The 68,514-nt window shown below is 40.9% G+C and overlaps 2 protein-coding genes across 4 annotated transcripts; one reads left to right on the top strand and one right to left on the bottom strand.

Annotated features, from left to right (window-relative positions):
• Nucleotides 1-21,916: 21,916 nt before the first annotated feature.
• On the bottom strand, nt 21,917-31,715 carry LOC146672657 (uncharacterized). Its single transcript, XM_085388103.1, has 4 exons — nt 31,560-31,715; nt 27,340-27,445; nt 23,376-24,476; nt 21,917-23,050 (listed from the first exon to the last, which is right to left on the bottom strand). Exons 2-4 carry the CDS (start codon nt 27,355-27,357, stop codon nt 22,382-22,384), a joined length of 1,788 nt encoding a protein of 595 aa, XP_085244229.1. The 5' UTR covers nt 27,358-27,445; nt 31,560-31,715; the 3' UTR covers nt 21,917-22,381.
• A 7,926-nt stretch (nt 31,716-39,641) lies between these two features.
• Nucleotides 39,642-66,911, top strand: LOC146672656 (uncharacterized). Of its 3 annotated transcripts, none has more exons than XM_085388183.1 (4): nt 39,658-39,713; nt 43,847-43,944; nt 57,356-57,461; nt 61,148-66,911. In XM_085388183.1, the coding sequence occupies exons 3-4, from the start codon at nt 57,444-57,446 to the stop codon at nt 62,687-62,689; spliced, it is 1,560 nt and encodes a 519-aa protein (XP_085244309.1). In that variant the 5' UTR covers nt 39,658-39,713; nt 43,847-43,944; nt 57,356-57,443; the 3' UTR covers nt 62,690-66,911. The 3 variants fall into 3 exon arrangements, with proteins under 3 accessions (XP_085244299.1, XP_085244309.1, XP_085244317.1); XM_085388191.1 differs by having other exon boundaries at nt 39,660-39,713; nt 43,858-43,944; XM_085388173.1 differs by lacking the exon at nt 43,847-43,944 and having other exon boundaries at nt 39,642-39,713.
• Nucleotides 66,912-68,514: the final 1,603 nt, after the last annotated feature.

The following is a 68,514-nucleotide window of genomic DNA, read 5'->3' as shown; positions in this document are numbered from 1 at the left end:
TATGTTGCTCTTTGTTGTTTGCTGTCTCCTCTGTTTGTTTTTTTTGTTTGTTTGTTTTTTTTTTTCTCCATACAGGTGACCCAGGAGTTCTTTTTTTTTTTCTCTCTTTTCCCCCCCCTTCTCACCGTCTCTTCTCCCCTTTGGTTTTCTTTCTTTCTCTCCCCCTCTTTCTCTCATTCATTCCCCCTGTCCTATTTATTAAAAAAAAAAAAAATAAAAAAAAAAAAAAAAATGACAAAGGATGAACTGAAGCTCTGCCATCACGTAATGTCGCATACTGCTGTTTCTGATGTCATTTAAAAAAAAAAAAAAAAAAAAGGATACAAATGTTGAAGGACTGACTTACACTGTCTTTGTGTCTTTGTTTAAAAGCAGAGCGACACAGATGGATCCAGTTCTCAACCCTGTCATCACTGTGGTGGTGGGAAAGACTTTCATTGTGACCTCTGTGGAAAAACTTTCAGTCGGCAAAAGACCCTAAAAGTACATCAACGTAGACACACTGGAGACAAACTGAAATACTGCAAAGAATGTGGGAGAAGCTTCACCACACCAAGTGGTTTAAAACAACATGAACTGATTCACAGTGGGGTTAAAAAGCACCTCTGTGATCAGTGTGGGTCATCCTTCACCACTGCAAGTCAGCTTAAAACACACAAAGGAGTCCACACAGGAGAGAAACCACACAAGTGCAGATACTGTGAGAGAAGCTTCTCACATTCAGGTACTTGTAACAGGCATGAACGTGCACACATGGAAGGAAACTACAGCTGTGACCAGTGTGACAAGAGCTTCAGGAATCTCAGTTCATACTCTGCACACAAACGATCCCACGTTACTAATAAACTGTTTCACTGTTACCAATGTGCCCAAACATTCACCTCATTGTCTGCTCTGTGCAAACATCAGCGCAATCACTCAGGGCTGAAATCACTCCCATCACTGGATCACAGTGAATCTGAAGACACAGAAAGATCCTCTGGTTTCTGTGTCAGACTCAAAAAGCTTGAGATCAGGCTCCACAGAGTTCAGATAGAATCATTTAAACTTGTGTTGAACTGAACTGGTTGCTGGGCTGAACTTCTACATAATACAGATCTACATGGGATCTTCTTTTCTGTTGTTTTACTGAGTCAGTTTTGTCCTTTTTTCTCTGTCCTGGTTTTGCTCGTCTGTAAATGATTGAAACTCAGTCAAATAGTTTATTGTTCTCCAGCAAAACGTTTTGGAAACTCATGTTTAACCTTTAAAACTCTGACATGTTTTAGCACACAAGGCTTCATCGGGGAGTTCACTCATGATTGGACCATGAGAACAAAGGTTTTTAGTTCTTTCAAAGAGAGTCTTGGAGATGTTTGATGTTTCTGTTTTTTCTACATAAAGGAATAAACTATTTTTCTTGCTTCATGTAGTGTGGAAGTTTTTAATGTTTCTTCATCTGTTATGTACTTGAATGTGTTCACGTGAAGATGGTATAAATAAACTCTTGTCAGAGATTTACAGTTATCAAACAGTTAGGTGAATAAACAACACTGAGACACTTGGAGACGGTTAACGTGCTGCACGGGTGAGGGCTCAGAGAGGACTCACACCGAGCTGCAGTAGTCGTTTATTATTTATAGCAGGGTGAAACAAGCATAGCAGTTTCCTCTAATTTTGCATATGTGTGTGTGTGTGTGTGTGTGTGTGTGTGTGTGTGTGTGTGTGTGTGTGTCTAAGTTCGTATAAATGTCATAGGGTGAACTTCCTCTTTCTATAAACAGAGCGAGTAGTGCATTTTGTTCTTTTCCTATTAAGAGTAAAATATGAACATATACTTTAATGCAACATAAAACTCACAAAAGCGTTGCTTCTTTAACATCCCCTCCTGATGTTAATATTTTTCACTTAATCATACTTTATTATCAGCCAACAATCACTTACTTATAACATTTTCAATTGTAGCATCATTCAGTATGTGTGTGTGTGTTTCTATACTAAATCTTCTTCATCCGGTTCATCTTCTAGTGGCAGTCCAACATAGGTAATTACTGTGGCCTGTACCATTTTGTCAATCATGGATCTTATGCATGGTAGGACACATGTAGAAAACAAGCACAATAATAGAAGCAGAACTCCTATCAGTACGAGTCCTTTTATCACGAGGGTCTTCCAGCTGCCACTCAGCAGCCAGGTCAGCCAGTCCTCATTGTTCGTGACATAGTCTTGTTGCTGCGCATTACTCAGTTGTCGCAACTTGTCTAGGGCGGTGGTCGTGGTCAAGGAGTGCACGTTGTCCGGGATATAGGTGCAACAAGTGGTGTTGAATAAGACACAGAGGCCCCCTCTCTCAGCGAGAATCATGTCCAGGGCAACCCTGTGTTGCATGACCACTATTCTGATCGCGTCGATTTCCTCATTCTGAGCCTTATTTATCTTTGTTGAGCTGTTCAGGAAAAGTCCAAATCGGTAGTCAAGAGTCTCAATTCTTAACGTGTTTTTTCCAGTTCCGACCCATGGGAACAGTGAGTGCAGGACCTTCTGTCCGGTGGTCCACAACTTGAACTCCGCTGGTACATCACTGCCCCAGATTGGGTCATGGGGTTGCACGTCATCAGTGTTCCTCTTGCGTCGTGGTTGGTTCTGATGGAATACTCTGAAGGTGTGGTCTGACACTAAAATTGGGGCGCAGAGTCCGGTACAAGAAAAGCTCACAACTAAGACAAAACTGCTCCTGCAAGGAAAGCTCACTGTTATGCATGCAAGGTGATCAGCTCTAGGTGAGAAGACATTTAAATCTCACACTTGTTCTGCTGCATTTTTGAAGCTCAATTCCAGGAACAGATCGCAGGGTTCATTTTTATATACACTGCAACTGCCATGAGGTCAGGGCCATTTTTTGGTTGTTGTTTGTTTTTCCTTTTGCTCTGTGCAGCATTTTGGCAGCATTTTTAAATTTCTCTTTGTATTTTTTCTTTCTTTTACTAGTGAAGAGATGTAGCGTGAACAGTTATACAGTCTAAATATCCCATATGGGTCGTGTGAAATGGTGTTTTCAGTTTCATTCAGTTGAAGTAAAGAACGTTGAATATTTCTAAGTGTGCTGTTTTGAACCAACATGTCACAGTATGATCAGTGCTGTAATTTTTGACAGTCACTGTATCAATGTTATTTTTGCATCCCTTGAATAAAGGTTTTGACCTGCAAGTGCTAATTTCTTTAGTTATTGGGGTAAAATGGGTAATGTTGATAGGAAGGTGTTTGCCAATTCAGTAACCTAATTTAATGTTAATGGAAACTAACATTATCTCAAATTGTTTAGTTATAATTGTTGTTTAACTGAATCTTGATTTTTGATCTTGATTTGTTCTTTCCCAACATTTTTCAAAAGAAACAGTCTAATTTCTTTGCTGTGATTGATACCAGAGAACACGGAAGAACTGACATTATTTAACTGTTGATTTATGTAGATTCAGTGGAGGAGTAATGTCAGTTTAATTCTTTACCTACTGTCAATGCAGTGAAATTAGACATTTTGTTTTGAAAGGTTACTGGTGGATGCCAGCAACCATCTTGGAAGAGAACAATATAATGTGTTATAAGGCCTCCATTTGAAAATTGTGTATTTGATACTAGAATATAATAGCAAAATGTAATTTGAAGATAACATGTAGTATTTAAGTGACCAAGTAGTATTGGGTAAAAGTTATCGAATGGTGTTGGGATAAAGTGAGAAAATTGTGAAGGATTAAAATATTCCAAGAGCTCAAATTACTTCATCAAAACATGTTTAAGTCACATTTTATCAACACAAATTGCACAGGCTTATTGAACATGAATAAATTGTGTTAATTTAACTCAATTGTTTAAGTTGCTGCCAAAGCAAAACATCTGTGTGCAACAAATGTCCACCATTGAATTAAGTAAATCCAACAACATATTTTTTTCAGTGTAGTTTGGACTTTATGATTTCTGTAACTGGAAAATATTATTTTGTTTAAAGACAGAAGTGACCGCATAGTTGCAACATCAAAGGGAAATATTAATTAATTAGCATCAAGTATATTTGTTGCTTAAGCGTTTGCACTATAACTTAAGTAGGATTATAACTTTTAAGGAAGGAAAGATTTCAGATATTTAGTTCACTGCTTCAGTTATTTTATATGAAATTAAAACATTTACGTTGGTCAAATACGATGCTCTAAATCAAATAAAAGTTTGAAAATAAATGATGTATTTTTAAATGCTGCAACAAATGTTCACAAAAAGTAACTATAATTAAAACCAGTTAAACAAAATCAAATGTTTGAATCATGCTTAACCAAATGCCAGGCTGGAGAGCTGAACCTAAAGTATACGTAGAAAGATTTCAACATCTGAGCAGTTTTTAATGTTTTTATCACATATAAATGTCACAGCAGTGGGTCCTGGCCCAAAGCTTTGTGTTTTTGGTTTTCTTTGACTCTTGTTTTTCTTGGTTTTTGTTCTTCTTATTTATCAGGCTCTCAGTAATCTTAGTTCTCCCTCCCTCAGTGTTCATTTCAGCCTGTGTTTAGTTTCTGTTCCCGTGTCCCACGTTTCATCGTTTCATGTCGAGTCAGCCCTGTCTCTCTGTTTCCTGTGTCTCCCCAGTCAGCCCCGCCTCCCTCGGGCACTCATGTGTGATACAGAGTAATAAACCTGACTACATTTGCTACACTCTCTTTATTACCTGTTACTTTAAAATTCATACACTAATTATGTCTGCCCATCTCTCTAATGTGAAGGTCAAAGGTCAACATCCCAGTGACATAAGAATAATCCCAAAGGGGCAAAGGCAGCGGTTAATTTAGCACATTTAGCATTAAGGGTACAGCAAGGATATACTTTTACTTATTGTGGCAGGGGTGTGGTCTCTGGCCTGCTGCAGTGGAGGCTGGTGGCGGGACGTTGGACGGCACAGGTGAGGGTGATGGAGCTCATGACTCTCCCCTTTATAGTGACGGAGGAGACTGGCGTGGGGGAAGCGTGTAGTGGAGGAAGCCGAGGAGAGAGCTGGTTTCTGGCTACAAAGACGGCGTCAAACCAGAAAAGATTGCTCGTGGTCAAATAATGTGTAATAATAATGAAATAAATAGGCCATTGGGAAAAACGGGATTTTGAAATAAAGACTGACTTTGAAAAAAAGGACATTTTGGATTTAAAATGGCTGGGAATAAATAAAATGCCTCAGGAATAATCTCTGTTATTGTGAAAAATAATGATCATGAAATAATATTTCACAATAATAAGTAAATTTATATAGCAGAATGCAATATATTTCACAATAATGAGCTTTTTTTCAAAATGTGTTCAATTATTTCACAATATCATTCTCACATTACATATCTGTGTCTTATTTATTCACATAGTTATTTATTTCATCATGACTTATCTATTTATTTAATTTTGAACACTTTGGAGTTCCATATGGTTGTAGTGGGCTTGTAATGTAAATGTGGTCTGATTAAATGTGACATTAATGCTGACGCTGCATAAACCTGATAAAACAGTTCTATTAGTGGGTCTGTGTGATCAGCATCAGTGGGTGAAGGTGTTTCCTTGACTAGTAGAACGTCATGTTGGTGTTTAACAACACATGAGCCAACATCAGACTCCGAGCGCTACAATGCTAAAGATCAGAAGATCCAGTGTGACATCATTGTTACCTGGCAACAGTAGCCCTCATCTGACTTTATTGGAGGATATTTACACCAGCAACACGGTTTAGTTTGATTTGACGGATTAACAACATGCGCTGTGATATCCAGTTCATCTGTAATAGATACTGGATCTAATCAGTCAGCAGATATTTGATCAGCTTATTTATAATTATACTAGAAACAAACACAACTGTGTTGGTGATTCATGCAAACTTGCATATCAGCCTTTGAAGGTTTTGTAGTATTGAGAACAAAGAGGTTGTGTTAGGGCTGAAAAGCCCGACTTGTTCTCCTCTGCAGGTCATCAAATGCACCACAGAAGTTTGTATTTGCACAGCCTGTATATGTTTGCTGGCTTTATTATTCTCTGTTCAAAGACAGTAAATATGGAAAACGTCTCATGTAGAATCAGCTTCAATTAAAATGACTGCAAACATTTAGAGAACATGTGCTGCTGTTTGTCCTACATTTCAACACTGAATGAACCCTGAAAACATGATGGCAGCTGGCAGGTTGGAGTTCACATGAAATATCGGCTGTATGAAGACTGGAAATATAGATGATAAAAACATGCAGCCAAACATTTGTGGACATGAATAAACTATCTGATCCAAAAAGCAGGAAGTGACACAGCTAGAAAGTGTGTAACAGCTGAAGTCAAATGTAATGCAGAGTTGAATCTGCACTTGGATCCATCTGTGAAAGGTCCACATGTAGGGATCACATGAGTCCTGATGTTTGTCAGTCAGCTTGATAACTCCATCTACTGTGGGCTACATATACTGGGCTGGTAGCTCCACAGTGTTGAAAAGAAACTATTAAATGTGCAAAGTTTAAAATCAGAGGCTATTCTAACACAGGAGCCATGTTGAGTTTAGATCACAGCCGACCACCGGCAGTCTGAAATGGAATGAAGCCCATTGACAGCCAGCAGGTCTAAACAGGAACGCACCCATTTGTATGTGTGGCAATGATGTGGCTGCAGCTGACACAGGATTGGTTCAAACTAAACATCAGACACATTTCACAGAGTTCACAAATAAACTCACGTTTTTATTTTTGAAGATGATCATAAAGTAGAATTTATGGTCCAGTAGAAACAGCAGGAGGTTTGAGCCCTTCTGATGGCAAGGCAAGTTTATTTGTATAGCACAATTCAACAACAAGGTGATTCAAAGTGCTTTACAGAGACATTAGAAACAAAAACAAATAAAAAGCATGATTTAAAATTGATTAAAACAAGCAAACAAACTAACTAATTAACAAACAAACAAACAAAACAGTATATAAAATCAAAACAGATCAGAACAGTAGATAAAATCAGTAGTTAAAATGTTAGTTTTGAAATTTAAGTTTAAAAGTGTGGATTTGGTGCTTTATTCAAATGCAGCTGAGAATAGGTGAGTCTTCAACCTGGATTTAAATAAACTGAGTGTTTCAGCTTATCTGAGGCTTTCTGGGAGTTTGTTCCAGATATAAGGAGCATAAAAGCTGAATGCAGCTTCTCCGTGTCTGGTTCTGACTCTGGGAACTGATAAAAGACCGGATTCAGATGACCTGAGGGATCTGGAAGGTTCATACTGGGTCAGGAGGTCATTGATGTATTTTGGTCCTAAACCATTCAGAGCTTTATAGACCAGCATCAGAACTTTAAAGTCTATCCTCTGACGGACAGGCAGCCAGTGTAAAGACCTCAGAGCTGGACTGATGTGGTCCACTTCTTTGGTCTTAGTGAGGACTCGAGCAGCAGAGTTCTGAATGAGCTGTAGTTGTCTGACTGATGTTTTAGGTAGACCTGTAAAGATGCTGTTACAGTAGTCAAGCCTACTAAAGATGAATGCATGGACTAGTTTTTCCAGGTCCTGTTGAGACATCAGATCTTTTATCCTTGAAATATTCTTGAGGTGATAGTAAGCTGACTTTGTTATTGTCTTAATGTGTTTTTCTAAGTTTAGGTCTGCATCCATCACTACACCCAAATTTCTCGCCTGGTTTGTGGTTTTTAGATGTATAGATTGAAGTTCTCTGGTGACCTGTAATCGTTTTTCTTTGGCGCCAAAGACTATTACCTCAGTTTTGTTTTTGTTTAGCTGGAGAAAATTGTACGGGGCCTTGGTCTCCTGGTGACATTGTGATATATATTTGTGTGTCATCTGCATAGCTATGACAGTTTATTTTGTTGTTCTTTATAATCTGTGCCAGTGGGAGCATGTAAATGTTAAACAGAAAGGGTCCCAAGATGGAACCTTGGGGAACTCCACATGTGATACTTGTCTGCTCAGATGTGAAGTTACCTATTGATACAAAGTATTTCCTGTTTTCTAAGTATGTTTTGAACCAGTTTAGTACAGTTCCTGAAAGACCTGTCCAGTTCTCCAGTCGTTTGAGTAATATGCTGTGGTCAACTGTATCAAATGCTGCACTGAGATCCAGTAAAACTAAAACTGACATTTTTCCACTGTGTGTATTCAGACATATGTCATTAAACAGCAGAAACAGGATTTGGAGGAAGATGTTAATAGATTAGAAAGAATTGTACACTGTGAATCAATGCAAGTCTTTCTATATAGACAGATCTGTAATAATCCCTCAGGTAGGTTCCTCTGGGACAGTCACAGATAGAGACACCAATTCTGACATCCTTTGAAAGCCTGACTTTGAATTTTCATCACTCGTCATGCACACAGATGTTAATTCTACATATTCCTGGTACTGATCTCTAAATCAATATGAAGAAAATGCTCCTGCTAATCTGCATCTATGTTGATATCAAATCCTTTTCCAGCACATGGATAAATCTCTATAAATCTTTCAGTCTGATCAGAATGGGCACAGTGTTGTTATTGCAGCTCCCTGATGTTTGAAAAGCTAAATGTCCATTTTAAAGTGCTCGTGTGTAGGATTGTGTTTTCTTCCTTTGTGCAGTTCTTACAGTAAACATGTTTGAATGTTTCCTGTTCATGTCATGACAAGTCATGTCAAGTCATGATGAAGAGATTGATTAGTCAGTCACAGTGTAAAGACTCCTCCTGCCTGCATCGCTCGCCAGTATAAACAGACCTTTGCTCCTGGAAAACAAATATATCAAAGTCATGTTGTCCAAGAAATGCATTTTATCTCACTAGTGAATCAAAGAAAGTCTGTATAGTTTCTGAGAGTGAGAGGTGAACGTCAGACAGTTCTTAGAAAATGTAGTTTCTCTTTAAGCTTTTAACGTCTCTTTTACCCCCATTTGTCTAAAAACTACTTGACAGCCCTTCATGTCAGAGGTTTATTACCTGTGCAGGATGGAGCACATGGTCTCAGTCAGGCCGGGAATGATCACTCCTACAGGAAGTAAATGTACTGTGATTTTATTTCACCTGTGAAATGATGAAAAACAGCAGAATACCTCACGCTAACAAACGGGTGTTGAAATGTTTCATTTTCTGCTGTTTCACAGGTCAAAAAGGGCGTCGAACCAAACTGAAGCTGAGCTGCTGCTGCTGTTGTAGTGCAGCATCTGCTGTGTGCTTCATCAGAGAACCTTCTGTACACAGCAGACAGAGGCTGCTGGCTGAAGTCCATCTGCTAGAGAGCTTTAAACACTGGTTATTGAAGTGGCTTTGATGATACTGATACACAGTCTTTGCTGCTGTCACAGGACAGGGATCCACCAGGGAGTAGTTGTCAGGATAAAGAGCCTTCGCTTCTCTAAATATAAACTGGATACTTGTTGGAAACTTTGGGAAGCAGCATTTTTCCTCATATCGTCTAAACTGAAGTTAGCTCAGGTGCTTCTTCCATACTTGCTCTGCAGAAAGCCAAAGAGTTTGGAGCTCTGCAAACATTTGCAGCACAGCTGGATGTTTGTAACTTTGGTCACCTCTGTATCATCCCTCAGATTCTTTCTGCACAGCTTTGAAACCATGACAGCACGAGTGATGCTGAGGAGACGTCCAGTTTAAACAGACCTTTATTCCTGGAACACAAACACATGAAGTGATGCTGCTAAAGAAGAACATTTAATCGCACTAATGAATCAAGCATCTGTGTGTTTGTGTGTCAGTCTGTCCACAGTTCCTCTGATCGACTTCAGACTTGGTGGGTATTTTGTTTTTGCAGCGGTCAAAGTCGATCAGCGTGTTGCTTTGTCTGCTGTAAATCTGCCTGTACAAAGGGAAACATGCATGTTTTAGATGCAAACTCACAACATGGCTGCATTTTTGTGATTATGTGTATTTTATATTGATTTATTCTATTATGTTTTGTATATGAATCTTTACAAGTGTGTCGATACAAAGGCTTGATTAAAACAAAGGTCTCAGCTGTGCTGTTAGGGATGCTCTCATATTTGTTTCAAATGTAATAAATCAAAGGATTTCAGGCTTTTCATCCTTTTTATTTGTTTGGTTCTAACAGCAGCTGGATAAAAACATGCAGGTGATGAATATAATTGTGTGATATTATGAGCATTGTGAATAAAGAAAGAGCAGAGATAGTAAAAAGGAAACAGGTGATGGACGTGAGATTTTCAGAACAAAAGCTCCTCAGTGAGACGATCACCTGGACACAAGGTCAGGCAGCTGGGACTCATCTAGAGAGCACAATGGAAAAGTGATCTGTGCAGAACATCACTGTTGATTGCAGTTATTTACATCAGACTTCTTCTCTGAGATAAGAGCACCATTTGTGGGAAAGATGACAGTATTTCCAGGCTGGATGCTGTTTGCAGGGAGAACTGAATGAAACTCTCCTGCACCTCAGCGCTGAGGTCCACACCTGTGAACACAGATGAGGTCAATCTGCTGCAGCACGTAGAGCTTTACTGATCAGCAGGTTCAAAGGATTCAGCAGAGCGTAGAGTCAGAGCTAAATGCCACATCACCATAGAGTTTGTTAACAACAGCTTTCTTTGCCCTTTGTCTCGATGGACTGAATCAGGGATACTCGTCATACTTCACCTCAACCACATCACTGAGAGACCCCAGCCTGACACAGCAGCAGAGATGATGAAAGCAGAAACAGCAAACAGATGCTTCAGTTGTGTTTCTCTCTGTGTGTGCGCTCACGCCCACTTGTGTGTGTGAACTTTCCACGTACCTCAGCTTGTTTCTCCAACATGAGCCATCAGGGCTGAAAAACATCACTAACACATGAATTCTTTCTCTTTTTGTTATCACCTGTGATCATGTGTCTTATGTTTCTGTCATTCACCAGTTCTTGTATAGTTACGTGTAACTAGACTTCTGTGGGACGTAAATGATTGTTTTGTATGCAGATCTGTACAAAGGATGTAAACACTTGATTACAAAGGAGATCTCAGCTGTGTTGTTATGGATGGACTTCAACGTATTTGTTAAAAAAGAGAATAAAGCAAAGTGTTTTAGCTGTTTGGGAGTTTTTGTTTGATTCCATTCAGTTTTATTTCTATGGAGTCAAATAATAACAAAGGCTCTAGAACAGCCCTGAGTTTGTCCAGGTGACACTCCTCTGAAGAACAAAGACAAAGAGGAAGAAGGGGATTCGTTTTCAAGTCTTGTTTCTTTCAAAATAAAAGCTGAAATGTTTTGGAAGTATGATAATATTTTCAGCCAGGATGCCGTCTCCAAGGAGACCTGCACCTCAGCGCTGAGCTCCACATCACGCCCTGTGAAAGCACAGATATAAATCTGCTGCAGTGAGAAGAACTTTACCCAACACAAGTGTAGAAGTAGACATTTGACTTTACCTACAACCTGTTAACAACAAAGCTTTCATTGCCTCTGTTGTTGATGTCATGTAGGACTAATCATACTTCACATCAGCCATGCACACGTCAGAGGATCTCCAGGCTTTCAGTAATAAAGCCAAGCAGATGATGTGAACATAGCAATAGTAAAACATGCATCATAATCAGCTGTATGTGTCGACTATGTGGCACCTCAGTCTTGTTGGCATGAAGGAAAGTTGTGTAACATGTAGCATAAGGGCTGCAAAGACATCATGTAGACAGCAGTCGTCTGTTAGTCGTAACGTATCTCCTGTTAAAGAGTTAAATGTGCGTTCTCCATCTCTGTCCTCTCACAGCTCGCCGTATACCAACTCCAGCTGTGGTAACCATGGCTGTGCCCATCAACACGCTGAAGCTGAGACGCCACCCGTCACTATGGCGACTCCAATAGGGTTACCTGTCAGCTGTGGACGCATGAAAGGAAAACAGCAGAAACACAGACATGTTTACTGGAACATTTCCTATTGACAGCTTTATGGAAAAGTGGGTTTAAACACTTTTCTATGTTTTATTTTGTTTATTTATGGATTTATTGTGAAAGGAATTTCAAAGGTTTAATTTGACCTTTCCCCTGTTTTTCATACAGACTGGAGATGAATGGATGGTGCTTTCTTTCTTTGTCTAAAGATAATGAATAAAACTCTACAGACATCTTAAACCACCCTCCTTTCTATATATTTTGTTATATAAATGGAAAGTATATAAGACACAAACTGAGCTTATATGATACTAAGGACCCTGGAGGTCAGTCCACCTTTATAATTCAGCACAGCCTGGAGTCTCTTAGTCAAGCTTGTTTGTGTTTTCTGTGAGGAAGTTTTCAGCAGCAGCTCTTTTCTTGGATGTTGGTTCCCTTTGTTTCCATCCTCTGTTAAGATGTTTCAGTAATGTTGAGGTCTGGGGAGGCCAATCCATGGCTGACGTCCTGTGATGCTGCATTAGCAGTTTGTTCATAGTGAAAAATGAAGCCACTGCCAATCAGACATTTGCACAGTGGATCAACTTCTGATGGTACTGTCCTGAATTCCACACCTATAATATGTTTGCACATCCTGATGAATATGTGAAGCTGATTTTCAGTCCAGTTCCTGTGTGACAGACGCCAGTCTTTCTGCCTGTGTCCTTCCTTAACAATAGAGCCATCCTTCCACTGAGACTGTTTCTGATGAGGCTTCACTGAGCAGTAGATGGATCCCTCAGCTCATCTAATCGTCCTATTTCTAACACATGACTGTCAGAAACTGTTAATCTGCTGCAGCTCTTTAACTCCTCCACTTCTTTTTTTGTAATCTCTTAGTTTCCTCATCTTTTAAGGTGGCACTGCACACCAGATCCAAAGTCAACATGCTGTTATATAATGGAGTTGAACCTGTAATGGAGTTTGATTTAAACCAATCAGCAATTAAGTGAATGATGATGAGCAAAGATGGTGGAGGTGGTGGATGAAGACCCGGACAGCTGTGGTTGGCTCCTTGTATAGAGCAGAGTGAGGTTGTGTTTGCACATTATTATAAAACCATGTTCACCATATATTTTAGCTGCAGACAATAACATTATTTCTTTGCTGTGGTGATTTTATTCCACTTTGGTAAAATGGAAAACCATCATTTCTTGCTGTAATTCACACATTATTCCAAGAGCCTCAACACAAGCCTTGTAGTCCGACCATATATAGACAAATCAATAGTTGTGTTTGTAACAGCTCATGAACATGAATCGTTCCACATTACTTTAAAATCATTGTAAACTAAACTGGAATAAATGAGTGTTTATATATAGTTTTGTCTCAGCTGTTCATACACAGTGTTTCAGTTCTTATCAGAGTCCCACCGTCTCACTGTGGTGAACCTTTAGCTCTGTTGTAAGCGTGTTGTTACACCAGGTTTCCCTCATTTAAAAATAATCTCTCATTAGAAATGGACATGATGTCTAAGACATAGAAATGCTTATTATGGGTTCACTTGATGTCACTGAAAAGATGCACATGGGTAACGTGCAGGCCATCCAGCGCCGAGGTTTATCTCCTCACCTCGAGTCTGCGACACTCTCTCCGTGTCCTCTCAGATAAGGGCGCGCACATTTCTGCACCATCTTCTAAATTACAAAGAGCGATTCACAAAACAGAAGCTCACAAAACACTCATCACAAACCAAAAATGGCTCCACTGAGCGTCAAACTATCACCAGAATTTACTGATAATCTAAAGACTCACAGAACTCATTTTGTCTCATTGTGTCTTAGTTTGAGACATAAGTGCATGATCATAATACTGTGTAGTTAGATGAGACAGAGCTGATGCTTGCTCTTAATTATCCTCTTCATGTTTCCCGAGCCTCAGCAGTGGAAGCTACCATGGATAGAAAGACTATGACTCATCTTAAATCTCAAATCTTTGTCTCCAAAGAGCTGCTGATGTGTCCGATATGATCCACAAGCTTAAACTAGGATTATAAGTGTGTGCAGTGATGTGTGTGAAACCTCTGAGGACTCACACGTGTGTGCTTCAGCCCACACACACATATGAAGCACTGCGACCTCACACAGAAGTGTTTTACACATCCAACCTGAATCCTGATCATTTCTACAGTTTATTAAGTTCAGCTTCACCTGAACATCAGTGATGAAGCTGCTCTGACTCCATCACAGCTCACAGCTGTTGGAATGAGTCAAACAATGAAGAAGGTTCAGAAACAGCTGATTTTACAGAAACATGATGCAAACATGAAAATGGACACATGATTTTTTATTAACAGACACCGTTTATGTTTCACTGTGCATGACGTCATCAACTCTGACACCAGGGGGCGCTCATCACCAGCCTGAGGAAGTGTGATAATGGGGGGAGACGCAGTGTTGTGTGTACTACAGTCGGACAGAAGGAAAAACTTCCTCCTGAAAACATTTTCATCCTTCCCAAAAGTGTTTGAGTCAAATGTTACAAATATATAAATACAATAAAACACAGGGTCTTACATAAAATTAGTGATGCAGTTGTGCACTGAGCACCTTCCTCAGATGAGTCCAGCTGCTGAACACATTAACATCTGTATGTAAATGTAGCCGAGAACCAACCTGAGCACTGCTGGGAAAATACAAAGGCAACCATCAAAGTGCTGTATTATCTTATTTATGTTGAATGTTGACTTAGATCCACACCACGATTTATGAAATTATAGAACTAAAATAACAACAATCGTCTGCTTCTTTAAAATTTCTTTCATTACATCAAACCAGTGAAAACTGAAAAAAACAAAGAGCTGTTAGCATGTTTAGACCAACTTTGAGACAGAGACTGTAAAGTTCTGCACTTTAAATCCTGCCTGTGTTCCTGCAAATGATTCACACTGAAAGTATCTTAGTTTAGTATTGAGTGAGCCACAAAGCAGCCTGATAGCTTTAACCTCTGGGGGGTCCTAGAAAAATGCATACACTATCGGGCTTAGAGCCACAAATCGACCACGCCCTAAAAAGCGCTGTAAAAAATTTATATATTAATATTTTTTTCCACTTTAAATTAGCCAATCTTTTAGACCTACTTCTCCTTGAAATATTCATGTCAAGTTTTAATTACATTTCGCGGATTTTAACCCTTTTAATCGCAGTTTAATTACATGAGCGCACCGTTTTTTTTAGCCCCCCAAAACAAAACGAAATATTTAAAAAAACAAACATTTGAAGTAATATTTGATTGTTATTATAATTAGGCCTTTAGATGGACTAAAGATTGGTACCAACCTTCATTTCGATCGCCTTTTTTTTTTTTTTCAGGACCAGAAAATGGTCTCCAGGCGGCAAATGCTCCTCCTCTAGGCCGAAATCAGTGCATCCTCCCGGGTTAACTCCCGACGATGACCGGGGCATGTTGCGTCGGACCCCTTTTTCCAACACACACGTCCGGTACCACGTCACAACAAATACGTCATTTCCTGTTGATTAAAAAAAAAATGCACCCTCAAACGGTCCTAGGGGCCGAAAATGGTCCCGCCCGATCAGCGGGCGAAGCCGCTGCTGCACGCCGGAAATGAGGCTTCGTTTCCCGCAGGTCTGTTTAAGCAGCCCGCTGTTTTCCAGCCCGGGGTCAAATGTGGAGCAAGGGCGCCACCCGGTGGACAAATAAAAAAATTACAACTCTAAGGCCAGTACTGCAAACGGAAACGGAAACATAACCGATCACGATCGATTTGACCGTAATTTTTTTGCCGTGAAAAATAGCGTTTATAATGGGTTTCAATGGGGCACAAATCGACCACTAGGACCGATAGTGTAAGTTTGTCTGTAGCTTAGCCACTGAAGCTAATTTCCGGAAGTCATACTGAAATTTTAACAGTAAATGTGACCGAACTTTTTTTTGCAGACTTTCGCTATATTCCATTCAACACAGTGCAAATGGCGTGTAAATGAACAATGAAAAATGGCACAAATCGACCCAAGACCACCCAGAGGTTAAAACAGTAAAAGTAAATGAAATTGACAGTTTCAGTGTAGCTGGATCTATTATTGGGGGGTCATGAACCCCGTAACCCCGCCTGGTCCTGAGGTCAAATCCACCATCTTTGTTTCAGTGCTTCATGTTCTCTCGTGTTTGTGTGCGTCCTCTCCGGTACTCCGGCTTCCTCCCACAGTCCAAACACATGCAGTTAGTGGGGTCAGGTTAGCTGTGAGTGGTTGTGTCTCTGTGTTATTCCACCTTAATAAATGACTTCCTGTTAGCATGAAGTGCTTCTGTAGGACTGATGTCATTTTCATGGTTGGATCATTTAAATGAAGCTGGACTCAGATGCAGTAAATAAGCTGATTGATCATTAATGAATAAAGCTGGTCAAACACATCACGTGGACACATGTGATTGTGTGTTGTAGTATTGATCCCAATGCTGGTATCAGTCCTGGATCAATAACACTGGATGGATGCGTTCAGCATGGAGCCCCTGAGCTGTGTTACAGACAAACATGGAAACTGACAGGTCTGTGTCATTCACAGTCTGTAACACTTCTAAACAACAGAGGCTGACCCAAGTGCCTCAGAGCCAGGCACGCTCACATCACAGCTCTCTAAATAAGCCAGTTTCAAAATAAGAGCTGAAAGCTGTGTTTGCTTGTGTTAGCTCATTATTGTGGAGACTAACATTCAGTGATCATGTGTTCAGACTCATAATGATTACTCCCAGAAATCCTGATCTTTGTATTTACTGTGTGTTGGATCAATAACTGAGATTCATGGTATCACACAGCTGTGCTGCTGCTGATGTCAGCACATCTGGAACAATACGAGGTATCTGCTACCAGACTGAGCAGGACGTGAGACCTGTGGACTGTTTAAAGCTGTCCCTCCACAGCTCACTCAGACCTGATCCACACCTCAGTGATATTCTCTGACTTCCTCAGTAGAGACAGAAACCATTCAGATCTGGGACCATCAGCTGACTGATGATGTCACACAGACTGTGTTTTTCAGGAACAGTGATTCTGATGTGAGCCTACTAGCTGACAGCAGACCTGATGAAAGCACATGTTCACATCTGTGAGGACAGACTGGACTCTTTGACTGCACCTTGGTTCTCCTCAGAGGTCTGTACAGGAGCATGTCCACCCCCACTGAAGATCTCAGTCACTGCGAAACATAGAAAGCTGCTTGTGTGGCCTCTGCCTCACATGTAGATACAGCTACAGGTTTCTCTGTCAGTCAGACTGAAACAGTGTCCTGATGCTGCATCATTCAGCTCTGTGCCCCAGTCAGCATCACTGGGAGCTACCAGTGTTTCTGCCCTTTTCCTGTAACACTACACTCAGCACAGGCTCAGCTGGTATCCAGTGTTGGACTTTGGCTTCAGCTGCTGTGATAGATCCTCTAACATAGATCAGCTCTGCTACATGTTGTTAGATAAGTGCAGCTGCTGTCATGTCCTGATGTTTCTCTGGCTCAGCAGCTTCTCCATCAGAGGTTCACATGGAGCTGATCCAGTATCTCCAGTAACTGTGTTCTGTGCCTCACTGGTTCATCCTTCTGTCTGTGTGACGTCAGTCAGATGTTGAAGTTAAACTCTGTAATCTTCACTGTGTCACAGAGTTCAGTGAGTCCCGTTATTCACAGTATCAATCAGATCATCAGAGAACAGCTGATCAGCAATCAGTGGTGCCAACAGCGCCTCCTGTGGTGAGAGGATGCAATAATGCAATGTAGCATTTTTCCACTCAACACTTGCAGTCATGGAAACTGTCTGTTGGATCTGTGTGACGTTGCTTTCTTGGTTAGAGTTCCTCACAAATGTCCAGATGATTCTTCTAATGAGGTGTCGACCATGTTTGCAGCTCTTTGGAAGAAAACGTCGCCCTTTGCCATCCTTACTTTTCTTTGACTTCTTCAAATGCAGCTGAACTCCAGCTGGTATTTTCTTGGACTTTGCAGCTGTTTCTGGTCATCAGTTCATTCCTTCAAACCTCTGAAGCTGAACAACAATGATGCTGCATTGCTGGCTGATCCCAAAAGGTTGATTCTGTTCATCTGGACGTTTTCAGAAACGTTTGCTCACTGATCAGGTGACTTCTTCAGTCTCAGCTGACTGCAGCTTTACAACCTTACAAACAGCACATTTGCACAATGACTGAAAGCAGCAGCACCTGATATATATGATACTAATATAATACATATACATATATAATCCATACTAATGATGAAGGAACTGAGCTCACAGTCCATTGTTCATTCAGTGAACTACTCAGTTTATTTTGGGCCTCAGAAATGCTCACTCTGTTTGTACATCACTGTCAGCAATAGACTCATTCTGCTGTGTGGACAGGAACACATGTGACATCACTTCCTGTTTGTTTGTGACTGAAGAGGAAGAAGTTTACAAGGAATCATTTAGAAGAGTTTCAAACATCAACTGATTGAATCCATGAATCTGAAAACGTGTTTGTGAGTGAAAGAGACAGACATGTACAGACTGAACTATCTGTTCAACAGTCAGAGTGTTTCTGTAACAGGAGACACTCTTTACACTCCACTCAGCACAGGGACACTGAGGAACCAGGAGACAAGAACATAAACCCAGGATAAAGAGTTTGAGTGAATGTGGTGTTGAAGGTGTGGAGGTGGATCAGAGTGTCAGAGGAGACTCTGTAGAAGGACAGAGTGCCAGCAGGACAGTCCACATACACTGCTGCTCTGTTAGAGACAGAGGAGGAGGAGGAGGAGGAGGAGGAGGAGGAGGAGGAGATGGATGTTCGACTGTTATTGTGCCTGACAGAATCAGGACCATCATCAGAGCAGAACAGACTCCAAGACTGATCATTGAGTCCAAACACACAGTCAGCACTGACTCCTTTCCTTCTGATGCTTCTGTAACTCACTGATATATAAACGCTTCCTCTCCACTCGACCTCCCAGTAACAGCAACCAGTCAGACCATTTCTACACAGCAGGTGAGGATAAAAACCATCAAATCTGTCTGGATGATCAGGATATGACTGAACCTCCTCCACACAATGTGCCTCAATGTTATTGATATTATTATTATCATTATTGTATAATAATAAAACCTTTATTAAAAAAACCACTAAAAACCTTTATTCTAGTGCAACTTGTAAGCGAACTTGACTTTCAAAATAAAAGCACAAAGCACCAAAACGTTGACTACAAAAAACAAACAGTAATGTACAGCTTAAACAATTTACAATCATGACATAGATCTTGAGATAAAGAAATAATCCAAATTATATACAATGTCATCATGCCAACAGTTACAACATCGATGGAGAATCTGTGTAAGCGCTGAGGATCGTCCTGATGGACAGAACAGAAGGAGAGTGAGACAAGTGAAGATATACTAAACAACACTGTGACATGAACTGAGCCACACACAGTTTGATTCACAGGTGATTGACACATTATTTGACCACGAGCAATCTTTTCTGGTTTGACGCCATCTTTGTAGCCAGAAACCAGCTCTCTACTCGGCTTCCTCCACTACACGCTTCCCCCACGCCAGTCTCCTCCGTCACTATAAAGGGGAGAGTCATGAGCTCCATCACCCTCACCTGTGCCGTCCAACGTCCCGCCACCAGCCTCCACTGCAGCAGGCCAGAGACCACACCCCTGCCACAATAAGTAAAAGTATATCCTTGCTGTACCCTTAATGCTAAATGTGCTAAATTAACCGCTGCCTTTGCCCCTTTGGGATTATTCTTATGTCACTGGGATGTTGACCTTTGACCTTCACATTAGAGAGATGGGCAGACATAATTAGTGTATGAATTTTAAAGTAACAGGTAATAAAGAGAGTGTAGCAAATGTAGTCAGGTTTCTTACTCTGTATCACACATGAGTGCCCGAGGGAGGCGGGGCTGACTGGGGAGACACAGGAAACAGAGAGACAGGGCTGACTCGACATGAAACGATGAAACGTGGGACACGGGAACAGAAACTAAACACAGGCTGAAATGAACACTGAGGGAGGGAGAACTAAGATTACTGAGAGCCTGATAAATAAGAAGAACAAAAACCAAGAAAAACAAGAGTCAAAGAAAACCAAAAACACAAAGCATTGGGCCAGGACCCACTGCTGTGACATTTATATGTGATAAAAACATTAAAAACTGCTCAGATGTTGAAATCTTTCTACGTATACTTTAGGTTCAGCTCTCCAGCCTGGCATTTGGTTAAGCATGATTCAAACATTTGATTTTGTTTAACTGGTTTTAATTATAGTTACTTTTTGTGAACATTTGTTGCAGCATTTAAAAATACATCATTTATTTTCAAACTTTTATTTGATTTAGAGCATCATATTTGACCAACGTAAATGTTTTAATTTCATATAAAATAACTGAAACAGTGAACTAAATATCTGAAATCTTTCCTTCCTTAAAAGTTATAATCCTACTTAAGTTATAGTGCAAACGCTTAAGCAACAAATATACTTGATGCTAATTAATTAATATTTCCCTTTGATGTTGCAACTATGCGGTCACTTCTGTCTTTAAACAAAATAATATTTTCCAGTTACAGAAATCATAAAGTCCAAACTAAAGTGCTACTGTTGCTATATGCATTTTATATAAATCATGGATGATGGTCCTGACATGAAGGAAGAGAAAGTTACAGGTTGCATCCTTTGACTTTGTCTCCGTGCCTTTGGGCGATTTTCAGAAGGACAGATGTTTCTGTTCAATTCTTAAATCAATTTTTTCAAACACAAGCACTATTTTAAAGCTTCTAGAGAGTAAAATATTAATGATAATTATAATAACAATAATAAAAACAAAAGCTCTCAGATCCATCAAACCAAGCAGCAGAAAGAACAATAACTGAAGAGAAAACTTTAACCTTGTAGACTTCATTATGTTCCAGCTGCTCTACAGACGCTGTGACCTCGAACTTAAGCAGGTCGTAAAGTATGTGCAGCTCAATAACTTCATAATCAGACCCTGTGGTATTTAGGCAGCAGAACAACTAAGAATAACAACTACAAATAATGTTTTTAGGTTTCTGTTGTACTGCAAGGTTCTGTACAGGAGAACCAAACCAAGAGCAAATATTACGTCTCATTTACACCTGAGCACGAAGAGCCATCAACATTTAGTAAATTGAATCATCTTTGTTTAGATGCAAGAAGAATCATATAGAAATGAAAAAGTAGAAATAGAAATCCAGAGCAAAGATATCCTCTAATTCAGCGTAGCACATGTGCAGCTGCTGCGATTCACGTAAGCATTCGGCTCGTTGCTGTTGCAGATTTTTCTCTCGCTGTTCTGGCTCACAGCGCTGCAAACACAAAAATAAATATCCCCAAAGGTGTGAAAGGGAGCTAATTAGTAAGAGTATTGTTACTCTCCGCAGGAGTAGTCCAGCAGTAGAAATCAGTCCAATAACAAGGTGTGTAACATCTAGCAGGGTGACAGAAAAACCCAGGGTAACTTCTAAGGACCTCAACGTCTCTCTCACATTGTGTTTTTTAAACATGCTTCCATTTGTCACTTCAGTCTTTACTCTGAAATACAGGAAGAGAAATCATGGCTGAAACAATTTCTCATGAAACCAGGGGTGTGGTCCAACAGTCAGTTTGGTGAGGAAGGTTCCTAACTGAGAGAAGTGACCCAGAAGTATCTGTGTAGCAGCCACAATGAATCCAGATCATGAGCTTTATTAACTGATCAAAGTCTCTTCTTTCATCTTCTGTATCATTCAGTTTGCATTGGTAATGCCCATTATTGTAATGCTTTTTTAAGACCAGCAAAACTTTATTTCACTTTGGGTTAGCTGGGATAAGTGATGGATGGAGGGAATTTTACTTCAGCCACAGAAATCCTAAACAGGAAGGAGGAGCAGAGTTACAGTGGATCACTATCCAGCAGGGAAACAAGGTTTATTTCAATTTCTTGGCCATGAGTGAGATTTACTGAGTGGGCAAATTAGGGAGACGACACCATCAGATCCCGAGCCCTCCATGTGTTAATCAAGAGACGGCTGCTGTGCTACATCCATAAATAATGAATAAATTAGGAGCTAAAGCTGAAAGGACAGTTTATTTGTACCATCTTCACGTGAACACATTCAAGAACATCACAGATGAAGAAACATTAAAAACTTCCACACTACATAAAGCAAGAAAAATAGTTTTTCTTTCAGGTGGTTTCAGAAAAACAGAAACATCAAACATCTCCAAGACTCTCTTTGAAAGAACTAAAAACCTTTGTTCTCATGGTCCAATCATGAGTGAACTCCCCGATGAAGCCTTGTGTGCTAAAACATGTCAGAGTTTTAAAGGTTAAACATGAGTTTCCAAAACGTTTTGCTGGAGAACAATGAACTATTTGACTGAGTTTCAATCATTTACAGACGAGCAAAACCAGGACAGAGAAAAAAGGACAAAACTGACTCAGTAAAACAGAAAAGAAGATCCCATGTAGATCTGTATTATGTAGAAGTTCATCCCAGCAACCAGTTCAGTTCAACACAAGTTTAAATGATTCTATCTGAACTCTGTGGAGCCTGATCTCAAGCTTTTTGAGTCTGACCAGAGGAAACCAGAGGATCTTTCTGTGTCTTCAGATTCACTGTGATCCAGTGATGGGAGTGATTTCAGCCCTGAGTGATCGCGCTGATGTTTGCACAGAGCAGACAATGAGGTGAATGTTTGGGCACATTGGTAACAGTGAAACAGTTTATTAGTAACGTGGGATCGTTTGTGTGCAGAGTATGAACTGAGATTCCTGAAGCTCTTGTCACACTGGTCACAGCTGTAGTTTCCTTCCATGTGTGCACGTTCATGCCTGTTACGATGACCTGACTGTGAGAAGCTTCTCTCACAGTGTCTGCACTTGTGTGGTTTCTCTCCTGTGTGGACTCCTTTGTGTGATTTAAGCTGACCTTCAGTGGTGAAGGATGACCCACACTGATCACAGAGGTGCTTTTTAACCCCACTGTGAATCAGTTCATGTTGTTTTAACTCACTTGTTGTGGTGAAGCTTCTCCCACATTCTTTGCAGTATTTCAGTTTGTCTCCAGTGTGTCTACTTTGATGTACTTTTAGGGTCTTTTGCTGACTGAAAGTTTTTCCACAGAGGTCACAATGAAAGTCTTTCCCACCACCACAGTGATGACAGGGTTGAGAACTGGATCCATCTGTGTCGCTCTGCTTCTAAACAAAGACACAAAGACAGTGTAAGTCAGTCCTTCAACATTTGTATCCTGAACGTCGCCTGAAATAAAGAGCATCTCTGCAGACGTCCAACTACATTTGACTGTTTCAGTTAACACACTCAGTTTACTGGGCTGCAATAACTACAATACTACCACCATAATACTACAGTAATACTAAAATCATAACTGAAAGGAAAATCTGAATAATCACTCAGAGCTGCTTTTCCATGCAGTAGAATTGCTAACATGCTAACACAGTTCAATGAGCAGAGTTGTTCCAAACAGTCAGGCTAAAATGACAGGATAACAATATAAATACATACCTCACAGTAGCTGCACTTGTAGAGTCTCTTTCTGGTGTGGATCTGTTGGTGTCGTCTCAGGTCATGTGGAGATTTAAAAGTCTTCTCACACAGGTCACATTGATAAGGTCTCTCCTCAGTGTGGGTAAACATGTGTTGTTGTAAGTGTGCGTCTGTTGTAAAGTATTTGCCACACTGTTCACAGCAGTACACATCATGTCTGGTATGAATGCGTAGGTGTGTATTTCGGTACCCTCTCTGGCTGAAAGTTTTTCCACAGATGTCACAGCTGTATGGCTTAATTCCAGAGTGGGTAACTAGATGCTTCTGTAAGTTGCTACTGTGAGTAAAAGCTCTGCCACACTGATCACAGCTGTACGCTTTAACTCCACTGTGGATGAGTTGGTGTTGTTTTAGGTAACGCTTCAAGGAAAAAGACTTTCCACACAAGTCACAGCTGAACGGTCTCTCTCCAGTGTGGATGACCTGATGCTGTTTTAGTTCAGCCTTCTCAGTAAAACCCTTCCCACACTCGTCACAGCTGTATGGCTTAATTCCAGAGTGGGTAACTAGATGCCTCTGTAAGCTGTTACTGCGAGTAAAAGCTCTGCCACACTGATCACAGCTGTACGCTTTAACTCCACTGTGGACGAGTTGGTGTTGTTTTAGGGAACCCTTTAAGGAAAAAGACTTTCCACACAAGTCACAGCTGAACGGTCTCTCTCCAGTGTGGATGACCTGATGCTGTTTTAGTTCAGCCTTCTCAGTAAAACCCTTCCCACACTCGTCACAGCTGTATGGCTTAATTCCAGAGTGGGTAACTAGATGCCTCTGTAAGCTGTTACTGTGAGTAAAAGCTCTGCCACACTGATCACAGCTGTACGCTTTAACTCCACTGTGGATGAGTTGGTGTGTTTTTAGGGAACCCTTCAAGGAAAAAGACTTTCCACACAAGTCACAGCTGAACGGTCTCTCTCCAGTGTGGATGACCTGATGCTGTTTTAGATTAGCCCTCAGAGTAAAACCCTTCCCACACTCGTCACAGGTGTGTTTTTTCTCTCCCTTTCTTCTGTGAGGTTTGTCGGCCTCCTGAGAGCGCTGACTTCTGGCTCCATGTTGGTCCTGCAGTGACAGAGATACAAACAGAGGCAGTGAGTGAAATGCAGTTGTGGAACAAACTCAACCTTCAAACTCCATTAACACTAGTTTTAAACCTGAAGGTGGAGCGTGGCACCAAACACCTTAAAGGTCTCTTATCCCCACCTGCTGGTAGTTCTAACACATTACATCCAACCTGCTGTTAAAGATAATTCATGACTGTTCAAACACTAAAATCATGCCCATCCCTCCTGATTGTACACACACACACACACACACACACACACACACACACACACACACACACACACACACACACACATTATTTTATAATTTAGATTATTTTGTTGTTTCCTATTACATATTTCTATAATTTGTATAGATTTATACAGAATTATTCAGTGATAATAAATCCTATGTTTGTTTATTCTAAAGGAACCCCGTTAGCTTCCACAACAGATGTTGCTCGTCTTCCGTCAAATACTCACATAAAATATTACACAATAAAGTGGATTCAAGATATCCACATAATTTCACTCTTACATCCACAGTGAGGTTTCACAATTGTTCAAATATAAGCAATCAATAATAATAATAATAATAATAATAATAATAATAATAATATCAATAACATTGAGGCACATTACACAAATTTCAAAAACAAATCATGTCTTACAATATTTACAACAACTAAAAGCTCTGTAAATCGGCTTTTAAGTGTTCATTGAAGTTTTGAATAATTCTCTAATTTTTTAAGGCAACTTATTCCACTTAAAAGTTGCTCTAAATGTAACAGTTTTACAAAACGTTACTTTTAACTCGAGCATTTACTAAATTGCAGCTTGTTGAAAACTGTGTAATATGATGATGTATTTCATCTGGATACTGCAGCTGAGCAGAATAAATGTGGTGTGTTTAACAGAATTGCTTTCTTTAGAACTACAAGTAAGCCATAGAATATTTTAGCCTGTACAGGAAGCCAAGAAAGGTTATTATGCATTTTATCAATATTAGTATAGTATGAACATCTTCACACTAATCTGGACGCCTTATTCTGGACTAACTGAAGTCTGTTAAGATCTGTCTTATTAGCTGCTGACCAAATGATTGAACAATACTCCAGATGAGACATTACTAGTGCATTAATGACATCTTTCATAATGAAGAAGTGATACACAAAGAGCATTTCATAGCCATAGCTATGCCTTGTCGGCAGAGTTATGTGACATTAGTGATGTTTGTACTTTCAGCGTTAACTTGGTTTTAAAGCCTTTAAAATATACGCCGTTCAATAGTCGACCTTCATCTGACAGAGAATGTGATGATTTTGTGGATAATTAAAGTCAGTCATATATCCACAAACACAACAAGCTGAAAGTCAGTGATGCTGCTCGGTTTGCAGTCCTGAACATCACGGCACAAGCAGGATCCACTGCACTGTTAATGTTAGCTGTGTTATATTGCTGCCTCTGTTCGCTGGTGTCGAGCCAAACGCACTTTAACGTGTGTTTGAACGAGCTGACGGTTCACTCGTTAAGCTGAAAGAAAGATGCTTTAATCACAGCAGTCACACATGTGTCCACTGCACCATCTGGAACTCTTCTTGTTTACACTCGTAATAACACAAACACTAAATCCTGCTTCTCTGGTGCTGTTGTGTAGCAGTGTGTACACCTGAGACTGTCACCTGTCTGTCTGTCCTGCACTCTCTCTCTGTTTCTTTCTCTCTGATTGTGGAATAAAAGTATGAACATGTGTTTATAAGTTACACTTGTGTTTGAATCCTGCAGCTTATCACACATTTGATTTCCATGCGTGACGACTGCAAGTGTCCAGAGTGAGGACAGACTGAGGGAGCCACTGCTGCACATCATCTGTGAGGCTTTGCAGCCCTGATGATCCACCAGGACAAACTCAGCAGTGTGTGAGGAAGAGGAGGAGGAAGAGCCAGCAGCAGCTGACAGATGGAGAGAATAGACAGACTGTTCCCTGTTTGTGAAGGACTGCTAGGAAAGTTTAACATAACTGTCTGTGCTGAATCAGTCTTATTAGGTAATGTTCAAATAATGTGATCATCCCAGTGTTTCCAGTGTGGGAGAAAGTACTCAGAGTACTCAGGGCCTTCAAGCTACACACTATGAAAGGCAGCAACAAGTTTAATGTTCAGAAACCTAAAGTCTGTATCAGCAGCAGAATGGAGCTAAAAATAAATGTTGGTTTCAGTTCTATGACGCTTTGAGTATTTTGGATCAGTAGCTGCTGTGTTTGTTGCATCATATTGCTGTAACTGTTTATATGCTTTATATATTCTGAGCTAAGTTGATCTATAGTGTTACATGATACACTCTCGGAAATAGAGGTACGAGAGAAGAACATTTTTGTACCTATAGGAACATTTTTTTAAATGTTCCCTTAAAAGTACATTACTGGTGTTTAAAAGTCCAGAAATGCCCCTTTAAAGGTTCAATTTGAAATAAAGTACAAATCTGTATTATAAAAACTTAAGCAGCAACTTCTCCAGGTTCCAATATTTATGCAATTCTCAAACCTTTTGGCCACGACTGTATAACCTCTTCTGAAGTTTAGTGGATATTATACATGGTTATGCTCAGGATGTGTCGGCCAGTTTCCACTGGAAACGCCTTTTGGTTAAACTGTCAGCGAGGAATTTGCATTTGCACTGTTACATTTTTATATAACTTTAATGCACATAAACAACAGCTGCTTGTTTCAGTGAAAATACATTGATGGGTTTTTAATAAAGTTGTGCAGCTGTAAAGTATTTTGTCTGGTGTCAATTCTATCGTCAGCTACATCGTTATGGCAAATGTTCAAATGTATATGGTGATAAATATCTTTGGTCATATGGTCCTGCTCTGTCTGTCACCTTCTGTGTTGAGCTCATTGTTTCCTCTGTAGTGGCTGAGCTGAGTCCAAGTAGCTGAAAATGTTCCTCTGCTGCTCCGTCAGACTCTCCTCCTCCTGCTGATCAGCTGGGACACAAAACAGATCTTTGTTAGGCTCCACACTGCACTGAAGAGTCAAAGTGTCTCATATGTTCATCTGACAAGTAAAAGAACACATTGTTGTTTCCCGAGGTGGGCAACTTGTTGGAAACAAACACAAAAGGTTTGAGCACTGATACCTGCCATTGCTGCCATTGAAAGATGCAACGCCAGCAATGTGGATTGGTTTGAGTCTTGACAATCCACATTGCTGGCATCTTTCAATATGTTGAATACACCAGTGTAAGTGCAGCCACTCAGACTCAATGTGTTCATAGAAACAGGTGCACATGTGTCACGAGTTCATCCAGCAGTAGCTATGGTACTTGGCCACAGGTGGCAGCAGTGGACTGACCTGCATTTGAGACTGCTCCAGCTGCTCTGTGACAGTCAGTAGATCTGCTACAAATTGCAGATCATATGCAAGTTTTGGAAATGACATTATAAATATTCCTAACTTAGCCACGGCAGCATTGTTGATGTATTACCTATATTGGCTGAAAATGTTCATTTGCAGAGAAAAGACACAGGCAGACTGTGCTTACACGACAACAACAACAACAATCTTTATTTATAGAGCACATTTAAAAACCAACGGCATGCCAAAGTGCTTAACATAGAACAAATTAACACAAGTATAATCAGAGTCATAAAAATAAAAGTGTAGAATTATGTTCACAGGAAAAAGCCACCAATAGAAAAAATATAACTATAGCACATAGCTATAGCACAATATAACTGTGCCATCAACACACAATGGGGATAAGACATACACAGTGCAAATAAAAAGCAAGATAGGAAAATTAGTAAAATAAATCACTGCAGACAAGGCCAGCATTTAACCGGTAGAAAACGCAAGATTAAACAAATACGTTTTAAGCCGTGATTTAAAAGATTGAATAGAGTCAGACGCCCGAATGCCAATGGGAAGGTTGTTCCACAACTCTGGTGCGGCCAGGGCAAACGCTCGATCACCTCTAGACTTCAGCCGAGATCTAGGCCGCACCAACAGTAACTGTGAGGATGATCTTAAAGCCCTAGCAGGACATATAAGCTTAAGAGTTCCTTAAGATAGCTCGGTGCTGTGTTATTAGTGATTTTAAAAGTAAACAGCAGAATTTTAAATTGGATACGGTATTTCACAGGCAACCAGTGCAAATCAGCTAGGACGGGAGTAATGTGGGCAAACTTCTTAGTTTTGGTTAGAATGCGTGCAGCAGCATTTTGGACTGTCTGTAATCTATGGAGAAGGGCAGAGTGGAGTCCAAAATAGAGTGAATTGCAGTAATCCAGCCTCGAAGTTACAAAGGCATGGATGAGTTTTTCCAGGTCTTTATGCGGGATATACTGCCTGGCCTTAGAAATAAGGCGGAGTTGGTATAAACTGGATCTAACAACAGCAGACACTTGTCTATCAAGTTTAAATGAGCTGTCAAGTAACACGCCCAGATTCCTAACAGTGTCGGAAAAGGAGCTAGTGAGAAAACCAAAAGCATCACGAAGTTTGGCACGAAGGACGTCACTGCCAAAGACCACAATTTCAGTTTTCTTATCATAAAGGATAAGAGTATTTGCCAGGAGCCATTGCCTGACCTCACACATGCACTCTCGAAAACTATTCAAGGACAAAGCTAGGTCATCATTTAACTCAAAGTAGATCTGAATGCCATCGGCATAATAATGAAAAGCGATGTGATATTTCTCAAAGATAGCGCTTAATGGAAGCATGTACAATGAGAACAGAGTAGGGCCTAACACAGATCCCTGAGGGACACCACAACAGACAGGTACAGCGGAGGAAGAGGAAGTGGCCAAGTGAACCGAGGAGAGCCGATTGGACAAGTATGATTTAAACCAATCCAAGGCAACACCCTTGATGCCTACAGTGTGCTCAAGTCTCGCCAATAGGATTTTATGATCAACCATATCGAAAGCCGACGATAAATCCAATAGCACTAGGACCGAGGAGCGTCCATTGTCAGCCATTAGTAGAAGGTCATTGAGAACTCGGAGCAGCGCTGACTCAGTGCTATGATGTGGTTTGAAGGCCGATTGGAATTTAGCATTAATGCTATTCTCATCCAGGTAGGCCTGGAGTTGAAGCAACACTATCTTCTCAAGAATTTTGGCCAAGAACGGAAGCTTGGAAATCGGCCTATAGTTCGCATAATCATTATAATCGAGGTTCCTTTTTTTAAGAACAGGCTGAATTATAGCATGTTTAAAGGCTGATGGTACGCAACCAGAGAGCAAAGAAGAGTTCAAAAGGGACAATATACTAGGTCCAATTGCACTAAAACAGTCCTTAACTATACGAGATGGAAGAACATCATATACGAGATTAGTATTGTTCAGTTGTTCAACCAGACGCTTAAGAGTAGGGAGTGAAACGGGTTCAAACTGATAGAAGGAAGAGGAACAGTCAGGGGTAAACGCAGGGCCTGTCATTAAAGGAAGAGCAGATTTAAGAGATGAGACTTTATCTAAAAAATAATTTAAAAATTGTTCGCAAAGAACCGTGGAGCACGGCAGCGGCATAGTGGGGCAGGGGTTGACCACAGAGTTAAAAATTTTAAATAAAATTCGAGGATTGTTACCATTGGTAGAGATAATTTTTGAAAGAAAAGCTGCTTTAGCCATTTTGGCAGCAGTTTGAAACTTCAAGCGACTAGTACGTAGGATGTCGTAAGATGCCTGGAGTTTATCTTTCCTCCACCTTCTCTCATCCCGCCGACACGCACGTCGTAGAGTGCGAACAGAGTCACTTAACCAACATTGTGAGTAAGTTCTGGGGCGCTTCATTTTAATAGGTGCCACAGTGTCGAGGATGGAGGAACATGTAGTTAACAGGGTATTGGCAAAATTCTCAACCATATGAGGGGTAAGACAATCTGACGTAATAGATGCAGAATACACAAAAGAAGCAGAGAATTTCACCACAGTATCAGCATTAACAGTACGCACATCACATAATAACGTTACATGTTATTATGTGATGTTACTGAAATCATCATGAATAACAGGAGTGGTGATTCCTGTAACTTTGTGTATATAATTTGGCATTTCTTACTGATGTAGGCCAAAAATAAATACATAAACTGAGCACCTGATGGCTTTGAACTTTTGTTGTCCATCTTCCATTGGTTTGAATTTTGCGCTCCAGTACAAACACAAATCCCCAACCCGAGGATCAGCACAATTAACCTAACAGACCTACACCTTAGTTCACAGATTCACTTTGTCTAAGGTTGATTTCTGGGATTTCACACAACCCAGGATTCAGATCGTGAATCCATGATGGGCTTGGATTTACATCATTATAAATGAAATGTGCTCTACTTGGAAGCAGCCGGCCCCGCCCCTTTTGACGGGTTGTGTGAGACTTTAAATCATCAAACTGTAAATTATAAATTTAAATTGTTATTGATCCTTTACCCCGAGTCCTAAAGTGTAGATTTATTTTCTTACTCTTCTTATATTTATTGTTTGTTTACTTGCACCGCTGTAACTGCAGCCTCGTCGTCTCGTCTCTCTATATGCTGGACTGTCTGTAGCGGAGATGACAATAAAGTTTACTTTGACTTCAGCAGCGCGCAGGCGCACCGAGGGCTCTCGCGCTCACTTTATAGAATTTAGAAAAAACATCGGTGCAGATTATAAGTCTGTATCATAATATCTGTTTGTTGTTTTTATTTTGTTTTGCGAGTTGGTTATTAGATGCCGCTCCAGCCAGCCAGAGACTCCCCGCCGCCCCGCCCTCTCCTCCCTGTGCCGCCAGCAGCAGGCGCACCTCGCAAACGGAGGGCGCCCTTACTCCCAGCAAATGGCTGATAGAAAACCGATCGGTGCCTACGAATTTCCCAATATGCGCTGGCATGACGTCGGGGAAGCATGGGTACGACCGATTATTTTATTTTTTTCTTGCCCGTGATGCCCCCCCCCACCACGATGCATTCTATTGGTTTGCACACTTACACACACCCAGCTGTGGTTTCCTGTTTTGCTGGACTCTGGAGAGCCCCGCCTTTAACGCTCTTCTCTCACAGAGAGCAACAGAAAACTTGGAAAAACTCCAGATTGACTGAACTCAGTTCAAAGTTACCTTGACACCTTTAGATGTGAGACGTAGTGATGGTCCGCTTGAAGCTGACGCTCCGGTGCGTGTGTCAGAAAGATCAACGCGCTGCTTCAGAAGCACCGTGTCGAGGCTTGATTCGTTTGGCCAGAGTCACGTGATCAGTGACGTCTGAAGCTTCGTTTAGAACGTACCTTTTTTTAAATCGAACTTTATTGAAACACAATGAGTATACAACATACAAACAGATGAAGTTTACAAAAGAACAGAACATGAACATACAGAACCAGGAGTAAAAAAATTATGATACGAGTAGGCGAAAAAAATCAACATATAAATATTGTTCTGAGAGGCTTTTTGTTGGTTGAGTCTGAAATTGATTGTATGTACAATTCATATCCTTATAAAAAGGCAGAAATATGGTGTTTTATTAATAAACTTACATTTATGGATATAAAATAGCTAAAAGTATTAACAATTTTTTTATAAAAAAACATTTATCATTCTTCCTGGGGAACTTAAAGAAACAGAATAAAACATTTTCCCATCGTAAAGAAAACTCCCTTAAAATATGGACAATAACAAAACTGCTCAATTCTTCCAGAATCTCTGTGTAGAGGAACCAAAAGAGATGTGCCACAGTTTCTGGATGATCCCCACAGAAAGTTCAATTAGTATTTATGTCTCTTTTAAATGTTACCATATAGTGACTGGCTGGGTAACATTTATGAAGAATTTTATATGAGATTTCCTTCACCTTGTTCACAATTAGATATTTATGGGATCATCCAGACTGTCTTCCAGGTGATATCTGGAACATGTCGGTTCCAGTAAGATATTCTATATATGGGAGAGACATGATATCTTCTTGGAATAAACTACGTATTCTCTTATTGCTGTTACCAAGTTCCTGTGAAAAGCAGATTTTTCCCACTGCTGACTCAGCTGGATCAGGGAGAGTGACTGAGGCAGATATTGAGCTGTCAGTGTTTTTATATAACATTAAAGTCCCTGAGGGTATGGCACCAAGCACCATTGAGAATTCCCCAACACTGACGGGAAAATTATATAGTGTAAGGAATTCATTGTAAGTAAGTAGTACTCCCTCGTTAAATTTTAAAACTTAGTAGCGGCCGCCATTGTTGGCAGCTGAAATTTGGCTGGGCCGCGCTATGAATTCTGGGATATGGTGGGCCACGAAGGACACACCCGACCCATCCTTCAAACTCGGGGGAATGAAGGACGCATTTGAAGGAGTCGAGGAGTCGGGACAGCCTTCGTCGCCTGGCTGTGACGTCTTCGGCCTTCAAATGCGGCCTCCGGAGGATGCAGCCGACGTTTTGGGACACAGCTTGTGTGTCTTTGTTGGTCATGTGACCTCCCAGGGACTACACATGGAAACGAGCAGTTTAGCTCAAATCTGGCAGGTTTCCATCGTCTGTTTTTGTCCTGATGTCCATGAACATGAACACTGTCCCTGTCAAACACGTCCAGATAATCTGATCCAGTGTTGTTCTTCTTCTGTGGTGTTTGTGATGGAGCAGCAGCTGCTGATCCTGATGTCCTCCACCAAGGGGGCAGCAAATTCAGCTGACTGTCATCATTTATTAAAAAGATGTAACAATGTGACATAATGCAATATAATAGTGTCAGTTACACATTGTGGGTTGCACTGTGGCCAGAATGGACATTACCTCCTGCCTAATGGAAGCTGTCAGCCATCCTGCAACCATGAATTAGATAAGCAGAAGTGAAGGGATTGTTAACAACAATTTAATAATAAAATGTAATGTGATAGTTGCACTTTATTAGCTCCCCACAATCGTATGAATAATAACCATGAATGCACTGCATGCTCATAGCAAGTTCTTTAGGTTTAAAGTGAGATCCTGCTTTAAAGGGCGCTTCATCTGCTGGGAATGACATGTTTCTTCTAGTATGTAAGGCTCAGCCCATCTTACTGGGACTTACTTTTGTAGATCCACATGCTCTAAACCTGCTGCTCCATGATTGGTGCAGAAGCTTTAAGCTACTATTAACAAATAATGACCATGGACTTAGTTGTTACTACAATAACTTATCATTGAGCAACTTTTAATTTTACTTGTAAAACTATGCAAGTAGAATTGAATGGGGCACAGTGAGCTGAGCACAGGCCCACTCTGTGACACTCAGAGGTTTGTGGATATCATACTGAGAGTATTGGACACAGTGCAGCCAGCTTGCAGCCACTTTCCCACCACTTTAGCACAATGTTTACATGAGACTCAGCCACACTAATGTTCCTGGGCAGACATGTGGTGCAGCATGGCTGATGGCACTGTACCTGCAGCTGTCATGGACAAGAACCACTCAATACCTCACCCAAGCCAAGCCTGTGCTGATGTTGTGATCTGAGACCGAGACACTAACCCAGGATCATGATATGATGTTGTGAGAGTTTCACTAAGAATTAGCTCTGATTACAAGATTTCAATCTATCGTAACTCTAATTTGTATTTACTTCAGTTTGTTCATCTTCGAGCTGTGTGCAGCTGAGGACAGTCTTATTATTACCAGGTGAGGATATGTAACAGCCACAGTCTGTAGAGATGATGTCACCATGGAGTGGTGATGTCACTGGAGCTGCCAATATGTGCTCCAGCCAAAGCTACACCAGAGGGTTGTGCTGTGTAACAGGTTGGTGCAGGTGGTGTTATCTACATTTGAACATTAGGCAACAGTCTCATGAAGACACTTTCTATTGTTCACTAAAGACCAACAATAACAGAGACAAAGGGAGAGCAGCAGAACTAGTGCTAACAATTAGCACTGCTAGCCTGCCCACCAACACCAGCTAATGTTCTAAAAACGATGATCAATGATTTTGCTGTAACGGCTCCAGCTGTCTGTGTCAGGGACACGTTGGAGATGAAGTGAGTGATCCAGTGACAAAGGTTTGGAAAGCTGCAGTCAGCTGAGACTAAAGGAGTCACCTGACCGAGAGACCAAATGTTTCACTGAGAACGTCCAGATGAACAGAATCAACCTTTGGGATAATCTGTTCCACACATCCATGTTTCACTTACTGCATTATATTTCCTCATTGCTGTGCACACAGGCCTGTGGCTTATAACCAACTCCAAGTTCAGACTCAGAGGCTGCTGAAGCTGTTTTCTGGAACAGAGACGTGTTGGATATAAAACCAACTCTTCTTTATGTGTCAGCACTGAGGAAAGGAGCAGCTTCGTTTCTAAGTGTATGAAGGACTGTAGCAGTGTGTGTGTGAGCTTTATTTCACAGACAGAACCATGTCAAAAACACAACTTCAGGTAAAAACAATACAAAATCAAAGAGTCTGATCAGAAGGATTAAACAGAGGAGTGTGGGACTGTTTTTAACAGACAGCAGGTTAAGCCAGGCTGGAGGAGTAAACTGAGCCTCGGTGTGAGCAGCAGTGTGTTTGACAGGAAGCTGAGATAAACAGTCTGGAGCCCATTTAGTGCTTCATATGAAAGTGTGAGGATTTGAAAGCAAATCTAAAATCAAGCAGGAGTCAGTGTGAGAATGATTTGTGCTTTTCCTCAGTCAGATGCTGGGAGTTTCAGTTCATCCATGTTCAGCGTGCTGTGCTTTGTGTAACAGGAGAATATGACAGTATAAATCAAGTCTTCATGTCACTGAAAGCCTCCACAGTCTGCTATGGAGGTGCATCAGTTTGGATTTACAAGAATAACATTTCTTAAACCTGCCACAAGATGGCGCTCCAACAGAAGGGATGTCCACAGTGTAACACAGACACACACATACTGTGTGAATGTGTGAGTGAATGGGCTTTCAACACAAGGCTTCTGCTGCTACCTTTAATTACATAATTAGCTAACAAGAACAAACTGTTAATTACCACCAAAGAACGGCTCCAGATTTTAGCTGCTGACCATTTTGTGAAACGTTGATTACATCAGCTTATTGTTGATTTTTCAACCTTAATATCAGCTGCTTTAAAGGAGCCTCGTTCTCTCGCAGTAACACTTTTCTTCACTAGATGCAGTGCAGGCACAGTCTGTGTTTCTAAACTACACACTAATGTTCATTGTTGTGCAGCTAAATCCTCCCTCTGGATGGGAAGAATCCCTGTCAGGCTTCAAACACCTGGCTTGGTGTTCTGGAGCTAATGTGTCACCTGTGAGGACTCTGAGATGAACACACAGCAGACACTTCAGTTCTCCGTCTGTGTGTCCTCAGTTTCCCAGCATGCCTTGGCTGTGGTGGTGGAGGTGAATGAGGGGGAACATGCTGCTCTGTCAGCACTCAGGTTTCATACCTGGTGATCTCAGAGGACAAAGCGGCGTTACAGCAGCGCACGTTGATGAGACCTGATGCTCTGAACAGTTCAGACTTCAGCCTCACTCTGAGAAAACAAACGACTGACTGTCAGCAGCAACTACACCTGCTCCATCAGTGACGGAGAGAAGAACTGAGACTGAGAGACATACAGCTGCAGGTCAAAGGTCAGAAACGCCCGCTCTTTGTACGGGTCAGGAGTTAGTACTGCAGAGGTCAGAGGTCAGCTTGCTGACAAACCATTTGAAACAGTTTGGAGCTAAAAGCACAACAGCAGAGGAAAGAAGAGACACTGCAGAGATGATGCAAAATATTGTGTTTTGTTCTCAGCTGTCAAAAAGTGTAACACACGTGTTCCAGCACAGCCTTTGTGTACTTTCACTTCTCCATACTGTCCATTGGAAATCCTGTTTGTTACTTTTTGATTTCAGTCCATGTGTCCAAAGCAAACTTCTGTCCCACACTTTCTCTGCTGACTCTTCACCGATGCTCAGATGATCTCAGATGATTTCACCAGAACTCATCAAAATTCGGGCTCCACAGAAACCCAGACGTCACTAAACAAGCGTAACAAGCAAAGTGAAAACTGGTCGTTCAGCTTTATTGACCAAAGATAAGCTCACATGTCACCTCATGACACAGACACTTATTTCCACAGCATGCACGAGGACTGACAATAAGTGTCTATAAAGCCACTTCTATCTGCCACACCTGTGCTTCTGTCATGGTTGCTCTCCTCTCACTCTGTCATTTATCCACAGTCTGCCTCCCTCTGCTCCGTCAGCTGACGTCCTCTCTACACCACCTGCTGTGTTTTATCCTGCAAAAACACATTTAAGAAGCGTTGCACCGAGTAACGGGAGTAACTGCTATAAAATCCATTTAAAGGAGGTGGTGCTGAGTGCTGTGACTGGGGTCCCACCACTGACATCACGGGTGGAGGACATGTTGGAAAACTGCTACAAAGTGCTGTGCAGCCAGCAGAGCTTACAGTCTGTCCTGTGTGTCATACAGGCTCTCACACTTAGTGTTTCTGTGACACATTGAAGAGAAGTTTGTGTTGTTCACAGTTGTGCTTGTACTGAGTGACAGCTGACATGACCTAACAGGAATAATGTGTCTGTGCTGAATGAGAAGTAACACACAATGAAGTCTTGATGCATCTCAATCATCCAGGAAAGTGAGTCTGTTGCTTCTGTTCATCTGGACGCAGCGTTTTGTGGGAGAAACGTGTCGTCATCATCAGGTGACGTCTTCAGTCTCAGCTGCAGGTTTCAGTCTTACAAACAGGACATTTGCATAAAGACTGAAAGCAGCTGCAGGAACGATGGGCTGGGAGCTCCGTTCCTTCATCTTAATTATGCAGATTCTCAGGACCATTGATCAACAACCACTGATCCATGTCCATGAGTCCCATTCACAGAGATGTGGGAATGGCTGCAGTCACAGCATGTAAGATGGAAATAAATGAGAAGTATTTAGCTGAAGTGGATTTGATTTATGTTAGTTCTTTTTTAACTTGTAGTTCTACAGTGGAAGATTATTGTGATATTGAAATATAAAAATACATTTATATTCTATTATTTTCTCAAAATAAGCGTCACACTCGTGGAAGCCGGTGTAGCCGCCGAAACGCCTGCATTTATGGAGACTTTCAGCCCCAGGTAGGCCAGTTATGGATCTTCGGATCCACATTATGTCAGCAGCTGTTCTCCACCGTGAACTGTGTTCAAACAAACACGCTCACGCCTCACAGACGACAGCTTACAGTCTGTAGAGATAAAGTGACTTCGTACAGCCCCGACCTGCAGACGCTGTGCGCAGAGGTTCAGGAGCAGAAGTCCCGTTGTAAACATATCACGGCAGACCCGACGATGTTTGCACGAACGCGCTTTTTTTAAAAGTCAGGTCAAGGCTCCAAAAGCCCAAAGGCGATATAACAGTTTGTGTTTGCTACATGGATCATTGTAGTTCAGCTTTCCTTTGTTATATTTCTTTAAGAGCTCAAAATGTGTTCATTACATAAATCAAATGTAATGTAATGTAAGCTCAATGTCCTTACAGCGTAGCGTCTCTTTGATAGAGAAATGCCCAGAGTTACACCATCTATCGTTCACAAACACAGCCAGACCCCCTCCTCCCTTCTTACCACTCTCCGCTGTTCTGTCATAAGAGGCTCAGCAGCTAAAGCAGCACACCTGGGTCTCCCAGCCTATTAAAAGCAGCCCTTTGCTTCACCTGCTTCACTAAACATTATTATTTTAAGCAGAGTGGTGTGATTTATGTAGGCATTGCTGTGTGACAGGATGACTTTTCTTGCACACCCACCAAATGAGGGCGCACATGCTTCCACACCCACTGGTGACTGCACACATCCTTTCAAGGAAGCATTTCATTCATCCCTAACAAATGGAACAAAACACTGTGCAGCGTGTTCAGGTTTGAACGTGGCCCTGGCCTCTCTCTGCATCCACCTGGCACATGCAACACACATCCACTCCCTGCTGAACTGCTTGTATTTGATGTGTTGAAGTTTTGGTAAAGTTTGAATAAACTCCACTTTATTTATAGGAACATTTCATCTGTGGACTCCTGCTTCCCCTCTCCTTGAGCCAGTTTGTGACGGGAACATGACATAAGAAAAGTAATTTATCCCTTTTTGATTCTGTGTATCTGGCGCTCATCCAGTGAGTTCACACTTGGCAGAAACAGACTGAATTTGTCTGGAGAACTTTGGCTTCAGCCAAGTTAGATAAACACACTGTGTCTCTGTCAAAACAGCAGTGTAGTTGTGGCACCCCTGTGAGGGAATGACCACATTAATATTATTTTGTGTAAAACACTCATGTAACGGGACATTTTTCATTGCTATATGTATTTATTTTCAGTTTCTTTAAGAGGATAGAAAATCCATGTAACAGGGATTCATTTTATGTTAGAAAGCAGTGAGGGCGGAACTTTGGTGCTTGCTCCGGGGTTTCGGGGTGCAGTAAGTGGAGCCCACCTTCCGCTGCTTCCTCAGACACGTTCTGGAGGAAAGCAGAGACGCATCGTGTCTTCCTTACTCTGCTCTTCACCTGCTTTTACAGGTCGGTACACGGTGCTCGCACCGAAAATGTTGTTTATTGTCACCATGGTTACCCACGTTAATGTGAATGGGAGAGTTAAGGCGGTCCGCCAAAGTTATTTATATGTAAACACGGGAGAAAACCAGAGGAGTGTCCCGCGCGACCGCACCGCGAGCCCGCTCGTTAGGTGGAGCGCTCGTGAAGCAGAGTCAGTGCGCTCCTATGCTCTGTGCAAACGTGTTGTAATGCTCCAATCAAATCAGTTCTGTGAGATGTGAATGTTAATAGTTCTGTTAAAGTGACTGAGTAGATTAGCTAGTGTAACACAAGCACTCTGAGCAACTCTGTGTAGCTAACAGAGGCATTCATGGGTTGATTAAACAAGCTGTGTTTCATGATGCACTAAATAGTGATTTTGCCAGTAAATTACTGGAGGGAACAAATGTAATGTATTTACCAATGCTGTTATTGAATAGAACTGTTTAGCCAGTAAGACACTGCAGAAGACAATGTGATGTGTTTATTGATATGATAAAAGGATGTAGCTGTTATGGAAAGAAGTGTGAACTTGAGAAACTGAACCAGTTAAAAAGAGTATATTTCACTGATGTTGTGAAATAAGTAAATGTAATTGATGTGAATGAGGAACCAGCTGAACAGTATATTGAAAGCTCATGTTTAGTGTTTTATAGCATTTATTTGTGTGAAATAAATCAGACTCAGACACGTTCTGGAGGAAAGCAGAGACGCATCGTGTCTTCCTTACTCTGCTCTTCACCTGCTTTTACAGGTAACATATTTGTCATCGAGGTCTTCATCCTTGGGACCCGTAACATAGTAACTTCTTCATTGTTATACTTCTATAGTTTTCCCATTTTGTGAGCTGTGGATGTGGAAAGTGTCTCAGTGACACATCCACATGAAAACGGCGTTACCTTCGTTCATTTGCACGTCAAATGAACGAGCTGTTTGGACTTTAACGTCACAGCTGATGCTTCGATACTCGAACTCAAGAGTTCAGCTTCCACTCAGAGGTACAAGTACACACAGCAAAGATAAACGTGTACACAAGGTTGAACCCACAAGTGCACAGCTCCAACCAGAGATGGGCAGTAATCCGATTACTTTTTTCAAGAAACGAGTAAAGTGAGGGATTACTATTGCAAAAAAGGTAATTAGATTACTGTTACTTTCCCGTAAGCACGCTGCGTTACTGCGTTACTAAAACCGCAGCTGTGTGCAGATGAACAATGGATAATCTATTGAGTGTGGAGAGAGTGTGAGCGTGCAGCGTTTAAAGCGTGGAAGCACTGACCTTACTTTGAGTTTGACTCTGTAAAAAGTGACAAAAACATTAGCATCCGCTGTTCACTGCGTGGGAAGACAACATGCTCACTCACTATGTGTTAATGGGCATGCTTATTTATAACTTTGATAAAATGTCATAAAAATAATTCCATGCCAGCTCACCATTGGTGATCAGGTAGTTTCTGTTCCAGTTCCAGTCCCATAAATCATGAAGCTTGCTGCCAGAAAAGCTTCAAATCTCCTTTGAAAGCTGTTTGTGGTCTTGATTGTGGGAGCTTCAGTTGTCTGACTCCAGCTGCCACACAGTGCTCACTGATATCATTTGCAAAAACCCCAGTGTGACAATATTTATCAGTGAAGCAGAAATCAGGAAGTGACGACTTTACTTTGAACATTTTCTCAGGCTAAGCTGTGCTTTCTACCACAGTTGGGAATTTCCTGGTTTACAACAAATTATTGTGTCAACACCGCATAAGATTTCAAACTACAGGAAAATCACTGGAGTTATAAGAGGCAGACAACGACACACACACCACATGCATGCTGTTGCTATTTATTGTGGATTAACCTGTCAAGGGCAAGAACAAAATAATTCTGCCTCAAATACAGGAAATCATAGCTTTCCTGTATTTCCTCCATTGTTGGCATGCTGGTTAGTGCTGTTGCTCCACAGTAAGAAGGTCCTGGGCTAAATTATCCATGAATGTAAACGGCTGTGTGTTTCTATCTGATAGACTGGTGAGCTGTCCAGGGTGTACCCTGCCTGGTAACCTATCACTTCAGGGTTATTTCCCAGCCCTGCTGCAACCAGGATAGAGATAGGAGGATGGTAGTTGTTGTAGACCCATTCAATTTCAATTGAAGGATTAAAATGTTCCAGGAGCTCAACTTACTCCATCTGAACATGTTTCAATCGTGTTTTATGAACACAACATGCAGCTTTACTGAATATGAAAAGGTTGTGTTGATTTAACTCAGTTGTTTAAGTTTCTGCCAAAGCTAAACCTTTGTGTGCAACCAGTGTCCACTATTGAATCAAGTCAATCCAACATGTTTTTGTCAGTGCAAAAGGAGTTACGGTGCCTGTATTCCTGCACAATATTGTCCCGGGAGGGAGGAAAACTTTCTGGTGAAGTTTTGGTTGATTTTTGGGTTTTGCTTGACACTAGGTTGATTTTATCAGTGAGGTTTGGATTGTTTTCTTTCTCTAAGAGAGAGAAAGATGGTTTTATGCTTGGACATGTTTGCAATGGGCCCCAGTATTTGTTACTTTATTAGTATTTTATTGGTTGCGTTTGTTTGTGCTTTTGTTACAGTGCACTGAGATAAGAACATCTGAGAGGTGTGATCCACCACTGGTGATATTTTGGTATTTTGTGAGTTCCCAATTTAACAAATCAGCTCTTTAATCCAGACCTGAGAGGTTGAACTTTAAAGCGCTATAAAATATTCTTACTGGAAACAGTGGCAAAGTGTTTTTCTCCATGATTATAATGAGCTTGGGAAAAATTCACTTATATGTGACATTGATCACATGAGAAGTCCTGAGCCTAAAAGGATTGCAGCGAGTCAATCCAGTCCAAAAACAAGGAGCTGTTTTCCTTTAAAATGATGACGTCATCTTGCTGGTGATGGAGGCTCGAATAGGCTGCGCATGAGACTCCATTATCAGCAATATCTGGTATGAATGTGTGTGGATGTATGCATGTGACTGGACTGTGATGGACTGACGACTAAAAGTTTAACTGACTTGACACTGAGACAAAAACGGTGCCGACTTTAGGATTAGTGAATGTCCACAACAATTCACCCAGCCTGTAGAAGAAGGGTGGAGGTTTTGTCTTGCTTTGTTGTTGCAGGAGCAGAAGGATGACAGAGACTAAAGGGGGAGGCTGTAGCTTCACATGAGTGTGAGCTGCAGACTGAACCCTTTGGTTGCTAATGTTGAGTCACTGATGTTTGCATTAAGAAAATTGTGTTTTATTAGCTGTGTTTTAATTAAGGTATCACATTATATTGTTGGGAATGTTAAATGCTAAAGTGAAGAAAAGCTTTGATTTCACTCATGACTGAACATGTTATTATTAACCATAGCAGGCCACTGTAAAGAGTCAATTAACTGTTATAGAGGAAAAAAAGGCCAAAAACTCTGTGAATACCTATGAATAACAGGCAATGATAGACTTGTCACATTCAAAATAGAGATATGTAATAACAAACACGGGTCCGTGTCATTTAGGTTCTCCATTGAAATAGTCAGTCATTTAGAAAAGTAGAATATATATATATATGTCTCAACGCTGTTTCTCAATAATATTAAAAACCTAAAAACTATTGTTGTGGAAGATAGAAGTCACTGTGACAGCCCTCTGACTGTGGAGGATGTTTGTAATCCTATTTCTGCACTTAAGGCCAACAAATCTCCCGGCACAGATGGTTTAACTGCAGAGTTTTATGAATCATTTTCTAATCTCCTGGCTCCGTTCTTACTGCAGCTTTTCATAGGAAGTGTAGAGAATAACATCCTCCCTCCTACTCTTACTCAGGGTCTCATAACACTTATTCCAAAGCCAAACAAAGACTTACTTCTTATTGATAATTGGAGACCCATCTGTCTGCTCAATGATGACTATGAGATTATGGCTTTAGTACTTGCTAACAGAATGAAAGAGTTCTTGGACACAATTATGGATGAGACACAATCAGGCTTTATGAGAAACAGACACCTTTCTAAGAACATGAGACTGGTTTTAGATCTACTTGATTACTCTGATTTGGTATCTGACTATAGCTTCATTCTCTTCCTGGATTTTTAAAAGGCTTTTGATACAATTGAACATCAATTTATTTTCCACTCTTTGGAAAAATTTGGCATTTTTCTGTAAAGCTATCAAAACCTTGTACACGAATGGCAATAGCTCAATTAAAATGATTAAGACTCCACCCCGAGATTTGACCTGTTATACAAGGAATCAGCACAGCTGATAAGGAGCTCATCATCAGCCAGCTAGCTGATGACACCACACTCTTCTTGAAGAATGCAAATCAAATCCGTCCAGCCCTTAGTGTTATTAGTGATTTCTCTGAGGCATGTTAATACTTTTAGCTATTTTATATCCATAAATCAATGGCGTGTCCAGCGGGGTGGCCTGGGTGGGCACAGGCCACCCCCCCAACCAGACTGGCCACCCCAGGTGCCACCCCAAAGGTAAAACAATAAAATTCAATTAAATATCAAATGTACGATTATGTTTTCACGGTGAAGCTCAGATATCCGAGTGTAAGTGAATGCAGCATCGGCTTCTGCGCTATGCGCATCACGTTAGCAAAGGTAGGCGAGCCAAGCACGAAGGACAACACTGCAGGAAACAATTTTTCGGTGAAAGAAAATGAGGACAGAATAAATGTCCCGGTAAGTAATATTAAGTTTGTTGAGTTTAGTAAACTTCAGTGAAATTAGAATCCCAAGGAAAAAAATAACACTTAAAGAATTTTTGCAGCCGTCGAATATTTCAGACAGTATGCTACTGAGGGCAGCTAACATAAGAGTTATGAGTTATAAGATGCAGGTCGATGTGTAAAAATAACTCAGTTGTTTGGTGGTGGCTATGGCAGGGCTTCCACAGAGGCCAGCAGGTGGATGAGGGAAGGGGAGGCAGGAGGAGAGACCCGAGGCGGCCACCAGTCCGAGTGTCAGGTGAACTGAACTTCAGGTAAGAAGTTATGACCTGCAGTCTATCTGGGTCAGATATAAACTAAGTTTAGGTGTAGTTTATTTTTGTTGTGCTGACTTTTTACCCTCAGTTGCAATAACTCGTATTGCGTTCTAGCCAGCTTGATGGAGTTTTTATACAGCTGGGTGGGTGCTATGATGTTACTGATAGTGAACTTTATTTTATTCATGCCAACGGCTCCTTAAAAAAATGGAATGGTCCCTCATTCAGAGAAAATATTACACGTTTCGTATTGAGCTGAGAAGAGACGCAGTTTGTCCCGGACTTTAGCTAGAATGGAAAAAGACACAAAGCTGGATTTATTCTGTCTTTACGCTGCACAGCTGCCTCTTCTTCTCTCATTCTCTCACCCTCTCTCTCCTGCTGCTACTTCAATCATGAAACTGATCAATGATCAGCTGATCGGCTTTTCTCTCTCATTTATTTATCGCCCACTTTGCTGGTCATGATGTCGGTTTGTGTATATGTGGTGAGAGGGAAACATGAAGATGAAACCAGGAGATGTCCTTACTGAACCATCAGAGCTGAACAGGTGATGGAGAAACAGGTTTACCTTTTAGGTCACATGAATGAGTTGAAGGGAAGTTATGAACTGTTTCTGAGAGACAAACAACACCAGGATCCTTTTCTATGTAGCTGACAGCTGGTAACTGTGCAGGGGTGGATCTAGCAAATTTTTGCCAGGGGGCAGGTAGGGCATTAACAGGGAAAGGGGGCACAAAGAAATACTTTTCTTTCTTATTCTCATTTAAAATATCTAGCTTTTATTAAATAATTATCTAAATCTTACAACCAAAGTTTTTATCTGACGTAAAATGTATAGAAATCATACATATACCAACAAAACTGTACATCACTGTCACAACAGGGTTTGTTTTCATTCAAAGGCTTTATGGCTTTAATACCTGGTGGGCCGGACTCTAGTCAAAATGCCCGATTTTCTGTACCGGTCCAGCCCTGCAGGTTAATACTGGCAGTGTCACCATGCCAGCTGACTGTATTTCATCATCAGCCAGTGCTGTTCTTTATCAATATTACCAAAGTTTACCATAAGGAAGCAAAGAAAGTATTTACTTGCTTTCAGGTTTTATTCAAATATTAGTCTTTTCAGTTGTTTCCCCACTTTTTCCCTGTTTCAAAATCAAACACCAGTTTGTGAGAAGATTATCTTCTTTTTTTAACAGGCAGATAAAGTTTTGCATTGGCATTGGCTAATTTGTCAATTGTTTGCTACAAATGTTCGTATTTTAATATTAAAAAATGTTTTTGCCCAAAACATATGTGCACTATATGTCAGTAAAAACACTATGCAAATATTGCTGTCCTTGAATGCTGAGTAAACACTGACAAAGCACTGATTGTATCTCTTGTACTTTATCAACGCAGTATCTAAAAACTTTGCACCGGAGTGGTTAAAATCTCATTCTAATAAGAGTTAAAAGCGCATTCGGTTATTAGGTTTACAGGATTATTGAATTATGGTTAATGGTTGGTAGAATTTTTTTTTAAACATTATCTGCCAATTACATCTGCCACCCTTCTCCAAATCTGTGCCCCTACCTGGCCCCCCCAACAAAAATTTTCTAGACACGCCACTGCCATGAATGTAAGTTTATTAATAAAACACCATATTTCTGCCGTTTTATAAGGATATGAATTGTACATACAATCAATTTCAGACTCAACCAACAAAAAGCCTCTCAGAACAATATTTATATTGTAACAGTTGCTATTGTAATGCAGTGTATCACCACATGGCGGCGTCTCCTGTCTCACGACTGGTGTCACCCCCTTTTTGTTCTTCTTCGCACTCCTCCTGTAATGGATGCTCCCGTGTGTACGCGGACTAGTGTGCTCTTTAGTAATGTGTGGTAGAGGTAGCACTTTTATTTTTGATATTGTAAATAAATGAGTACTTTTTGGAAAGTCAGAAGCTGTTGCTCATTCGCTATCCACCTGCACACCTCCGCGGCTGGCTTCATCTCCACTGCACGTTACAACTGGCGCCCGAACTTTTTCCCCTTGGACTTCAGACGATTTTTGCATCCCGCCGAGTAGAGCTGGGCGATATATCGAGTTTTTAAAACATATCGATATATTTTTATACGAGATATAAGATGTGACAATATCCTTTATATCGATATAGTCTATGTTACGTTATAACTATAGTTGTGGAGCCGCAAGTTTGCCTCTCTTTCGTCCACTTTTGTCTCTACGCAACGTTACTCCGCCTCGCCTTCACTGAAGACAACTCCCCCTCCTCCCCCATTGCTTCATGTGCAGGCAGCGACAAGATGGACACGGCAAATCTCCGTTAACGAGTTACTGCGCATCGACCAGTGAGTGGGGCTGGACGGCGTCAACGTGTTAACGAGCTAACCATGCTAACGAGCTAACCGCGCTAACCCTAAAATCCTTGCATTTTCTCAAAAGTTGACAGCGCACCTTATGTATGAATTCTGGTTGTGTTTGATGGCCGTGAACCGATTTTATGTGGTACACAGCGCTCAGCAATCTGTCAAAAATGTTTTATTACGACTTTGGTAAACTACGGTGCTGCACCGCTTGATAGTTTGTCGGCGCATTACGGCTACCGAGGAGCCTTCGCGGAGTGATACGTACTGTGCTTCAACGTAATATTACCCTACTGTGTATAAGGACCATAAATGGCACCTGTTCAGAGACGTGGTTACGAAGAGGATTTCAAACTTAATGCTGTCAGTCACAGAGTAGAAGTTGGGAACAGAGCAGCTGTGAAATCTGTCTTTGTTACTATGCTCAGCGTCTTTTAGTTTACATTTTGACTGCACAATTGTGAGCTTTTTGTTATGCACAAAAACAACATTGTTTTCTTTTATTTATGGAGCATTATTATTTAATAAATGCTCATAATTTATTTTTGAGTAAATTTTATGTACATCTGCTCTATGTTAATAAAAGTGCCTGTGTGACATCTGGGACACAGCTTTGACTAAGAACTCTCATTTTGTTCTTACTTTATGGCTTTTAAAAAAAAATATCGAGATATGAATTTTGGGTCATATCGCCCAGCCCTACCGCCGAGGATTCTTCTCTTCTAGCACGTGAACTGTCTCGGAAATCCCCCCAGTTTTGCGGACGCTCAGACGTTTTCTCCAGCCATGGCCGCAGCCTCAGCTCAGGTGGGACCCGACTAATTTCTGGATACCGTGGTGTGCCGCTGCTCCGCTTAGGAGAAAGAAAAAGAGAGAAGCTGACTCCGCGACGCGAATGGACTCCGTGGATTTGTTATTTGTTGTTGGTTTCGTCTTCTAAGGATTAATTCTTCTGTGGAGAGACTGGACATGAACATTTCTGCTGGCTTTTCATTCCCCTTTCCCTCTGCTGAGACTGACTGTAGCACATGTAAGTGATAGCTTGGCCGACTACAACCGTTGGTGCTGGTCTTCGGCTCAGTATAACGAAACGACTTAAAACTAATCTTGCATTGAGCTCTAGTGTTGCAGACATGCTATTGTAATAACATGGTTCTGATCACTCCAGTCTAATTTCAGTTGTTGGGCGAAATTTTATATGTGGTTTTTCTAAATTTAATCTTGAACGCATTTTTGCAGTTTTGTCTTTCTAGTCTGACCTAACTGACTCTTTTACTGCTATATCAATAACTGCGCTGTGCCCTGGAGCGGCTTAATTTTTTTGAAATCGCAATGGCACACTGCCCAGACGACTCTGACTCAGACATGGAACTTACCTCGTTACCTATGATAGGTTTGTAGCTTGAACCCATCCGCTGGAACGTTGGAGACAATATAATTACACTGCAAAGCAAGACACAAGTAGGCAAGCTTCTTCATGTTTCTCGTGCACGGGAGAAAACCGGACAAAGCGCCGTCCCTTCGCTTAACCCCAGTTGCTCTCGTCCGTTCTCCCGTACCACTGTTCTTTTATTGAGGTTACATGAATATGCATAAGTTCATTAACATATGACGTCTACATACAAACAAAGAGTACCTTGCCTGTGTATGTGGGTGTGTGTGTGTATGTGGGTGTGTGATTTGTGTGTGTGTGAGAGATCTGTGTGGGGTCAAGATGTGACCCTGTGTAGACTCTGGTGCTAGCTGGTGCCAGGACGTCTGGGTCCATCTAACAAAAGGCTCTTATACTTAAACAGATATACGTGTGCTTGCTATACCATAAATCAAAGATAAACTCTCCTAGGGAGTGTGATCCATGCCAGGACACTGTGCAGAGGAATGTATGCACCCCCCTCTACACAGAGTTAATACAGACCTCTTTTAGGATGAGACATCCTTTCAATCTACCAATGATTATATACTTCTAAGCATATATGAGTAAATGTTTCTAAGCATAAATGACAATCAACAATACAAAATCTAACATTCCCCCCTTATTGACGTTTATGCTTGAAAAGTCCCCAGTTACGAATACCTCATGTCTGACAGGTTCAATGCAAACATTGTTATATTCAGCATATGTCAAATCACCCTAAATTACTGAAAAAATACACAGTTTAACAAATGTATTAGCGGTTATCCCTAGGGATGGGTACCGGTGTCCGGTGCCATGATGGCACCGGTTCTGACATAAACGGTAGTAACCAGACCGAAAAGCAGCGCACATTTCGGTGCTTTATTTCGGTGCTTTTTTTTTCCTGAGCTGTGATACACTTCTAGCCAATCATTTTACGTTTCCGAGGATAGTAGGCGGGTCCAGGTACGTACGTTCTTTTATGCAGAGCTACAGATTAAAAATGCCCAAGGCAAAGCGGTCAAAAGTCTGGCTGTACTTCACAGCAAAATATGCAAACTCAGCAGCAACAAGTGCTTTAAGCTGATACTGTGATACTGTCAAAGGAAGTAACACCTCGAATCCGATGAAACACCTGGCGACGCATAGCGTTTTTTTTTTTAAAAGCCGAGAAATGCGCCGTATTGGATGGCAGCAGCAGCCGTTCTTCTCTGCGTGAGTAGCTTAATGTTGTTCGTGTGTAATTTACATTGAGTAGGCTAACCACGTTATTACATTAATGCATGTAAGGTGAACTAGCAAACATCATCATAGCTACATGCGGCTGTCTTCTTGTTTGATGGCAGATGCTCCCTTCACCCTGGCCAAAAAAGCTAAAACGACCAAAGAAAAAGTGGAAAACAGCTAAATATGAGAGGTTTTTGGACAAAGTTTGTATTTTTTCCATTGTTTAAGCACTGCTTCCAGCTAAGAGTGATACCATATATGCCCCATAGCTGCAGAAAAGGCTAACATTGTTATCTTTTTACAAAAAACCAGCTGAATATGAGAGGTTTTTGGACCAATTTTGTGTTCTCCATTCTTTAAGCACCGGTTCGAGCACCGTTTGAGCACCGGCACCGTTTCAAAAGTACCGATTTGGCACCGGTATTGGATAAAACCTAAACGATACCCATCCCTAGTTATCCCATTCAGTGATCTCATCTCATGGCAAACTGCATCCTACAAGCAAACAAAGAAATTGTTAATTTAATAGTGAAAATAAGAAAGTAACATTTTCAAAACCATCTCAGCTTGGTGGTGTTTTCTCTGGGTGTGCAAATCACATGTCTCTCTGCAGAGTGGTTTGAGTTCTGCAGGGCGTCATGAATGTCTCTTCCAGTTGTTTCCATCACTGTCCATAGGACCAGAGTCCGAATGTATGTAGAATAAACATTCAAACATACTAGTTAGTTTTGTTGTTTGTCAACATGGGTCTCAGCTATTTCCAAAGCTGCAGACCTCTCAGCACTCTAGTTTTATGGCCTCTACCAACCCCCATCACCTCATTCAAGCCTTCGTCCTGTGAGGGGGATATTTATGACTCCTTCATTGTCCACGCTCTGCAGAGAAACACCTCTGTGGAAAGGGTGCAGGGTTCCGTTATCTTACTGCTGTTGTGATCCCAGCAGTCTTCAGGGTATCATCGTATTCACAGTACAGTGGCACAGCATTAGGTGATGTTCATAGGAAACTGCTGTCATCACCACCATAGCTTCTGGTTCCTGTGCTTTTCACAGAATCATGATGTCATCCTCGAACTCCTTCTGCGCTGTCGATGGAGCCTGGCACGCTCCCGTCATCCCTCGAGTTTTCCTGTCCCAACGCTGCTGAAGATGATCTCTGATCCTCTTGAAGTCTCTCTCCTGGCCTCAGCTCCCATCCTGTGGACGATCCTCTCAGGCACTCCTTCTCGTCATGGATAGTCCTGATTTTGGGCCTGCTGGATCTGTCTCAAAACACTCAGCTTCTCTGCCTTCCTCCTGGTTCAGCTGATTCAGCTGTCACGCCTGGCACTTGGTTGCCCTAGAGTTGATCAGAGGCTGGAGGTTGAAGTGCGAGCTTACCCTACGGGGGCTCAATCAGCACTCCCCCCTCACCACCGAAACAACCAAGTGTGAGATTTCTCTATTGTGCTGTCTTGAGGGTGCTGGGGTTTCCTGGGACCTCGACCTCTTTGCAGTGGCTCTGATAAATCCAGGAGGGTCTCTCCGCTATTTTGCAGGCAGTTTCATGGTCCTTGCTGTGGCTCCAAGGTCTGATCTCATGCTGGGCCCCAAACAGCTTGACCTTTGTCCTCAACCACTGCCTGGGCTATGCCTGGAATGTTTCTCGCTTCTCACTGCTGCACCTGTATTTCAGAAAGACTTCTATTTGGAGAGCATGTCAACAATCATCAAACCACATTCTTTAGTTCAGTGAACTTCACTAATAGGCCATCAAAGCCTCATCTGAACATGGGTGCACCACTTGCATAGATTTAATACTTGTAAATAAACAGCTAATCACACAAATCACTGCAACAATAATAGTAAACATTGTTTAATGTTAATTCTGGACCCCACTTCTTGACGCATGGACAACCATGCGTCAACTCACCAAACCAGGATCCCTGTCTTAAAAACTGGCTCCACCAGGAGCCTGCATACAATAAAATCAACTTCACTCTTATAAACAATATATCAGAAGAGTAATAAGCATTCAACATCAGCAAGACAAGTGTCATGTGCAGGTTTTCTCAAATCGGGAAACTACAATTATTTCCCTAATTTGCCTCAGACATGGATCATCCCATGTGCTCAGTTAACATTAATGTAATCAGTGACTTCTCTTAAGCAAATTCACTCCACTCATATATCCCTATGGGCTCAAAGTGGCCAGCTAAGAGCCCATATTCAACTTTCCCAGAAACACAGTAACCTCATATTTGTTTTACTCATGTCACTTGTCCGCTTCTGCCGAATCCTCCACAGCATTCTCAAAGAAACAAACATTAGCAATACACATTGACTGTGGTCAGACGGAGGTCAGACACAGGTCAACAGGTTCCAGAGGTACCATAAAAACACCATAAAGGTAGCCAACCCTAGCTGTGGAAAGAATGACAGTCACATATAAACCCAGAAATCCTGTAGTAGGAAAACATTAACTAATCCTCTTATAAATCACATGATCAAACACATGATTAATCATCTGCTGTAAAAAGAAATGTAAATGTTAGCGCTGCGCAGGTGTGTACACTTTCTCACAGTAATGTCTGTGAGCAACACAAGTTAGTGAATGACACACACATAGTAAATTCACAGACAGAAAAAATGGCATTTAAAAGATTAAATCGTCATGCAACTGCGAATGTTGCTGTCATCTTTCTGCTCCTGTAACAAAAAAAACACATAAATTCATCCACCTTTTTGTCCTGTCTAGGTGGAGGTTAACCTTGAGTCGTGGTCATGTCCTGTCAGCTTTTACCAGTCAGTCAGTTTGTTCTTTATTTCCATTCATTCATTCATTCTTTGCTGATAGTGGAACCTGTCGTCGCATTTAGTTTCCACTTCCAGCAAAATGACGTCATTTCAAAAAGAAAAAGAACTTCTAGATCGGATTACCTTGCTGAATCCGGTTTAGGCTGGGACATTCATTTAATAATTGGCCCAAATAAGTGGCTTTCTCCTGAGCCCATTTTAATGTGGAGAAACCTCACTTGTAACGGCGTTCTCGACAGGTCGTATAGCACTTTTAATTTCTGACGTGCAGATCTGCTTAAAGAAAAGAAATAGACAAACAAAATCAGTGCCTGTTCAAAAGATAAAATGAAAAATAACAGATTATCAAACAAAACTTTCAGTGCACTGTGAAAGTATCAAAATAAAAAGGCCTTGTTAAGTCATGACACAAACTCCTCATCTCAGGAGGGTAAATCATACCATTAGCATGGTTCATCATACCATCATACTAATCGGCAGGCTCGACTTCACAACAGAAGAAAAATCATCAGCTAGATTCACTCCAAGCCAACCATCAGCTGCACAACACACAACATAACCCTAATGTCTTATTAGCTATGAGTTTAATCACCAGGTCTGTGCTCTTCACTCATTTAGGCCACAGATCTATTGTATTCAATTTTCCTTTTCCCTTCATCATAAAACATGTGACATGCTGTCATGCACTTCATAAAAGAAGTTTGTTCTGACGTATTCAGAGTTGTGTATCTAGATACAGAATTCACTCGCACATCAAAGCAGGAAACTCAGTGTTTTAGAGTCTCCACTCAACACAACAACTCCAACACATCTCATTCACTCGTGCTAGAATTCAGTCACCTTTCATTAATCTAAAACCGATCAACTAATTTGCATATCAGCTATTAACCCACTAAGTTGACAGGACGACAGAAAAGCATGTTCAAAATAGTATCACAAAAGACAATTCCCCTCATACAGTAAATCACTTGCTGCATCAATCAAGCAGGAAGCTTCTCCCAATTTACCATTTTAACACTAAATTTATTGTCTGATCACTGGTTAGTCAAACCAGGATCTTTTTTTTTCCCACAAAGGTTAAATTGTTGTCCTGCAACCTAGAGAGTCAAATTTTTTATTTTTTTTTTTTAAGGATAAATTCAGTATTTGATAACAAGTGTCTGCTAAATTGACACTATTTTACACTGATGAATGATAACAAGCTAATTTTCATTGCATGGGTGTTTGTGTTATTAGGCAGGTCTAATGCATGTCTGTGGAGCTGCATATCCAGCAGAGCATGTTCTTAAAAGCTGCCTTCCTACACACTTCTCTGCTATTATTTAATCATTTCTTAACTAATGTGCTATGAGTCTTCATGAGTCATTTTGTGTTTGGAATTGTTAGTAGGGTTAATTCATGTTCTGCTTGTTTGTGTGATTTTGTATGTTTCTATTTGTTTCAGACTCCTTCACAATTTTCCCACTTAAGCAGTCAGTTTTCTTTTCCCCAGGTTTGCTAACCCAAATTTTGATTTCCCACATTTAATAACAGCATTCCTCTGTGTTTCCACTTACTCTCACTCTGTTGTCATCTCACTCTTTCAACAGTCCACAGCCGGCAGTTCTCCTTCAGCTTTGTCCTGTGTTCCACTGTCTCTTCTTGCCATTTTACTCCACAGGTGGCAAATGTCAAACTCCAACAGTCTCCTCAGTTCTCCTCAAAAGTTTTCTTCACATGCATAGTGAAGTTGCAGCTTGTTGGAAACACAGTGCCATTCATCCGATCAGTCAGGATGATGGGTTTGCTCTTCTTCTCTGGTGATGTTTGTCCACATTGCTGCTGCTCGCTGGGACTTTTTGTTCAGGACTTTGCTGCTGTCTCTTTATCTGCCATGTTATTGCTCTTTGGAGCTGCATTCCTTGTCTTCAGGGAGGTGTGAGCTTGCTTGTGAGGTTGAGAAACACATGGTGCTGTAAATAAGTCAGCCAGAAACTTGGCCTGAACGTTTCCAATGATGTTAAACTATAACTTTCTTCCGACCGCTGCATGTGGAAAATTGATTCAGGTCTGCTTTTCACCTGAAAGTGACAAACTAAGACATGTTCATTATTATCATCACTGCTTAATCAACACATCTCTCTCTCTCTCTGTGTTTGTGTGAACAATCCTTTCTTAAAAGCAGAAAATGACATTGTAGTTGTTTTTCGGCTGATCAACACGAAACCTTTTTCCTATGATTATTTTTTTTCGTCTACAATGTAATTTGTCTCTTTTTCACTCTTTTTTTTTTCCCTTTACAATAGCTTGTGATCCGCAAAATCACCGCTCTCACTCACAATCAGAGGCAATTACTTTTGCACAGTGCACAAAAACACTGTGATGTCAGACACATTCACACTCACTTTGTCATCTGCATAAATAAATCATATGGCTGGAGATATGTGCCATGATGATCCATAGGCATGATCACATGTTTATTTAATTATTTTCAACCCAACAAAACAAATAAACAAAAACATGATGCTGATGCTATGAACACTCCACACACAAGAGTCAAGATGCAGGAAAACTGCTCATGGAAACGCTGCACACTCCAGTTATCATATGTCTGTGAAGGTTCTCAGTCATCCAGGTCATCGTAGTCAAAGGAGCTTGCAAAGAAAAGCGTCTGGACTTCTTTAAGTTGCTTGAAGACGTTTCACCTCTCATCCGAGAAGCTTCTTCAGTTCTAAGGTCAAATGGTGGAGAGTCCCAGATATAAACCTAGTGGGAGTGACCCCCACAGAGGGACAAAAGGACCCCCTGATGATCCTCTAATCACCTGAGCCAAGGTGTGAAACTGGGTGTGGGTCCCAATCAGCCAGAGTTTCGGGTGTGTTAACACACACCCAGGAGTTGTTTGCTCAAACACTCTAAGAAATATCTGTGCTGTTAACACAGTTTCATGCTTCAAGAGACACTCTTTAAAGCCTCGTGCTTTGGCACAAACAGCTGGCTTTTCTTTTTCCCTCTTTTCAATGGCTTCCATCGTCAGCACTACATCAACGAAGAGGCCATCATCTGGTTTTCCAAAATGTCCAAAGATTTTCTGGAGGGCATCATGCTTGGCCCACCACCATGTCTCACCTATTGGACTGAGGCGTCTGTGTCTTGTGTTTTCGGTTTGTTTCTCCCACAGATTAACCCTGTGATAGGACTCCTTGATGAACACAGCTATGTCATTAAGTAAATTAAAGAGTGATCCACTTTCAATGACACTTTGTGTTATTATTTATTACTAGAGCTACACTAATAAAGCAAAGAGGAGGGGGAAGTAATAAATATGAAATAATGTATTTATGATGATTCCATTTGTTTCACTATCCACTCTGTGCAGGGCAAAGCTTATTACATGTTTAAACTGTAGAGATACAATCATTTTACTGCTGTAACATCCAAATGTTGTCTTATTTAAAATATAAATCTAATATAATCTGCTTCTTAATGTATGTTCTTTAAAATACAGCGTGTGTTTTTAATATATTATAATTATAATAATGCATAATTATGTGGACATGCATATTAGATCGTTTTTAGTGAAATATAATCCCTCCAGAAAGGCAGGAAAAGCCCGGAAACTTACTTTAAAACTAAATATGTTCCCTAAAACGGTGACAGAGCTACAGACCCATGACAGCCTTACAGAGGTAGCCAGCAGCTGTGACCAGCACTACCTGTGCAGTTAATAAAAGAACAGGTAATGTTTGTCGCGCTGTTGCACACACAGCACACTCGTTTGTTTCAGTTCGTCAGTTGCAACAAGACAGCTTACCAACGTGTATGTAATAAGCTAATACTCCTGGGTGCTACACACTACAGTGAGCGCTGTACACCTACTTACTGGTTTTGTCGCATCAGTCTGTGTCTCTGAGTTAACTTGTGTTTCTCCTACAGCTCCGGATTGCTAAAAATGCGCGTGCTCTTTGTGAGCTCGTTCCCGGCTCGTAACCAGCACGTTCTGCCGTCAAGGGCGACCATTGGTTAAATGTGATCATGTGACTGATGCAAGCCAGATCCTTTTATTTAGCAAAACTGTGATTAATAGTTAAATATTATTGTTGAGGGGCACAGACAGGACTCCGCACGCACACACACATTAAAAAAAAAATAATAATAATTTTTAAAAAAAAGTTGCCTCAACAAAAGGGCACCTTGGGCACCCATCAGGAAAGGGGCGGGTGCTCAAGCCCCTCTAGCCCCCCCCCTCTGCACGTGCCTGCTGTTAGGTTAATTGTGCTGATCCTCGGGTTGGGGGATTTGTGTTTGTACTGCAGCGCAAAATTCAAACCAATGGAAGATGGACAACAAAAGTTCAAAGCCATCAGGTGCTCAGGTTAGAAAAAAGAGAAAAGATGCAGGTAAGCAGACGTGTGATTGGATAATGGCAGGTCATCCTGAACCAATCAGACTAAACTCCAAACAATACATTATGTTACAGATTTTAATATTAATTAGTCATTGTTACTTGTTGATTTGTCCTTTTCTCATTGTGTGACGAATTATGACGACTGTTTGGTAGCTGTTATTGTCTCTCTCTCTCTCTTCATGTGTGTTTCTCTGGTGAAACAATAGTTTTGTGTTAATGTTAGGGCTGCACGATTTTGCATAAAATGAGAATCACGATTTTTTGGCTTAGAATTGAGATCATGATTCTCTCATAACAATAAATAAACATAAAACAACAAATGTCTCACGTTTTGTTGTTGCAGCAAAATGTTGTCCTGCTTGAAATTCCGTCTCCACCGTTGCTCGACGCTGCGTGTACAGAGCAGGTAGTGCGACAATAGAAAAATAGTTGCGGGACGGCACTGTGTAGCGTTTGTCTAGGGTGTTGATCGTTTTCCTAAATCCCTCGTTTTGCACAGTGTTGATGGAGCCATATCTTTGGTCAGGTGATAAGTGATAGCCTCCGTAATGTCTTTGTGCCTGCGGGAGTTCGACGTGTATAGGGAAGCGCTGTATAAGGTTCCCGTTATTGATGTTTGGGTGGTTGACCGGGACGGATTTTCTCCTGTCACTTTCTCGTCATCCCTGACGTGATCTCCGTTGTTGTTTCCCTGCTAATTTTAGCATCACACGGCACAGCTTCTGTATCACGTGGTATAAGGCTCCGCCCTTGTCATTTGTTGAGCAGGAAGAGTGAGCGCTTGTTTTCATGCAGAGTACGTCCCGGATCAAAATGTGAAGTTTTACAAATCACCACTTCTTTAGTGAATATCATTTCAGTCTCAGACAATCTCGTTTCTCTTACAGAGGTTGAATGCACCTTCTGCGGATGGCGGTACCACACAGTGTGCGTGGACTTCCCCTGCACAGAAGGCAACTACAAATGCTGTGAATGCTAAATAAAGAGAAACAAATGATCCCTGTTGTCTTTGCTTGATGATTGGTTTGAGTCTTGACAATCCACATTGCTGGCGTTGCATCTTTCAATGGCAGCAATGGCAGGTATCAGTGCTCAAACCTTTTGTGTTTGTTTCCAACAAGTTGCCCACCTCGGGAAACAAAAATGTGTTCTTTTACTTGTCAGATGAACATATGAGACACTTTGACTCTTCAGTGCAGTGTGGAGCCTAACAAAGATCTGTTTTGTGTCCCAGCTGATCAGCAGGAGGAGGAGAGTCTGACGGAGCAGCAGAGGAACATTTTCAGCTACTTGGACTCAGCTCAGCCACTACAGAGGAAACGATGAGCTCAACACAGAAGGTGACAGACAGAGCAGGACCATATGACCAAAGATATTTATCACCATATACATTTGAACATTTGCCATAACGATGTAGCTGACGATAGAATTGACACCAGACAAAATACTTTACAGCTGCACAACTTTATTAAAAACCCATCAATGTATTTTCACTGAAACAAGCAGCTGTTGTTTATGTGCATTAAAGTTATATAAAAATGTAACAGTGCAAATGCAAATTCCTCGCTGACAGTTTAACCAAAAGGCGTTTCCAGTGGAAACTGGCCGACACATCCTGAGCATAACCATGTATAATATCCACTAAACTTCAGAAGAGGTTATACAGTCGTGGCCAAAAGGTTTGAGAATTGCATAAATATTGGAACCTGGAGAAGTTGCTGCTTAAGTTTTTATAATAGCATTTTGCCTGCACTCCAGAATGTTATGAGGAGTGATCAGATGAACTGCATCGTCCTTCTTTGCCATGAAAACGAACTTAATCCCCAAAAAGCCTTACCGCTGCATTTCATTGCTGTCATCAAAGGACCTGCTGAGACCATTTCAGTGATCGTCTTCTTAACTCAGGTGAGAATGTTGGCGAGCACGAGGCTGGAGATCATCATGGCTGTATCCCAATTCAGGTTCTGCAGCTTTAAAGTCCTCAAGGGCCGCGTACTCAAAGACCGCTAAGGCCGAAGTGCGAGGCTCGTAGGCTCGTGAAATGGGACGTCTAGCCTCCGTCGCGCTGCCCAGGTTGCCTAGCAACCATGATACTAACAGCTGGAAACGTTTCATACAGCTTTGTTTGACAGAAATGAAGGAGAACATATTTAGTTCATTTGTTTCTACATGAGCTCTGTGTGATTTGATGAGTATCTGAGGCTGAGACCACAGGACTGTGAAACATGATTGTTGGGCTTCATTTCTGTGCTGAACAGTTGTTTAAGATTAGCTGTAAATAACAATTAGCTGATGTTGTTCATGAGACTAAAGTCATCTCACTGTGGTAATGTAAATATAATATGGCCAATATTATAGTTATTATATTAATCACTTCACTCACAGACAAGTATCTGTGACAGTGTGTATACAGATGTATCATATATAAGAGACAAATGTTGTTACTTCAGTATGTTGGCATTATTACATTTGGCTCAATGCTTACATATATGTGTAAAAAGCAAATGTAGGAGCTGTGATAACTGTGTCTGATAGAATGAAGAGTAGACTGATATATGAAATATTCCTTTATTGGGTGAGAAAATCAGACCATGTCATAACTGCTTTAAGTCACACAGAATAGATATCAGAGCCTTAAACAGGCTGACTTCTGCTAAATGGGTCAAACTGGGCAGAAAGTCTACAAACACATAACATCCTTATAGAATATGATGTAACACTATAGATCAACTTAGCTCAGAATATATAAAGCATATAAACAGTTACAGCAATATGATGCAACAAACACAGCAGCTACTGATCCAAAATACTCAAAGCTTCATAGAACTGAAACAAACATTTATTTTTAGGTCCATTCTGCTGCTGATACAGACTTTAGGTTTCTGAACATTAAACTTGTTGCTGCCTTTCATAGTGTGTAACTTGAAGGCCCTGAGTACTTTCTCCCACACTGAAAACACTGGGATGATCACATTATTTGAACATTACCTAATAAGACTGATTCAGCACAGACAGTTATGTTAAACTTTCCTAGCAGTCCTTCACAAACAGGGAACAGTCTATCTATTCTCTCCATCTGTCAGCTGCTGCTGGCTCTTCCTCCTCCTCTTCCTCACACACTGCTGAGTTTGTCCTGGTGGATCATCAGGGCTGCAAAGCCTCACAGATGATGTGCAGCAGTGGGTCCCTCAGTCTGTCCTCACTCTGGACACTTGCAGTCGTCACACATGGAAATCAAATGTGTGATAAGCTGCAGGATTCAAACACAAGTGTAACTTATAAACACATGTTCATACTTTTATTCTACAATCAGAGAGAAAGAAACAGAGAGAGAGTGCAGGACAGACAGACAGGTGACAGTCTCAGGTGTACACACTGCTACACAACAGCACCAGAGAAGCAGGATTTAGTGTTTGTGTTATTACGAGTGTAAACAAGAAGAGTTCCAGATGGTGCAGTGGACACATGTGTGACTGCTGTGATTAAAGCATCTTTCTTTCAGCTTAACGAGTGAACCGTCAGCTCGTTCAAACACACGTTAAAGTGCGTTTGGCTCGACACCAGCGAACAGAGGCAGCAATATAACACAGCTAACATTAACAGTGCAGTGAATCCTGCTTGTGCCGTGATGTTCAGGACTGCAAACCGAGCAGCATCAGCTTGTTGTGTTTGTGGATATATGACTGACTTTAATTATCCACAAAATCATCACATTCTCTGTCAGATTAAGGTCGACTATTGAACGGCGTATATTTTAAAGGCTTTAAAACCAAGTTAACGCTGAAAGTACAAACATCACTAATGTCACATAACTCTGCCGACAATGGCTATGAAATGCTCTTTGTGTATCACTTCTTCATTATGAAAGATGTCATTAATGCACTAGTAACACACACCACATTTATTCTGCTCAGCTGCAGTATCCAGATGAAATACATCATCATATTACAGTTTTCAACAAGCTGCAATTTAGTAAATGCTCGAGTTAAAAGTAACGTTTTGTAAAACTGTTACATTTAGAGCAACTTTTAAGTGGAATAAGTTGCCTTAAAAAATTAGAGAATTATTCAAAACTTCAATGAAGACTTAAAATAAAAAATAGTGTGTGTGTGTGTGTGTGTGTGTGTGTGTGTGTGTGTGTGTGTGTGTGTGTGTGTGTGTGTGTGTGTGTGAATTCTTTGAATCTTTGGGCTGAAGGAGGGACAATACTCGGTGTATCAATGCTCAATCAACAATCATTTATTTCCATACAATTCAACAGTCAGAGCATTACAACGTCCGGACGGGAGAGATGCTACCAGAGGGTCAGGCACATGTCTCAAAATGGTGACGGGTTGCTCAGCTTTTTATAGTCTCTAGTGGCCCCCAGCTAGTCGTAAAAGCCAAAACATCACATTTTTTCTCTGTTACAGCGCCTAAGTTATGACCTCGGCAGTTGTTTCTCTGCTTTCTCTAAGGTGGGGGTATGGAATGTGGTCTATCTATCTCCCCTGTCTTTAGACACAGAGTCTCCTGCTTACAACCTTCTTTTCATGATTCAACAATTAAGCATGTCAAGAAAACAGTGTAACACATTCCCAGCAGATCAAGGATACAGAGTGATGCACATTTATCTAATGAACTAATATGTGAATATGTTCTGTTAACTCAAAAGTATAATGAGAACTACACTACATACAGCTCACACACTCTATATTAAAGGGTATAATGTGATCTACAGCAGTATTCTAATTCAACTACTTTGATTACATATATAAGGTAACATATAATAACAGAATAATCTAATAGTACACAATCAGGAGGGATGGGCATGATTTTAGTGTTTGAACAGTCATGAATTATCTTTAACAGCAGGTTGGATGTAATGTGTTAGAACTACCAGCAGGTGGGGATAAGAGACCTTTGAGGTGTTTGGTGCCACGCTCCACCTTCAGGTTTAAAACTAGTGTTAATGGAGTTTGAAGGTTGAGTTTGTTCCACGACTGCATTTCACTCACTGCCTCTGTTTGTATCTCTGTCACTGCAGGACCAACATGGAGCCAGAAGTCAGCGCTCTCAGGAGGCCGACAAACCTCACAGAAGAAAGGGAGAGAAAAAACACACCTGTGACGAGTGTGGGATGGGTTTTACTGTGAGGGCTTCACTAAAACGGCATCAGGTCATCCACACTGGAGAGAGACCGTTCAGCTGTGACTTGTGTGGAAAGTCTTTTTCCTTCAAGGGTTCCCTAAAAAAACACCAACTCATCCACAGTGGAGTTAAAGCGTACAGCTGTGATCAGTGTGGCAGAGCTTTTACTCACAGTAGCAACTTACAGAGGCATCTAGTTACCCACTCTGGAATTAAGCCATACAGCTGTGACGAGTGTGGGAAGGAGTTTACTGAGAAGGCTAAACTAAAACAGCATCAGGTCATCCACACTGGAGAGAGACCGTTCAGCTGTGACTTGTGTGGAAAGTCTTTTTCCTTGAAGGGTTCCCTAAAAACACACCAACTCATCCACAGTGGAGTTAAAGCGTACAGCTGTGATCAGTGTGGCAGAGCTTTTACTCACAGTAGCAACTTACAGAGGCATCTAGTTACCCACTCTGGAATTAAGCCATACAGCTGTGATCAGTGTGGCAGAGCTTTTACTCACAGTAGAAACTTACAGAGTCATCTAGTTACCCACTCTGGAATTAAGCCATACAGCTGTGACGAGTGTGGGATGGAGTTTACTCTGAAGGCTTCACTAAAACAGCATCAGGTCATCCACACTGGAGAGAGACCGTTCAGCTGTGACTTGTGTGGAAAGTCTTTTTCCTTGAAGGGTTCCCTAAAAACACACCAACTCATCCACAGTGGAGTTAAAGCGTACAGCTGTGATCAGTGTGGCAGAGCTTTTACTCGCAGTAGCAGCTTGCAGAGTCATCTAGTTACCCACTCTGGAATTAAGCCATACAGCTGTGACATCTGTGGAAAAACTTTCAGCCAGAGAGGGTACCGAAATACACACCTACGCATTCACACCAGACATGATGTGTACTGCTGTGAACAGTGTGGCAAATACTTTACAAAATACGCACACTTACAACAACACATATTTACCCACACTGAGGAGAGACCTTATCAATGTGACCTGTGTGAGAAGACTTTTAAATGTCCACATCACTTGAGACGACACCAACAGATCCACACCAGAAAGAGACTCTACAAGTGCAGCTACTGTGAGAGAAGCTTCTCACAGTCACATAGTCGTAACATTCATGAACGTGCACACATGGAAGGAAACTACAGCTGTGATCAGTGTGACAAGAGCTTCAGGAATCTCAGTTCATACTCTGCACACAAACGATCCCACGTTACTAATAAACTGTTTCACTGTTACCAAAGTGCCCAAACATTCACCTCATTGTCTGCTCTGTGCAAACATCAGCGCGATCACTCAGGGCTGAAATCACTCCCATCACTGGATCACAGTGAATCTGAAGACACAGAAAGAGCCTCTGGTTTCTGTGTCGGACTCAAAAAGCTTGAGATCAGGCTCCACAGAGTTCAGATAGAATCATTTAAACTTGTGTTGAACTGAACTGGTTGCTGGGCTGAACTTCTACATAATACAGATCTACATGGGATCTTCTTTTCTGTTGTTTTACTGAGTCAGTTTTGTCCTTTTTTCTCTGTCCTGGTTTTGCTCGTCTGTAAATGATTGAAACTCAGTCAAATAGTTCATTGTTCTCCAGCAAAACGTTTTGGAAACTCATGTTTAACCTTTAAAATGACACACTGCAAAAGCAACATATGCAAATTCACATACACAAACAGAAAATGCATTAACCTTATAAAGACAAGACAAGCTCATGGAGTTTAATGCATAGACACTGATTAAACCTGGCTAAGAACACAAACATATGCAATGAAGAACAGCTTGCTATTTTGTATGAATGATACAATGGTGTGAATGTTTAATAAAATGCATTTGAGTTTGTAATTGAGGAATAGAAGAAGCCATATGACAAAGGGAGTGAGTTATGTAAACAAAAAGTGATTAAAGTAGTTTTAAAAGAGTGACTTAGGAGTGCTCTCTCGTACTGAGTGATCAAAACCAGTGATCACTGTAGAAAGCTTCCGACCCCCAATTAATTGACCGAGCTCCAACTCTTTAATAAGCACAGATATGCATTGTGTATAAAATAGTCATAACTGCTTAAGGCCTTCTTAAAGCTATCTGTTACATTGTTAAAGCCTCGTCTTAGCCTGCTGCTCAAAATAACTTTCACTTCTGCAAAACTCTCCAAGCCTGTTTCCTGTCCTGTTACTTTTAGCCTTTCTGAAAGACACACTGTTTAAACCTCTAAACGCAATATAAACTCCAGATTATATTATTAATGCAATGGTAATAATGATGATAATTTAACAATAGCAGTAAAATAATTTCCCTGCTCCACAACCATGAGAACAAAGGTTTTTAGTTCTTTCAAACAGAGTCTTGGAGATGTTTGATGTTTCTGTTTTTTCTACATAAAGGAATAAACTATTTTTCTTGCTTCATGTAGTGTGGAAGTTTTTAATGTTTCTTCATCTGTGATGTTCTTGAATGTGTTCACGTGAAGATGGTATAAATAAACTGTTGTCAGAGATTTACAGTTATCAAACAGTTAGGTGAATAAACAACACTGAGACACTTGGAGACGGTTAACGTGCTGCACGGGTGAGGGCTCAGAGAGGACTCACACCGAGCTGCAGTAGTCGTTTATTATTTATAGCAGGGTGAAACAAGCATAGCAGTTTCCTCTAATTTTGCATATATGTGTGTGTGTGTGTGTCTAAGTTCGTATAAATATCATAGGGTGAACTTCCTCTTTCTATAAACAGAGCGAGTAGTACGTTTTGTTCTTTTCCTATTAAGAGTAAAATATGAACATGTACTTTAATGCAACATAAAACTCATAAAAGCGTTTCTTCTTTAACATCCCCTCCTGATGTTAATATTTTTCACTTAATCATACTTTATTATCAGCCAACAATCACTTGCTTATAACATTTTCAATTGTAGCATCATTCAGTATGTGTGTGTGTGTTTCTATACTAAATCTTCTTCATCCGGTTCATCTTCTAGTGGCAGTCCAACATAGGTAATTACTGTGGCCTGTACCATTTTGTCAATCATGGATCTTATGCATGGTAGGATACATGTAGAAAACAAGCATAATAATAGAAGCAGAACTCCTATCAGTACGAGTCCTTTTATCACGAGGGTCTTCCAGCTGCCACTCAGCAGCCAGGTCAGCCAGTCCTCATTGTTCGTGACATAGTCTTGTTGCTGCACATTACTCAGTTGTCGCAACTTGTCTAGGGCGGTGGTCATGGTCAAGGAGTGCACGTTGTCCGGGATATAGGTGCAACAAGTGGTGTTGAATAAGACACAGAGGCCCCCTCTCTCAGCGAGAATCATGTCCAGGGCGACCCTGTGTTGCATCACCACTATTCTGATCGCGTCGATTTCCTCATTCTGAGCCTTATTTATCTTTGTTGAGCTGTTCAGGAAAAGTCCAAATCGGTAGTCAAGAGTCTCAATTCTTAACGTGTTTTTTCCAGTTCCGACCCATGGGAACAGTGAGTGCAGGACCTTCTGTCCGGTGGTCCACAACTTGAACTCCGCTGGTACATCACTGCCCCAGATTGGGTCATGGGGTTGCACGTCATCAGTGTTCCTCTTGCGTCGTGGTTGGTTCTGATGACATGGTTGACCATAACATACTATTGGCGAGACTAGAGCACACTGTAGGCATCAAGGGCGCTGCCTTGGATTGGTTTAAATCTTACCTCTCCGATCGGCTCTCTTCGGTTCACTTGGCCACCTCCTCCTCCTCCGCTGTACCTGTTTGCTGTGGTGTCCCCCAGGGATCTGTGCTAGGCCCTACCCTGTTCTCACTGTATATGCTTCCTTTAAGTGTCATTTTTGAGAAATACTACATTGCCTTTCACTATTATGCCGATGACATCCAGATCTATTTTGAGCTGAATGATGATCTAGCTATGTCCGTGAGTAACTTTCGAGAGTGCATGTGTGAGGTCAAGCAATGGCTTCTGGCAAATTTTCTTAACCTTAACGATAAGAAAACTGAAATTATGATCTTTGGCAGTGACGCTCTTCGTGCCAAACTTCATGATGCTTTTGGTTTTCTCACTAGTTCTTTCCCTGACACTGTTAGGAATCTGGGTGTGCTACTTGACAGCTCATTTAAACTTGATAAACAAGTATCTGCTGTCGTCAGATCTAGTTTCTACCAACTTCGCCTTATTTCCAGGGCCAAACACTACATCCCGCACAATGACTTGGAAAAGCTTATCCATGCCTTTGTTACGTCAAGACTAGATTACTGTAATTCACTTTATTATGGTCTCCACTCTACCCTTTTACGCAGAGTCCGGTACAAGAAAAGCTCACAACTAAGACAAAACTGCTCCTGCAAGGAAAGCTCACTGTTATGCATGCAAGGTGATCAGCTCTAGGTGAGAAGACATTTAAATCTCACACTTGTTCTGCTGCATTTTTGAAGCTCAATTCCAGGAACAGATCGCAGGGTTCATTTTTATATACACTGCAACTGCCATGAGGACAGGGCCATTTTTTTGTTGTTGTTTGTTTTTCCTTTTGCTCTGTGCAGCATTTTGGCAGCATTTTTAAATTTCTCTTTGTATTTTTTCTTTCTTTTACTAGTGAAGAGATGTAGCGTGAACAGTTATACAGTCTAAATATCCCATATGGGTCGTGTGAAATGGTGTTTTCAGTTTCATTCAGTTGAAGTAAAGAACGTTGAATATTTCTAAGTGTGCTGTTTTGAACCAACATGTCACAGTATGATCAGTGCTGTAATTTTTGACAGTCACTGTATCAATGTTATTTTTGCATCTCTTGAATAAAGGTTTTGACCTGCAAGTGCTAATTTCTTTAGTTATTGGTGTAAAATGGGTAATGTTAATAGGAAGGTGTTTGCCAATTCAGTAACCTAATTTAATGTTAATGGAAACTAACATTATCTCAAATTGTTTAGTTATAATTGTTGTTTAACTGAATCTTGATTTTTGATCTTGATTTGTTCTTTCCCAACATTTTTCAAAAGAAACAGTCTAATTTCTTTGCTGTGATTGATTCCAGAGAACACGGAAGAACTGACATTATTTAACTGTTGATTTATGTAGATTCAGTGGAGGAGTAATGTCAGTTTAATTCTTTACCTACTGTCAATGCAGTGAAATTAGACATTTTGTTTTGAAAGGTTACTGGTGGATGCCAGCAACCATCTTGGAAGAGAACAATATAATGTGTTATAAGGCCTCCATTTGAAAATTGTGTATTTGATACTAGAATATAATAGCAAAATGTAATTTGAAGATAACATGTAGTATTTAAGTGACCAAGTAGTATTGGGTAAAAGTTATTGAATGGTGTTGGGATAAAGTGAGAAAATTGTGAAGGATTAAAATATTCCAAGAGCTCAAATTACTTCATCAAAACATGTTTAAGTCACATTTTATCAACACAAATTGCACAGGCTTATTGAACTTGAATAAATTGTGTTAATTTAACTCAATTGTTTAAGTTGCTGCCAAAGCAAAACATCTGTGTGCAACAAATGTCCACCATTGAATTAAGTAAATCCAACAACATATTTTTTTCAGTGTAGTTTGGACTTTATGATTTCTGTAACTGGAAAATATTATTTTGTTTAAAGACAGAAGTGACCGCATAGTTGCAACATCAAAGGGAAATATTAATTAATTAGCATCAAGTATATTTGTTGCTTAAGCGTTTGCACTATAACTTAAGTAGGATTATAACTTTTAAGGAAGGAAAGATTTCAGATATTTAGTTCACTGCTTCAGTTATTTTATATGAAATTAAAACATTTACGTTGGTCAAATATGATGCTCTAAATCAAATAAAAGTTTGAAAATAAATGATGTATTTTTAAATGCTGCAACAAATGTTCACAAAAAGTAACTATAATTAAAACCAGTTAAACAAAATCAAATGTTTGAATCATGCTTAACCAAATGCCAGGCTGGAGAGCTGAACCTAAAGTATACGTAGAAAGATTTCAACATCTGAGCAGTTTTTAATGTTTTTATCACATATAAATGTCACAGCAGTGGGTCCTGGCCCAATGCTTTGTGTTTTTGGTTTTCTTTGACTCTTGTTTTTCTTGGTTTTTGTTCTTCTTATTTATCAGGCTCTCAGTAATCTTAGTTCTCCCTCCCTCAGTGTTCATTTCAGCCTGTGTTTAGTTTCTGTTCCCGTGTCCCACGTTTCATCGTTTCATGTCGAGTCAGCCCTGTCTCTCTGTTTCCTGTGTCTCCCCAGTCAGCCCCGCCTCCCTCGGGCACTCATGTGTGATACAGAGTAATAAACCTGACTACATTTGCTACACTCTCTTTAGTACCTGTTACTTCAAAATTCATACACTAATTATGTCTGCCCATCTCTCTAATGTGAAGGTCAAAGGTCAACATCCCAGTGACATAAGAATAATCCCAAAGGGGCAAAGGCAGCGGTTAATTTAGCATATTTAGCATTAAGGGTACTGCAAGGATATACTTTTACTTATTGTGGCAGGGGTGTGGTCTCTGGCCTGCTGCAGTGGAGGCTGGTGGCGGGACGTTGGACGGCACAGGTGAGGGTGATGGAGCTCATGACTCTCCCCTTTATAGTGACGGAGGGGACTGGCGTGGGGGAAGCGTGTAGTGGAGGAAGCCGAGGAGAGAGCTGGTTTCTGGCTACAAAGACGGCGTCAAACCAGAAAAGATTGCTTGTGGTCAAATAATGTGTAATAATAATGAAATAAATAGGCCATTGGGAAAAACGGGATTTTGAAATAAAGACTGACTTTGAAAAAAAGGACATTTTGGATTAAAAATGGCTGGGAATAAATAAAATGCCTCAGGAATAATCTCTGTTATTGTGAAAAATAATGATCATGAAATAATATTTCACAATAATAAGTAAATTTACCGTATTTTCACGACCATAAGACACACTGTGCTAAAAGGCGCAGTCTCAGTTATGTGTGCCATTACTGTATTTAACACACACATAAGGCGCATTGGATCATAGGGCGCATACAAGTACCATATGCGTATTTAAAAATAAAGCGGGAGCAAACCTGAGTTCGGTACCTTACTCACATTTTTATTACCAGTAATCGTCATCATCAACAACACACAAGCATACAAGTGTGCGTATTTAAAAATAAAGCAGGAGCAAAACAAAGTTTGGTACTCACATTTTTATCATCAATCAAACCCATCGAAGTCCTCATCCTCTGTGTCTGAATTTAACAGCTGCGCTAAATCTCCATCAAACATGCCAGGTTCACTTTCTTCACTGTCAGAGTCACTTTCCGTGCCGTG

Source organism: Rhamphochromis longiceps, linkage group LG3 (genome assembly GCF_057381845.1).
Source record: "Rhamphochromis longiceps isolate RC_006_pf linkage group LG3, R_longiceps_female_GT1.1, whole genome shotgun sequence".
Taxonomy (NCBI): Eukaryota; Metazoa; Chordata; class Actinopteri; order Cichliformes; family Cichlidae; genus Rhamphochromis; species Rhamphochromis longiceps.
The sequence above is the reverse complement of the archived record's forward strand: the minus strand, read 5'-3'. Positions and strand labels throughout refer to the sequence as shown.

Excerpts from the sequence above, each read along its gene's own strand:
- LOC146672657 (XM_085388103.1), bottom strand. Across the intron at positions 23,051-23,375 it reads ACAAGTGCAGCTACTGTGAG|AAGCAGAGCGACACAGATGG; the intron begins GTATGTATTTAT and ends GTCTTTGTTTAG.